At 51.8% G+C, this 70,053-nt stretch overlaps 2 protein-coding genes across 6 annotated transcripts; one reads left to right on the forward strand and one right to left on the reverse strand.

Annotated features, from left to right (window-relative positions):
- Positions 1–4,419: 4,419 nt before the first annotated feature.
- Positions 4,420–14,721, forward strand: Tmem179 (transmembrane protein 179). Its single transcript, XM_076921015.1, has 4 exons — positions 4,420–4,840; positions 11,655–11,792; positions 13,112–13,190; positions 14,542–14,721. The coding sequence occupies exons 1-4, from the start codon at positions 4,536–4,538 to the stop codon at positions 14,719–14,721; spliced, it is 702 nt and encodes a 233-aa protein (XP_076777130.1). The 5' UTR covers positions 4,420–4,535.
- Positions 12,725–27,051, reverse strand: C23H14orf180 (chromosome 23 C14orf180 homolog). Of its 5 annotated transcripts, none has more exons than XM_076921017.1 (5): positions 26,942–27,051; positions 21,751–21,877; positions 19,541–19,670; positions 19,159–19,194; positions 12,725–18,718 (listed from the first exon to the last, which is right to left on the reverse strand). In XM_076921017.1, exons 2-5 carry the CDS (start codon positions 21,859–21,861, stop codon positions 18,471–18,473), a joined length of 525 nt encoding a protein of 174 aa, XP_076777132.1. In that variant the 5' UTR covers positions 21,862–21,877; positions 26,942–27,051; the 3' UTR covers positions 12,725–18,470. The 5 variants fall into 5 exon arrangements, with proteins under 5 accessions (XP_076777132.1, XP_076777133.1, XP_076777134.1 ...); XM_076921018.1 differs by lacking the exon at positions 26,942–27,051 and adding an exon at positions 26,794–26,935; XM_076921019.1 differs by lacking the exon at positions 26,942–27,051 and adding an exon at positions 25,426–25,743.
- Positions 27,052–70,053: the final 43,002 nt, after the last annotated feature.

Consider the following 70,053-nt stretch of genomic DNA (forward strand, 5'->3'; position numbering starts at 1 on the left):
AAGTGTAGGGCAGCTCAGGCCGCAACAATTGCTGGCTTTGAAGATGGAGCTACAGAGCCAGAGACAAAGTATCTAGAAATTGGGACCAGTAAGGAAAGTCCTCCCCTAAAACCTTCGGAGGGGAGGCATAACCTGGGTTTAAATTCTGTGCCTCCAGAGTGTCAGGGGATAAGTCTGTGCTGTCCAAGCCACTGGGTCTGGTGTCATTTGTTGTGGTAACAAGAGAAAATGCATATTATTATCTCTGAAGAGCTTGGGAAACAGGGTTTGTGAAATGCCAGAGTGGACCAGGCAGACTGGGGAGGAGGGGCCGAGGGCTCAGACACAGGATGTGCAATGGCCTTTGGAACATCCAAAGATGTGTCCTGAGAGAGAGGCTGTTGAAACTGTACTGACTAGAGTTGTGTGGCTGCACCAAGGAGAGGACTGCACTGCTGAGAAGCCTAATGGCGCCCCCTGGAGGTACAGGGTGGGAGTACCCAATTCTCAGTTACAGGGTAGGGGGAGCCATGGAGATGGGTGGGCAGCAGCATTGCTAGAGCACGCATGGGACTGTCCCTCTACCCTCTTTATACAAGAGGGTCAGGGAGATTCTGAGGGCAGCTGCCCTGTCAGACATTGGGACCTCTTGCCTGTTTTCTGAACCTGAGCCAGCCTCCACTCAGAACCACTGGCCAGACACAGGAAAGGGCCAAAAAGAAAGGCGTGTACCTGTCAGAGCTACCTCACAGTTGACCCCCAGCCAGGTCTGCACCATGCACCACCACCATGTTGCTGCTTGTGGCCCTCAGTCCGTTTCCCAGGAAACAGGACTCATTTGCCCATTCAGAGAAAGTCTATTGAATTTTGTATGTTTGTCTTGTATCCAAGCATCTTACAAAATCTTCTTGAAAATTCTAATTATCGCAGAAGAATAGCTTGAGAGTTCTTGGTGTAAAGTCACATTATCTTCCCATAAAGACAATTTCACTCGTTTCCATGGATACACTATGAATCTTATTTTCTTGTCTCCGTTCACTAGAGAGAATCATCAAGCAAACGGTCAGCAATGGCTGTGACAGTGAGCATCCTGGTCTTGATTTTTTTTTTATCTGAACAGGTACAAACTTGATGTCTTAAAGGCAGACTAACATATTCTGGTGGTTTCCTTCTACGTCTATGCAGAATTGAAGAACCGGAAAGGGATACTTAGTGATACACAGTAGCGTTCAGATATGCCTTTACACAGAACGCAGGCTTTTCCCTTTCACTTGATGATAAGCCTCCCGTGGCTTAGCTCTTCTTGCATTTGTAGAATAAATTTTACTTATCCATATTTTCTTATTAATCTGTTGATTGCATTCAATTTACTGGTTTTTTTTTTTTTTTTGAATTGGCATCAATATTTGTAAATGCAATTTGCTATTATTTTATTTTCCACACAGTTCTGATAGGTTTTTCCATGAATGTAATATTGGCTTTTAAAAATGAAACATGAGAGCCAGGTGCAGTAGTGCATGAAATTGATAATAGCATTCAGGAAGCAGAGGCAGGTGGATTTCTATGAGTTCAAGTTCAGCTTTGTCTACATAGTGAATTTCAGGCCATCCAAGGAAACATAAAGTCTCTCTCTCTCTCTCTCTCTCTCTCTCTCTCTCTCTCTCTTTCTCTCTCTCTCTCAGACACACACACACAAGAATTGTGACGTTTTCCATAGTTTTTTTTTCTTTCTTTCTTTTTTTTTTTTTTTGTTTTTTTTTTTTGTTTTTTTTTTTGTTTTTTTTTTTTGTTTTTTTTTTTTTTGTTTTTCGAGACAGGGTTTCTCTGTGTAGCCCTGGCTGTCCTGGAACTCACTCTGTAGACCAGGCTGGCCTCGAACTCAGAAATCCGCTTGCCTCTGCCTCTGCCTCCCAAGTGCTGGGATTAAAGGCGTGCGCCACCACTGTCTGGCTTTTCCATAGTTTCTATAGCTTGAAATTATTTCAGTAATAAAATGGTTAATTTTATGGGTTAAATTAGTTAGACAAGGTGCCCAGACACGTTGCTAAACATTATTCTGAAAGTTTTCATGGGAATATTTTGGGGATAAAGTTGACATTTGAATCAATTGAGTAAAGCTGGTTTTTCTCCATGCTGTGAGTGACCCTCATCTGTTAAAGGTCTGTATAGAACAAACCTCTTCTACTTAGAGCAAGAGGGAATTCCACATCAGAATAACCCTGAGCTTGAACCAAAGCATATGTGATCGTACCTTGGGCCCTGGTTTTCCAGACAACCCTGGGATTGCAAGCTTTCCAGTTTCCACAGCGTGTGCAACAATCCCTAAAGCTACCCTGCTCTGTTTGTGTCTCTGTCAAAGCAGGATACACACACATTAGCACCACGTCGTACACATTCATGCACATAGACATCCTGTTGGTTCTGTTTCTCTGGGGAGTCTGAACTAATACAGATACCAAGAGAATCTCTGATTGTTTTGCATTAAAGTTTTATTATTTTATTTTATGTGTACGGGCATTTTTGCCTGCTCCCATGTCTGTGCGATGCAAGCATGCCTGGTGTTTGCAGAGGTCAGAAGAGGGCACCTGATCTTCTGGAACTGGTGTTACAGTTGATTGTGCTCCACCATTGGGTGTTACGAGTTGAACGTTGGTCCTCTAGGACAGCCAGTGCTCTTAACCACTGGATATCTCTCCAGCCCCTGATTTTTTTTAAAGGTTAAGTGAAATTTATAACTAAGAGTAGCAGAGTCCCTTTTAGATGTTGGTGTTTAGTCACCCCTGTGGCTCAGTCTGTTTCCTTCTCAACTGTCAGGGTCTTTTTTTTTCCTCTTTGTCAAAGCTTTCAAGTACTAATGAATAGACAGAATTTGTGTTTAGGTTGGGGCAGGCTGAGCTTCCCAAATGGACCCTGTGGTTTGGGTTAGGAGTCTTGGCAATGGAAAAAACCTGGGCGAATTCTCTGAGAAAAGGGTAGCTGCTGCAGACCTTACCCTGTTCCTTCATACAAGAACTCAAGAGATTGCAAAACGAATTCTCTGCGTGCAGAGGCAGATAACAAACGGTAATGACTATGAGCAGATATTTGACCTCCCTGTGATAAGCAGAAGACAAGTTACAAATCGATGAGCCGTCTTTCCATGTAAAACCGATCAGACTGAAAGCCCTGCTCAGGAGAAGGGTCTGCAGAGTGGGTGTGTGGATTATCTTCACAGTATTGTCAGAGACCAGTTTGGTGATTCCTGCCAACACCACATCAAATGTTCATACCTCATGACCCAATCATTCCTCTCCTAAGACTTTCACAGAGACTCATGTGCTGCCTGCACAGCTGCACAGACAGACACCAAGACACCAGGATGTCACACGGCAGAGCTGGAAAAAGCAAACATTGGAGACACTGACTGTCCCCCTGGAGAGGGACAGTCACATGGAAGAGTCATTGTTATGGAATGTTATACAATTACTAGAAAGAAGACCACAGGCCTGCCTGTGCAGACAGGGAGTAATGCCTACTGCATATTGTTGGCTGACAGAATCACCTGCAGACACAGGTATAGTGTGAAGCATTTTTATAAATTGTGTGCACTTATGTGCAAAATGTCTGGATAGGCGTCAGTGGTGATGATGTGACAGGAAGGAGGGAAGAAATTTGGTGTCTTTGTATCACACATATTCCTCATTGTAATTAAAAAAAACAAGTGCATATTACTTTGACAATAAAACAAAAGGAATTTTTAGTGCCTGTAGCAAAAAAAAAAAAAAAAAAAAAAAAAAAAGCTGCTGTATATCCAGAAGCAAGGCTCTAGGGTGTGCTCATTCTGGGAATTGGACTAACAGTTACTTGGTGTTAAGGGAAACTAGAAAAGTCATTAATTCTATTAATTAATGCACTAGCAGCTCCATCACAGCAAAGAGGTCCTAATGAGGTGCCCAGGGCAACCATTATTTATCTTACAAACCGAGACGGGAGGGCCCTACTGTGAGGTTGAGGGCGTGGTTCTCGGAGCACAAACAGATCACAAGTCTGTTCTCTCACCTAGGAAAACTTGAGCCCTTCCTCCTTTCTATCCTCAGGCCCACTGACCTGACTCTCTGCCTCCTTCTTCCATTCTCTTTGAAGACAAAGGCCTTGGCAAAGGAGTCTGAACTGCAGCTTGGTCTCCATCGTATTCCTCCTTTGCTTTTAGCTGCTGGTAACCTTACTGACAGAGTCGGGGTTTCCCTAAGCTGACTTAGTAATGCTCATGACCCCTGCCAGGTTCCCATGGTGCATGTCCATCAATGCAGTCTGTCTGGCCTTGTCTGGTAGTGTAGTGCCCAGCCAGTCTACAGACCCTGCTGCTGCGGGAGCTGTCCGCGGTGCTGACCGCAGGCGCGCCCCACGCTCGGCCGGTGCGCACGCGTCTGCGCGCAACGCGAGAGACCCGCGGGCGCCGTCACTGCGCAGCCTCCCACGCGACTCGGGCCAGGCCTGCGCGGTGCCCGAGACTTGCGGCCCGGCTCCCGGAGCGGTCGCATCCCCGGTCGGTGGGCTCCTCTCATATTGGCACCACCATGGCGCTCAACAATTTCCTCTTCGCGCAGTGCGTCTGTTACTTTCTGGCTTTCTTGTTCAGCTTCGTGGTGGTGGTGCCATTGTCCGAGAACGGCCACGACTTTCGTGGCCGCTGCCTACTCTTTACCGAGGGTATGTGGCTGAGTGCCAACCTGACGATGCAGGGGCGGGAGCGCTTCACGGTGCAGGAGTGGGGCCCACCGGCTGCCTGCCGCTTCAGCCTGCTCGCCAGCCTCCTGTCACTGCTGCTGGCCGCTGCGCACGCATGGCGCACGCTCTTCTTCCTCTGCAAGGGACACGAGGGGTAAGTTTAGGCCTTTCAGCAGCCCAGCGCAAACAGATGCAACACTCATACGGCTCCTGGAACCCATCAGGCATCAGGCCCACCTCTCCGGGCCCGTGAGTCCCTCCACCTCTCCTGCAGAGGCCTGCAAGTGTCAACACTCTCTGCCTCATCACTTCTAAGCAGACTTGCCCTTTGTTTACACACAGGCTCAGGGGCTATAAGGCTGCCTGTCCGACCCACGTGACCTCTTTCTGTTTCCCGAGTGAGCATCACTCCGGGTTCCCAGACCTGACCCCTTGGAGCACAGATGTTGCACTGTCATGGCTGTATGCCTGGGCTCTCTGGCTCAGCTAGCTAGGCCACACTCCTTGGGACCTGGGACCATTTACAGCAGTCTTGGGCCTGCACCCCTTTCCTGCGGGTGGGGGAAGGGACTACACTTTGGAAGGAGCAGGTAGTCTTCTATTCTTGCTTCCCCTCTTGGGCAAAGATTCCAAGGGATGTCTGGAGAGCTCCTTCAGCTCACCCCTAGCACTCAGGGCTTGGCTGTAGGCATGTACAGTGTGTGTGTGTGTGTGTGTGTGTGTGTGTGTGTGTGTGTGTGTGTGTCTGTCTGTCTGTCTGTCTGTCCGTCTGTGTCTCTGTGCCTCTGTGTGTGCCTTTCTGTGTGTGTGTGTATGTGTGTGTCTATGTGTATGTATACTGTGTGTGTGTCTCTGTGTCTCTCTCTGTGTGTACTTTGTGTGTGTGAGTCTATGTGTGTGTATACTGTGTGTGTGTCTCTATGTGTGTGTATACTGTGTGGGTGTGTGTCTATGTGTGTGTATACTGTGTGTGTGTCTCTATGTGTGTGTATACTGTGTGGGTGTGTGTCTCTATGTGTGTGTATACTGTGTGGGTGTGTGTCTGTGTGTGTGTATACTGTGTGTGTGAGTCTATGTGTGTATGTATACCATGCGTGTCTGTGTCTCTATGTGTGTTGTGTCTATGTATGTGTATACTGTGTGTGTGTCTATGTGTGTGTGTCTGTGTCTGTGTGTATACTGTGTGTGTCTATGTGTGTGTATACTATGTGTGTGTGTGGTAGGTCAGTAGGATTTGCTTTGTGTTCCCTGTAGCTCCAGAGTTTCTTCACCTTTTCCTGCTTTGTCACCTGGCTGAAGCCAGTGGAATATGGTCACATGGTGTCCTCAGCCAGTAACAACCAAGGGCCCAGTCTCTCCCTGGCCGAGGCTTCCTGGGTCCTGGAGTGACAGTGCTCCTGCAATAGAGAAGGAATTCCCATATCCAGTCCTCCCCAACCTGTGTCTCACCCCATCCATGGTTTTAGTAGCTCCTCGCCCCTTGCAAGGAGGTGGGGGATGAACACGAGGCTCTGAGAACGTAAGGATGCAGAAGGCTGGGTGAAGGGGATTCTCGCCAGTACCACAGACGAGGAACTTGAAACAGTTAACATTCTCACCATACTTGAGGCCGAGAGTCCGGAATCAACGTCTCCTTAGAGTTAGAACTAGAGAAGGTCTTTCCTCTCTAGTCCTGCTGGCCCCAGGCTCCTGTGGGTTCCAGTCTCTGCCTCTGTCCTTGAATAGCCTCTTGCCAGTTTCTGACCCTGCTGTTACTGAGAGAAGATCAGGCAACCATGTCCACAGGTAGCAAGGTTAGGGCTTGGATGTGACTCTGATGAGATACAGTTCAACTCACTGTGGTAAGGTGTCCATGGGAGTCTATCGGAAGCCAGGGCTGGTCCTAAGAGCCTCCAGATTATGTGGACCGAGCTTTTGGCTGGGAGGATGAGGTTATTTCTAGGCTGAGTTTATCTCAGCTGTAGGAAAGAGTCTCGTCCATCTTCAGGAGGCTTCCTTGACACTCAGTCTTTCATTGTTCAGATGAATTCGAGAGCTCGTGTCCCCAAACCGGGAGTCACCTCACTGTGTGCAGATTGTGGCGGGAGGGAGCAGCCTGAGACAGGTGTCATGGCAGTGGTCAGTAGGAAGATAGCATGATTTGACTCCTCTGGCCTTCTGAGCTTTCCTGCAAGAGAGACAGCCTCATGGTGGACATGGTCTAGCCAGATAGACCCAAGAGAAACTCTCTAGGCAGGACCCAGGTGTGTGGTCTGTATATGGGACCCAGAGGCTGGGACACCAGATGGGACCATGAAGAGCCCCTGAGCTTGCGGGTGGTGATCTTGCTTACATAGGCTAGACTGTTCTGCACAAATCACGCTGCGGACCCAGGCCGTACCAGCATCACGAGGCCTGAGTTTCCAGCTACCCAGGGCTCCTCTGATGTGCTTGCCCTCCTGAGGAAAGGTTCAGGCTGACTGATGTACTACCTATATAGGGCATATCTGCCAAGCTAAAGGGGCTCTGGCTGCCGAGGCATAGAGGTGCAGAGAGGCAGACGCCTTCCATCACATACTCAGCCAAGGCCTGTGGCAGGGTTTAGGAGATTGTAGGTGACTTGACACAACATAACACTTGGAGGAGATCTAGCATGGTCTTGAGTCCACACTAGAGGCCAGGTCTGGACACCCTCTCTTGTGGAACAACTGGGGTCTCTTATCCCATGCTTCAGTTCTTGATGCTCCCGTTTCTAACCACACATAGCCTCTGCTCAGGCTTCTATAGACTAGTACATGACCATGTCTGGCCTTGTCTTCTCCAGGGACATCTGACATATATAATCTTGCTCGGCTACCAGGCATTATTGGCAAGGGCCATGTGGCTGCCTGGCTGCTGTCTTTCACCCTGTCCCCTGTATGATACAAGTGACAGTCAGCCAACTATGCTGTCAGTGCTTACCAGAGCCCACGTTGTGGGACTGGGACACAGCTCTGCTGAGCCACCCTAGGCCGCAGATACCCATCACACTCAGGGGCATGAGGCCAGTGCAGGCATACCTTAGTCCATGTTTGCAGGCCAAGCATGGAGCCTGGAGTGTACAAGTCATCACACAATGGAGAAGGACAGAAAAGTATCTGATCATGAGGTTGGCAATTCCATGGCTGTACAGCTGGCCCCACTTTGACTGTTGACTCATGACCTGGCCAAGAGGTGAGTCAGTCCTTCAGTCCCTCCTGGGATGGTTGGGTCTGCAGAGGCCAGCAACGGGTAAGGTGTCCTATGGAAAACACTGATTCCAGCACAGTTACCAGTCAGAGGCCAAGTGAGCAAGTGTCAGTCCATCAGAGGGGACTCGGGAGTCTCAAAGGGGCAGAGCAGGCATTTACAGTGAGCTCATGTGGTAGACAAGGCCTTGCAGGGTCACTGGATATCCACTCTGTGGAGGATAGCAGGCTTGCCAGTCCCGGAACTTACAGGGCTTATCTGGCTACTATCCAGGCATTCTCTGATTCTGAGATTAGGTGCCAACCCCAGAGGTCACTGAGGTGCCTTCCCATCAGTCCTGGGGCACAGTGCTACCCTGTAGCCTCTTCATGGACTCTCTTGGTTGGTGCTGAACATATGGGCCATATACTGTGGCAGAGGAACCATCTCTTCCTTATATAGGGCTTGTTTGCCATGCTAAACAGGCTCTGGCTGCTGAGGCATAGAGGTGCAGAGAGGCAGAGTGAGTCCAGAAAACATTGTAGAGGCGGGTGTACCATTTCAGTGAATGATCCCTGGGACCTATAGTTTGAGGGACATCCCTCAGGGAGATGGGAGGGCCTGGGTGAGCTGTATGCCTAGGGCTCTGCTCAAGAGCTGCTCTTTGGGCTGGGGTTGGTTAGCAGTCTGTGAGTGAGGGACTGACTGAATAGTGAACACTGGCTTAGCATAACCCATCTGCCTGCTCACACCTGTCGCTCAGCCTTCAAATTGCTCCCAGGGCTTCCCAGGATAGCTGTCGCCATGGAGACAGCACATCCAAGGCTGGGCACCCTGAGATGCAGTGAGAGGAAGATGGGTTAACCCTGTGTGTGCTGTGCCTTTCCATCCACTCTCCTGTGTCGGCCTGTTCTTGGAATGTGTGTTCAGGGACAGGGAAGGGTGGCATTCTAAAACCAGGAAGCAGGATCCAGGTGTGGCTTTGGGCACATCAAGTTCTTCGGGGTCTGGAAGGCCCAGCATATTACATTAAAAAAGCAAAACCAAAAGATCAAACAAATAAACAAACAAAAATCCAACCAACCAACCAAACAAACAGAGACAAACAAACAAAACAAAACAACATTAACAAATCAAGAACTGGAGACTGGAGACTTCTGCCTGGTGGTGACCCAGCCTAGTGGGCTTTCAGCTAGGACCAGAGCTTCTGTACCTCAGATCTGCAGTGTCAGCCTCACTTCAGGGTGTAGGCTACCAGGACTCCCTCCTCTGAAGGTATTCTGGCCAGATGCTGCAAAGTGTGCATGACCTGCGTTGTCTAGAGATCTCAGAACGCTGCCCTAGCCCCTCAGAGAAGGACAGGATGTCATGCTGGATTGTGGTTGGTCTCACTCTGCTGTCTGAACCATGACCAGCAGTGGGAAGTAACAGTTGGGATGTTGTCAGGGAATGTCAGGCTCTGAGGACACTGCTGGACAGGGACCTTGGAAAGATTGCAGGAGGCTGTCCAGCAGAGGGAGGGACAGATATCCCCTACAGGGGGTTCTGTCCAAAATTCTCAGTTCTCAGCTGTCCTGCGAGGGGTTCCTGTGCCCGGACAGCCCTGTTCCCTCGGGGACTGGCTGTGGCTGTCTTTGATCACCCTGTTTTCCTTGGTGGGGACAACACAGAGTGGGCTCTGGGTGAGCATATATCAGTGTCTTACCTATTTACAGCTGCAGGTGAGCTCACTGAGGGGCTGGGAGGCCAGTGGGCCCTTCTCAGTCCAGGTCAGTCCTGTGACAGTATGGGGTGGTCGGTGAGCACTCCAGGATACATGGGCTCGATGTATTTACAGGACATCACCCACATAAGCCTTCCTTGTTTTCTCAGTGATCCATGGGAGGGGTTCTTAGAACAGGGCTCAGAGGGAGAAAGTGAGGTTCAGATGGGCAGGTTTCATTTTACAGCGTTTAGCTCGTCCATCATGATGGGAAGCCAGAACCCAAGGCCAGAGCATGGTGGCAGAGACTGCAGCAGAGGCCATGGAGGAACACCACTTACCGGGGTTGTTCCCTGGGATTTGCTCAGTCTGCGTTTTTATACAACCCAGGATCACCTGCCCAGGGGTGGGCTGTCCAGAGCCGGTTGGGCTCCTCATATCAATCATCGATCAAGAAAATGCCTCTCATATTGGCCCGCAGGCCAGTTTGGTGGAGGTGTCTTCTCAACTGAGATTCCCTCTTCCCTGATGGTCCTAGATTTGGTCAAGCTACAGAATAACTAACCACCACGGGACCACAGCGTCCTTGACACCACTCCTGGTCAGGGGACCTAGGGATCCTGTGGGGAGGATCAGAAGGGACATGCTAGCCTGAGGCAGTCCCTGGGATATGCCCAGGGATATGTCCTCTCTTCTATTTCCCTGTCCTTATCTGGAGCAAAGTGCACCAGGTCCTTGCCTTTGTCCATACTGGAAGAGGAAGGCACCAAGTCCCTGCTCTGTCCACATAAGAACAGTGGATATCAGGTTCCTGGGTAAGGACAGAGGGGAGCTAAAGGGAAAACCAGTGTAGGTGTCAGGTGGGCAGGGCCAAGAACTGCTGTGAGGTCTGTGTGGGGCCAGGGACAGGCATAGAGCATGAACTCAGGGTAAGTAGGCAGTGCACATAGCTACTCACAGGCAGGGGAGGCATCCCACAGCCCCTGGGGTTGTGTAGCTACAGCAGGGTACCACTCCTCGACTGCCCGTCATGCTGTGACTACCCATGTCAGCTGATGGTCACCAAGGCTCTGTGGCTTCACAGGCAGCCCCGTGTGATCCCGGGACAGCTGGGTATTGCTTGTGGCGAGTTGGGCAGAGGTGATCTGAGGTACTCTTAGCTTATTCACCTTGAGCGTCAGGGTTACACTGTTCCTATTCCTTGGCCCTCCCTCTGTGCTCAGCACAGGGCTGCCGTAGGGTCAGGAAGGCTTGTGGAATGAATGCGTAGGTGAAGAAGTCCACCAGCCAGGCAGGTGGCTGTTAGGTCCCAGCGATCACTGTTTGTTTTTAAGGCCTGTCTATCAGCTGCTCACTGTGAATCCACTTTCGTCACTACGTTTAGTATCTGAGCACCTGGTATCCAACCCACCACAGGCTGGAGGGGAGCCGAGTCTTTCACTGGCTGCTCTGCTCCCTGCTATGGACCTCCCACAGTTTGGTGACCCTGGAGACTGTGGTGGGATGGGGTCTCCCACATGCCCTCTTTCTCTGGGTAGGAAAGTGGGGCTAGGGCAATGTGTGACTTAGAGTCAGGCAGCAGAGGGTAAGAGAGAGGGGTCTTCTCATCTTGCTTGCACCCTTCTCTATGTAGGGCTTAGAGGGCCTGGTGCTCACACCGTGGAGTTTGGGGTTTCAATCTATGTATTTGAGGGCACACAGTTCCTAGCTGTGACATGGGGGGACTAAGTGAGTAAGTGGTCTTAGAAGGGCGCCTTGTGGTTTCACTGTATACGCTGGCTCCTAGGCTTCTGGAATCATGATCTTGAGTTCTTGACTTGGCCCTGATTCTCCAGTACATCAATGGTGAAATCCCCAACTTCCAGTCTATGAGAGAACAAGATGGCTGCTCAACATTGGAGCAGTTTCAGGGCCGGCAGCAGAGGAGACGGAAGCAGCCCTTTGAGCTCCATTCAGTCCCATCAGGGCCCCAGGTGCTCACCAGACAACCTGGACATCTCCCATCCCTGTTTCAAAGGGAGCTATTTGGGGAAAGACCTTGGGTGGCTCCCTCAGCTTCGATCTCTTGACTCCACTGCAGCTCCTTCTTCTACGCCTTCCTGAACCTCCTGGTCAGTGCCTTTGTGGTCTTCCTGGTCTTCATTGCCAGCACCATCGTGAGTGTGGGCTTCACCATGTGGTGTGACACCATCACTGAGAAGGGCTCCACACCCCACAGGTATGTCTCGCCCTGTCTCATCAGCCACATACAAGACCCACCCCTTACCTGGGTCCCAAGATGTTTTTCTTCCTGAATCCCACCTGTGCTCCCCACCCCCACCCCTGTTGCCTTGTCCTTAAGACCCGCCCACTCAATGTCAGGCACCTCTTTGGTCTAGTAGCCTACAGCATCACTCATGGAAGGTGAGCCAAGAGGCACCAGGTGGGACTCTAGTTAACACTGCCTGGCTCCCTTGCTAGCCTCAGCTCCCTCTGAAGCTAACACCACTGTGGCAGTGAGGTTAGTTTGCAGTTGGTGAGTAGAGGCTGCCCTCGTGGTGTCCCCGTGACACTTATGCAGGGCCACTGTGCAGTGTGCCTCACGGGCATCATCTCAGACTCAGACTGAGAACTGAAGGTCTGACTAGACAGAGCAGCACATGACCCTGAGTGCCAGACAGACAGTAAGTAACAAGATAGCTGAGGCTGGCCCTTGTGCTCAGTTGGAAAGGTCTGCAGCTCCTCTTCTTTGAAGCCTGTCTTGCTCTACCCAGTGAGGGGTCAAAGCTGATCCCCAGTGGAATTCCATCTGTCCCTTTGGACAGATGCCCCCTCTGTCTTAGGGTTATGATTGCTGCAATGAAACACCATGACCAAAGCAGCTTGGGAGGAAAGGGTTTATTCAGCTTATGCTTCAGTGTCACAGTTCGTCATCAAAGAAAGTCAAGACATGAACTCAACCAGGGCAGGAACCGCAAGAACCTGGAGGCAGGACCTGATGCAGAGGCCGCTGGAAGGGTGCTGCTTATTGGCTTTCTCCTCAACCAGCCAGGTGGCCCCGCCCACAATGGGCTGGGCTATTTCCACCAATCGTCTTACATTGTAAGCTTGTCTGCAGCCTAGTCTTTTTTTTTTTTTTTTTTTTTTTTTTTTTTGTTTTTCGAGACAGGGTTTCTCTGTGTAGCCCTGGCTGTCCTGGAACTCACTCTGTAGACCAGGCTGGCCTCGAACTCAGAAATCCACCTGCTTCTGCCTCCCAAGTGCTGGGATTAAAGGCGTGCGCCACCACCGCCCGGCTGCAGCCTAGTCTTATGGAAGCATTTTCTCAATTGAGGTTCCCTCCTCTCATGACTTTAGCTTGTGTCAGGTTGATCTAAGACACCGCTCACTGTTTAGGGGAAGTATTCTCTGCTTCCTAGCCTGATGCTCTGCTGCCTTTTGACTCAGGCTCGGGGGCTCGGGGACTCGGGGGCTCGGGGGCTCGGGGGCTTGGGGGCTCGGGGATTCGGGGATTCGGGGGCTCAGAAGTCACCAGCCTCTTGGCTTCATGCATTTTAGCTGTGAGGAGTTCCAGGAAACGGACTTGGAGCTGAACGTGGACAACTCTGCCTTCTACCATCAGTTTGCTATCGCCCAGGTAGGCGGGGTCTCGGGCAGGTAGGCGGGGTCTGTCTCTGGCTGTGTTAGGGATGGGGTGAGACCTTGACAGATAGAACAGACACCTGATCCCAGGCAAGGAAACAGACTCAGATATGGTGAGACCATGCCGGGGAGGTCTAGGCTGTGAAAGCAGGAGGAGATTTCCTAGGGGAGGGTGGGAGAGCGGAGTTTCTGAACAGGACTTGTGTGTTGGGGGCGTGCGGGGTCGGGGGAGGGTGGCAGAAAGGGGAGGCAGGAGACAAGAGAAGACAAGGGCAGACTGAGAAGTGAGCTCAGGAGCCAGAGAGAGTGCTGGGTGACTGGGAGGGAAGAGGAGGGAGTGAGGGGGCGGCAAGAAGTGATGGAAATGGGGTCTTGAATCCGTGGTTGCTGGTGGGACAGATTCTGGTCTAGTTCCATTCAGGGAATGTTGGAAGGTCCCTGAGCCACTTGCTGCCTTGTCTGAGGGTAAAATGAGGGGTCTGTCCTAGGGAGAACCCAGCTCACCTTGCTCTACCTTGCATGTGACTTTGGGAACCTCAAACGCCCTGGGAAAGCTTTAGGATTTTCCTGTCCCTCGACTTTGCATCTGTGCCCCAATCAGAGGTGGTACAGGCTAGGGGCACTTAGGTGGGGCATGGACACCTGTCCCTTCCCATACTGCCTGTGGCATTCATCCTCCATGGCACCCGTCCATGCTCCATGCTGGCTTCTGGAGGCTCTGGTTTGTCAAATGCTAGCTGAGGTGATTCTTGTCACTGCCAACACCCTTGGAAGTCCAAAAGTTCTTTGCAGGGATGAGCTGAAACGGTCAAAGAGACCTTCACGCCAACTTTAGCTTAAGATGCTTTAGAACTAACTTGGACCAATTAGACTGTGGCACGAACAGTCTGCGGACCAGCACGCTCAAATGAGAATTGGTTTGATGCAGTGCAGACCTGGAGCTGATTATATTGTTTCTCCTTCAGCTGTTTGGAAACAGCAGATAAAGGTCAATTTATTCCCCCGACTATAGGGGCTCCTTGATCTATAGGCATTCCTTAGAGCCCAGAGTTATGGTGGGAGGGGAGCTCTGCCCAGGTCCTGCTCCTCCTCAAGGAATCGCACCAGCTCAGGTGAGAATGGCCGAGTACCTCAAGCCTCTGCACAGATAGATCATAAGGATCACTGCAGAGAACAGGCCAAATGTGGGTGTGCATGGGCTCTTAGGTCCCTGCAGCCTCCTCCTGCCTCAGTTTTCCCTTCCCTTTCCTGCAGAGCTAGAGGGAGGAGGTGAGGAGGTGGGGAGGTGGGGACTGAGCATCCTGGGCAAGCCACACCCCCCTGACACTGCTCTGCCTTCCATGCAGTTTGGACTCTGGGCCTCCTGGCTGGCCTGGCTGGCGATCACCACTCTGGCATTCCTGAAGGTTTATCACAACTACCGCCAGGAGGACCTGTTGGACAGCCTGGTTCATGAGAAGGAGCTTCTGCTGGCCAGGCCAGCCTCCCGCACCTCCTTCCAGGGGGAGAAGAGTGCTGTCATCTAGGCCATGCAAAGGTGGCCCCCTTTCCTGAGGCCTGCATGAGGGGGGGCCTGGGGACCCACCAGGCTGGCCAACACAGCTCTGAATATGTCTCTTGGCCCTACCCACTGTGAGCAGAGCACCCAAGTTCCCGTGGAGATCCTGACAGTGATGGGGAAGAGACCCAGAGACTTGGGGAAGGGGTAGCTTCTGGCTTCCAGTCCTGGCCTTGGTTGGTGTGATGCATTCTCCTCTCATGTGGTCATTTGCCCATATAAGTGCATGTATGTGTGCATGTGTGTGGATGGGAGTGTGACTGCAGAACCGAGGTGACAATGCCAGGTTAGCAGCCTTTGCACCACAGGCTCCAGCACACTCAAGTCCCTGCCCCTCCCATAAGGGGCCATCCTCCCATCCCACAGCATTCGGCCAAGGTCCCCAGGAGAAGGCAGAAGGGGGAGGATCCTGGTCAGAATGTGGAACTCTGGGCTGGGCTCTGTCCCCTGCTCTGAGAGGACATCTGGGGCTGCTTGGCTGTAGTGAGAGAGTCCCACCCTCCTCCTCTTCAGACTTTCTACGTGGCATGGTTCTCTTTATTGCAAGGGCGTGGCCCGAGTGGCAGAAGAGGCCCAGCCTCTGAATCTCTGTGAGTGCATTCACTGTTCCTGGTTCTAGTCTGAAGTTTTGCTCCAATGCTGTCCCCTATTTTCAAGCAAGGTGATCCTGACCTGTGTCCAAGTCCAGTGTCCACCAGTGGCTGGTGTGTTTCCAGGTGGAAGGCATTAGCTTCCAGGCTCACTGTGAGGAACGTGTGTGTGTGCACGTGCGCGTGTGCGTGTACGCGTGTGTGCGTGTGCGTGTGTGTGTGTGTGTGAGAGAGAGAGAGAGAGAGAGAGAGAGAGAGAGAGAGAGAGAGAGAGAGTTGGGCTCTAAAATTTGAAGCCAGCAAGGATGGTGAGGGTGCTTTCGCAAGGGGGTACCTATCTGGGGAGGTCAGGGTCAGGCTGACTGACACTCCAGCCTTCTCTGAGGGCTTTGCTGTGCCTGGCTGAGCTCCCTGCAGAGGATCTGGGTGCTGGAGGAGCATTTCGAGGTCTCCAAACTGTGGTCTCTTCTCCAGACCCTCACACAAGCCCTGATATATGGGACATGGGGGACACTGTCTAGCCTTGAGACTCCTCCTCTGTCATTCCAGGATTGGCTCTCTCATCTGCCCCACGTCCTTACTGAGGCTGTAGCCATCTAGGACCCGAAGGAACAAGAGGCTGGATGGGGCCTCTGGGACTAGGATCTGCCTCAGGTGTGGGCCTGCCCTTGGCAGCTGTCTGTTGTGGATTCTGGAGAGTTTGTTTGGGATCTGGTCCAGTCTAGAAACCTTCATTCACCTATACATGCCTAGACCTGTGGCCCAGATGTTGACGTACCAGGGACTCCTGGGGAAGGGCTCCTGGCCTAGGACTGTTGGCAGGACCTGTTGGCTATAGCCATGGTCAGGGGTGTCTGTCCAAGAGGGGTCTTATGGGAGGGATGGCAAGAGGCAGACAGGCTGCAGAGCAGTCCCCAGGTTGCCTGCAAGATGCCTCTGCTCCTTTCCAGCCTGCTCCAGGGAAGCCCTGGTTTCAGTCTTCCTGGTGATCCTTCATGTGTCTGATTCTCAAGTCAAAATAAAATAAAAACGAAACATCCGAGATGCTGTGTGGATGAGATGTCTGTGTCTTTGTTAGCCAGCCAGTCCGCTCCAGACCCCCACCTCCGGTCCCCACCCACTCCCCACTGGCCCGCAGGCTTTAGCTGTTTGTTTAGGACTTAAACAGTCTGTTTGATTCCAGGGCCCATGGGGTGGTCCTTCATGCCTGTGCATTGTAAGGAGCTACCCCCACCATTCCCACACACCCCACCCCGGGCATGAGGATGGGTTTTGGTGACACCTCTGGGGGCACATATATCTCTGTGTATGTCTTTGAACATTTATTCTAAGACAAAAATAAAGCTGGAGGATGCAGCAGTGGCAGACTCTTTGCCTAGCTGTGCTGGGTTTACACTGTAAAAATGAAACAAAGAAAAGCAAAACCCAGAACTAGCTGGGGCAGTTTTGTGGCCCTTACAGGACGAGCGGGGCACACGTTTTCTGTGGCCTTTGTAGCAAATGCTGGCTATGAGGTGGGAAGCCCTGGCTCTCCGTTGTCAAACATGGGGTGACCAATCCCCCTCCTGAAGGGCATCCACCCTCAGAAGCAGGGATGGAAGGGTGGTCTGGGGGTCTGTCATCTCACCTCTAAGCATCTGTTTCTATATCCGGAATACAAGCCAATAGCGAGCCTATCTTTGACCAGGATAGGATGAGAGGGAACAGGTCCTGGGGTAGATGGACTGGTGCAGGCAACATTGACCATGATGAGGGCCAATCCTGGTGAGTGGCTTCGCAGGTTTTCCTTATTAGACCGCTTCTAGAAGCAGGGTTTCTCTCCGTTGGACTCTCCCCTACTGTGCCCCCAAATTTTGTATCTGGAGACCACTCTATGGGGCATTTGAAGGCCAGAGAGGGACAGACTGCACCTCAGCGATCTGGGAATCTTGGCATGTCTTGCTGGGGAGGATGCGGTCCTGGAGGCATGGCGGGTACCCCCAACTTCCTGAGAATGACAGGGACCTATGGGCTGTGGGGGAGAGTGGGTGGAAGGGTAGGGGTGTGTTCTGGTACCTAGACTAATGTGTTTGGACCTAGGGGGATTCCTCAACAAGTGTCTCACTCTGCTCATTTTGTAATAGTTCCGAAGTTGAGGAGGCTGCAGGGATTTTAATATGGGATCTCCATCTGCCTACTTAAGTAGAGGGGCGCCTTAAGAAGACAACCCCAAATCTCACCCTGGCTGCCAAACCTTGCTCATTTGTTTGTTCCAGGGTGGTGCAGGGTCCCCTGGTGGATCCTCCTGGTGTCCGACTGGGTCTCCCTCCTGTGCTCAGGGCTCCCCCTCCAGGCAGATCTAGGATGTCCTGAAGCTGTTGCTATGTGCTTGCTTCCCTTTGCCTTTCAACATGAGTAACAGAACTGTGTTTACCAGAAGTTCAGGAGACTCACAAGTCCTGCAGCTGGTGGGCAGATCTGTGGGCTTGTGTGTGACCCTGGAAGTAGGATCTTGGTGCCACCCTTGTTCTGAGAGCAACTGTGTTCAGAGATGGACTCTGTTCCCACACCACAGTGACCCCTCACAGATCTTGGCATTAAGAGGAGGAATTCAGATCTGGGGCTCAGAGAGAAGGACCACGATTCTCACGGGCTTCATGAACTGCAGAGGGAGGCACCCTATCTCCTGATGGTGTAGCAAAAGCTGGGCCCAGCCCTCATAGCAGCAGAAGATTGGGGCTTGCCTTCCCAAACATCCCTCAGAGGCAGGGGATGCTCACCCTCAAAGAGCTATGTATGGTAACATCCAAGCTATGGCTCCCAAGACGGAGGACTGGGCAGGAACATAGGAATCCCCAGCCATAACAGTCAAGTTCTTTCTCTGATTCAGTCTTAAAATCCCAAGATCCCAGCCTGCGCTGACTGGAGTAGGAGATGCCTATAGCTCCAAACCAGAGCCTCCCTCTTTTTCCACCTAAACCTGTCCAGCAGCCTCTTGGAGTTCCTGGGTTTGTCAAGGAACGGCTAACAGAGCTCTGTCCTGGTTTAGCCTTAGTTCCTGGGCTACCCCAGCACGCACAATCCCCAAAACCACTCTGGGCCCCCAACAGCATCAACCTCCAGTGCTCTCCAGAGGTGAAATCACCATTCAGCCATGTGTCAGGAGCTGCAGGAGGCAGTGCCAACAGGCAAGGACCACATGCCACAGGCGCAAGATTAGGATGAGGAACTGAGCCCAGAGGCCCTCCAGGGCTGCTGCGACATATTTGGCCTGACCACAGTACAGGCCCAACACCACTCCAAGCAGAACACATAGAATCAGCCACAGGAATAAGGAGCCACTGCAGGATGCTGGCTGAAGCAGAGAGCCACCATGGGAAGCTGGCCGGCTGGGGACTGTAGGAGGGTGACAAGTCAGTCCAACAGCACCCCCAGTGAGACCCTTCAAAGTGCACCCTCTGCTGGTGGGGCTGATGTGGAGGGAGACTTGAGTCGTCTGGCTGTAGTTGTCAACTTGTAGTTGGCCATCAAGGTGATGGTCAGATAGGGTCCTGGGGTGAGTCTCATGGAATCCATGGGACAGGGACTCTTGTCCTCTCTTGCCTAAGGAAGATTGCACCATTTAGAGGTGCTTCTGCCCACCCACATGTGAGGAACCTGGGGCACGGCCCCAGAAGGATGGGATCACATCTAGGGCAGTCAGGGGAGACTGAGTCAGGGTCTAGAGTGTCTGGGCTGTGGGGACAGGGGTGTGCTTGAGGCTGTGTCTGGTTCTGCCCTGTAGAGGTGGAGGCCCAGGACCTGTTGGCTGATGGGGGCTCCTCCTCAGAACTCACCTTTGATGGCGGCTGTTGTCTCCTTGCGGGCAATGTCTGGGAAGGAGATCACAGACGGTTTTAGTCAGGAAACAAGCTCTCCTACAGCACCGTACAAAGGTACTGAGACCAGCATCGCTGGCCTGGCCTGGGAAATGAGATACCCAGAACCTGGCCTCTCCCTAGAGGGCAGTGCTGGAGAGGCCACAACTATATTCTCCTCTGTTGGCTGCTGTCCCACCGACCTTGGCCCATCCCCATGACCCCATTTACAGGCTCACTGGGACTCTGTCTGGGAAGACAGAATAAGGAATAGATGGCCCCAGATGATGCCATAGTTGTAAGGGCACCTGCCCACCCACCCCACCCAGACCCTCACATCAAAGCCCCTGGTCCCTCTTACAGTGGACAGCCACCTCCAGGGGCTCTCGGAACCGCACATGCCTTGAAGTCCTCTGTGGCTCAGCCCCGTGGCATCCACATTCTTGCCGTCTGGGTCTTAGGATAGAGGGAGGACACTTCCTGTCACCATCCTAGGGTGGGAATGGGGAACAGATGATGGTCAGACCTTCCTGCTTGAGACTGGCATCCTGGGCTGTGGTGTCTGCAGAGTCCTCTGGGCTCAATACAGAGGACCCTGTGGCCTCCCCAGTCTTGAGCAGGCTGATCACATCTTGAGCGCTTGCCACCGCGGACCTTATCGGCCTGGACAGAGACATCTGCCTTGGCTGCAGTTGTAAATTCCCATGAGAACTTAGCTGGTTTGGCTGCTGTGCCAACATTGCTCTGCAACATACTCCGGCTGAAACAAAGGATGGGTTCTGTGGGCTTTCCCTTTGTAAACGCAGTGCTTATTACCAGACTTGGAGCCTTGATCAGAACCTTGTCTTGGCTTCAGTCTCCTCTCGCCACCCCCTCCACTTTTTCATTTCCAGCCCCACCTTCAGGTAAACCCAGTTCCACCGTAGGCCTCTGGGTGACTACAGACCTGCTGTGGAGGAGCAGAGGGGAGCACGGAGACCTCAGGACCAGCCATCAACCTCCCAAGCTCCTACAGAATGAAGCCTGGACAGTTTGGAGTGAGCTCAGTACCTGGGAGACCCGTGCTTCATCCCAGGCTGTGTCCCCCTGCCAGTCCCAGGGGTTCTGAGGGAAGGTATCTACACACAGAGGGATGACAGCTGTAGACTGTGGATGCCGGAGATAACCTCAGCGGCTGAAGGCAGCCTGTACACAACCACACTGACCCCTGGGGATACTGTTCAGAGGCTGCAGGGCCCAGGCATAGAGAGCTTAGTGGCCAGGGAATATGAATGGCAAGGACCAGGTACAGAGCTCAGACAACTGCCCTGTACTGTGTGCTTGGCTTGAGACACACTTAGTCTCTGACACAGTCCCTTGGACAGGGGTTGCCAGGCAACTCAGACCTGGCCTTGCAGCCCCAGTGATTGTTGGGTCCTCTGAGAGGAAGTGTACCTCTCTGCATCCCTCAACTTCTATACATTAGCCCAGATGCCAGGCTATTGCTCAGACCCCAGGAGGGATTGCGAGGGGGAAGCTGGGACTTAGGGAAGCGACCTTGGTTTAGGGACCAGAGTGTGTAAGTTTCCTCCGGTGGGGCCCCAGGCCAAGGTAGTAACCAGAGCTGGGTGATGGCTGTAGTCAGCCTGCAGGCTAGGGTCTATCCTCTATGAATCTCTCCCTCTCTTCGCCTAGGTAGCACTTCAGGGTGATTGAGAGGTGGAGGAAGGCAGCCTTCACACACTACATGCCCGGGGGCTACCTTCCTACCCTACTGCAGTCACCCTGGAACCTGCAGCTCCTGTGAACCTCAAGGTCTTCATCTCTAACTTGGGACAGCAGGCTGTTGGTGGGACAAAGCACAGGGAAGCCAGGGCCATTTTTAATCTGCCTCTGGCAGGGTACTGGACTGTGCACAACTTAGCTCCCTCCGGTTTCCCCTGCTCCACCCATGGCTGTCTGTGCTAAGGTTAGCCTGGTATATCACTGCCTCTTTCTTGGCTTGGCAGCAAGCTTAGGGTCAACAGAGCCTCGGTGTCATAGGTTTGGGCTCTCTCCGACTTGGAACCGCTCTCTTGCTCCTTGAATCTCTCCCCTCTCCTGTCTTCTTGCTTACTCCTGGACTAAGCTGTTACCAGCCTTAACCAGCTGTGTCTGCACCCTTCTCATTGCTGACAGCTCATCCCTAAGCTAACCAGCTTCATGGATATCCATGGCTCTCCTCCATCCCCGTTTCTACCCAGCATCCTCCTCTGTCCCTTCTATTTCGTTAGTCTGATTGTCATATCCCTGCCGTCCCATGCTGTGGCCCCTGGCCTGGTTCAGAACAGAGCCTGCCCTCTGTTATCCTCTTGTGCCTCTGGCTGTGTTACGCCACACCCGGTGCCTTGCCAAAACCAAACCCTTCAAAATGGGACCATTTCTCTGCCTCCTGCCCAGCTCTAGGCCATATCCCAGAGTTCCAGGGACAGGGGATAATTTGAGAGCAAGGACAGGGATCCCATCTGTCCCTCTGGCCCCTGCCTCTTTCCCTGCTCCCAACAGCAGCCCATGTCTCCAGAGCTAGTGTCTCAGGCTATTGTATAGCCTTACCCTCTGGGTCCTGGGAGGCTGTGAGCCCCACGTGGTCCCCTCATTCTCTCTGGTTGGATGGCGTGTCCGCGGGTGGGAATTAGGGCGAGAGACTCGAGCTGCAGACCTCATTTACTGGAACATGGTCCTATGATAAGAAAGACGTTATTTATTGGGCAAGCCATACACGCAGAGATAAAGATAAAAGGACGAGAAAATTCCTCCCTGGAAGACAGGCTGCATCTTTCTCACAGACCCGTAGATACCAGCTTCCCTTTGTAGGGCTCACAGCTCAGATAAATCCTGTGCCCTGCCAGCTCTAAAGCCTTGCCATCAGCAATTTCCTCTGCAGGTGTAGTCTTCATAATTACCACCTTTGACGGCTGTGTAATATTCCTCCGGGCTGGTGCCCTGAGATTTACAGCCACTCACCCGCTGTCATGGGCCGCTCAGGAAGGGTGCAGTTTATTGAAGGAGTTTGAAGCGCTCTGAGATTGTTGATAAGGCTGCAGTAAACACTTCTGCCAATATGATAAGCCTCCCAGTGGAGCCGCTGGGAGCAGATGGCAGCAGAGGCTCTTCTGGAAGGTGTGCTACTTCTAGTCGGCCTTTGTGCTGGGTGGGGTGGGGCGGGGCACAGTATAGCCCAGCCCATTTGTCTCTGTTGTCCTTCCCTCTATATCTCTGGTCTTATATGTCTCTGACCATCTCTGCATATGTGCATAGCTCTCTTCCTCTGTCTCCCTGTCTGTATCTCCCTTTCTCTGCGTCTCCATCTCTGAATCCATCTCTCTCCCCTCTTACATTTGGGTGAAGTGGTGTCTGCTCAGCCCCACAGCAGCCCACTGGGGTGATTATCTCCCATAGCTTCGGCCATGCCTTCTGATCCCTCCTGTCCTGTTCTGGGTACAGACCCTGCTTGGAGCCTGGACATGGGAGCCAGGCATGAGACCACCATCTTGGTATGCAGAGACATAGAGATCAGGGCTGCTGGCAGGGTGGTCACCTTCTTTCTCCTGCCGGAAGGGACACTGTGGGGAAAATGTCTTCCTTCTCCCAGACCTAGACTCTCCCAGGTCTCTGGCCTGGAGCTCTTAGTGGGCATCACTACCCCCTTGAAATGGGGGCAAATGCTGGTTTCAAGGGACACGGCTCTGCCTCCCTAGACGTTTCACAGGCCTTGCCCTTGAAGACCGAGATGAGACAAGAGTGAGGTGCTTGCCCTAACTCCAAAGAGGACACCCTGAAGGTCTCCCCTGAAATGACTGCTTTGAAGTTAACTCAGTGGCCTTTATACAGTCTTCCATAGAGGATAACAGAACGGCCAGTCTTTGGCTCAGCAGGAGTAAATACAGCAGGATGTATTTACTGCTGGATGGAGTCATGCAAATTTACTGCTGGATGGAGTCATGCAAATGCCTGGATGCATTTGCATGACTCAATCACTTGAGACGGGAGCACATTCTCCCATCACAGCATCAGGTTTTATTGCAGTGGCTAGAGAAGGGGCAGGCCACAGGCAGCAGAAAGAGAAAGGGGTGCTTACGCTCCAGGCTCACGCTCGGGAAGGTACCACCTCCCACACTTTTGCCTTGCCGCTAGCCCTCAGTCTGTGGGCCTCTGTGACCACGGTCTGCTGAGAGATTGTAAGACGAAATGTGTGAGCGTTTTTAAAAACAGTTTAAAAACTTACTTTATTTTACGTGTGTGAGTTTTTGCCGTATGTATGCATGTATGTATGTGTGCCGTGTGTGTGCATATGGCACTGAGATCAGAAAAGGGTATCACATCCTATGGATGGTGGTGAGCCACCACACGGGTGCTAGGAACTAAAATCCTTGCCCTCTGCAAGAGCAACAAGTCTCTTAACTACTGAGCCATCTTTCTAGACCCATGTGTGTTTGCGCACATACAACAACATATATATTTACATATATGTATATACATATGCACATATATATGTGTGTAGCTATGCACATTTGAATGTGCATACATGGGATTGTATGACATATGAGAACCCATGTTTGTGTGAGCATGTATCATGTGAGTGTGAACCTGTGGAGAGCCCATGTGTGCATGTAAATATAACTGTGGCTTATGTCTGTTAGCATATCTGTGTTTGTACATGCATGGATGTTCCTGAACTCTGTGTGTGTGTGTGTATACATGTGTGAATGTGTGTGGTGTGCATGGTGTGTATGAATGTGTGTGGTATGTGCATGGGTGTGTGTGTGTGTGAATGTGTGTGGTGTGTGTATGAGTCTGTGGTGAACGTGAATGTGTGTGTGTGTATGAATGTGTGTGCAGTAGGTGTATGTGGTATACATGTGTAAATGTGTGGTATGTATATATGGTGTGTGGTATGTGTGTATGTGGTGTGCAAGTGTAAATATGTGAACATTTGGTGTGTGTGCAGTGTGTGTGTGTAGTGTGTATGTTTGAGTCTGTGATGTGTTTATCTGTGGTGTGTGTGTGTGTGTGTGTGTTGTATCTGTCTTGGATCTTTATTTCTGTGGCCTCATCAAGTAGAGAGAGCTTTCTGGCTTCTACACTCCCATCAAGGGTCCAGAGAGATGCATCTCTGGCTCACATGGACACAGGCAAGCCTGCTGGTATCCCCTCCGCTAGCCCCAGAGCAGAGGCCTTGGTCCCAGCAGGGACAGGCCGTAACTCGAGTGCCAGCTCAGAGGCTGGCTCGTGACAGATATGTGATAAAGGGCGGAAAATAGTTCCAGGAGCCTGGGGCCTGTGTCGGGTCATGGCTACACCACACTGGTTAGGGAGGGGCTGGCATCTAGGGCTGTGTCCTTCACTCAGGGAAACAACCCAGCAGCTGTCCCCCACCCCAGCCCCCTCCCCCATTTAGTGTCAAGGCCCAATTCTTCAAGACCAGGGGTAAGCAAGAGTAAAGACCCAGGTAAAGAATGCCACCAGCCAGGTGTCAGAGCCAAGCTTGGATATTGCACCCTCAAGTCCAAACAGCTGAGCATGGTCCATACGGACAGCTGGAGCACAGACAGCCCCAGAGAGAGGGCTCTGTCTGGAAGTCAGCGCTGGTGGCCTCAACTGGGGACTCCGGAGCTCCTGTTTCTTTATTAGATCCCACATCTCACCAAAGCCCCAGCCTGAAGATCCTCTAGAGTCTAGCTTCTATTCTGTCTTCCAGGGTCTGTCCAAAGCCCTGCCCCTGACCCCCGGTGCCACATCCTGTTCATCAGCCTGGCTATACCTTTGATCCTGTTGCTTCCCTCGTCACGTACCTCCACGGTCTGTGATGTGTCTTGGGAAGTCTCTGGGGGTGGGCAGTGTGCCAAGGACAACAGCTGGCATATGAGTAATTTCAGCACCTACCAGCCTCACACAGGGAAGGTCCTTCCTTCCTCAGCTCTGGCCAGTGGCTGGTACTGTGCTTGGCAGCCATGGCTGCCCCTTGCACACCCCTCACATTTGTTCTATGCTGGGGACCTGGAGGGACAGGGTGTCCCCACGTCTGATCAGTACTGGGTTTCTTGAGTGTCTTGCTGTCTGGAGACACCCTTGAGGGAAGCCAGGGTCTCTATAGGGTTTCCTTTATATGCACATGCACACACAGACACATGGGTCCACGCGCACGAACACACTCTCACACTCACTCTCACAACATGCACACTAAGACCAGCCCCACCTGGCTCCTGTGTCCTGCGAGCGCTTGCCCACCTGCCTTGTCGTGCGATCTGCTGCCTCTTAGAGCCCCATATGAGGCAGGAACCCGAGCTGTTGCACACAGAGCAGCTGAGAAGTTTCCATTACAGCGACGGACGTGGGGGCAGTGGCCTCAGTAGCCTTGAAGGCTGGCAGCCTGTTGGCCTCTAGTCAGCTGGATCCACAGGGGGGCTGCTGTACACAGGGCCTAGTGCCCCCACCCCCCTAGAGTCTAGTCCTAGGCCCCTCAGCAGCTTGACCACAGGCCTCCAGAGGGGCGCAAGAGAAGGCAGAGGCTGCTGTATGCTGTTGCTCTTCCCAGCTGGAAAGGAAACAGGAAGATGTGGACACTCCCTCCCCCACTCACTAACCTCCCTGGGAGGCAGCCTGCAGGCTGGGGGGGGGGGGGTCCCTGGAAGGGCTGGTGTTCCTAATCTCCATGCTCCAGCCAGAAATAGTCTGGGAGTTCTCCAGATACCAAACATTCCTGACTTAGGTGAGAGGGAGTGTTCTCAGGAAGGCTCCCAACTAGGCTGCTGGCTTTACTCACACACCCCTGGCCAGGGACCCAGGAGCAGGAACAGGCACTGGCGTCATGCCCCTCTCCACCAGGCCTTGTTCATGAGAGATGTAGGATCTGCACAGCCCGGTTGCATCTGACTCTCAGTGGTAGCAGTGATGGTGGTGTGTCGATAAGGTTAGGGGGAGCCTCGGAATGAAGCAGGATTGATCTAGGCCCCGGAAGCCTTAGCTGAACAGTGTGGACCTAAGCAGGACCTAGACTAAGGTGAACCCAGTAGGCTGCGAGTCATTTGCCAGCTACCAGCTACTGGGCAGGTCAGCCTAATGAGACATGCCTTGCAGGGAGGTCTGACTGTGGTTTGCTGACTCAGGCCTGTGCTGCCCCCATCCCCCCCCCCAGCAGTCCCTGGTTCTGTGCTCTGTCTGATGTAGCACTTTCTATGTGGCCAGGGGCCAGTCCTCCATCATATGATTTGAACTGGTCATTCCTCTGCTCCTCCCAAAGATGGCCTGGCTTTGGACAGGGGACGGGCTTAGGGCTACTGCAACCCTAGGTCAGGCGTAGCCTCCCAAAGCCGAGGAGTACCCTAAGCTTCTCCTCAACTCCCAGTGCGCACATTTTGTTCTGGTTTTATCAGCTGCTGCAGTTTATCCGAGATGGTTCCCACTTCGGGAGGCCCCTCAGACCTTGTGCAAGGGAGTCGTGGCCACCCCCGAGCACGTCCATGGTGACTTGTGTGATCTCTATGCAGACCACCTGTCCTCCACTTGGTTCCTTGCTTTACCTGCACCTGTCACTGGAAATCTTGATCCCAAGAGGGGCGCTCACTCAGATCTGGTCCCCAGAGCTGGTTTACTCACTTGGCAGCCTCCTGGGTCCACGAAGAAAGAAGCAACTATGCTTTGCAGGATGGCTGCGGGGCACAGTCCAGCATGGAACTGGTAGGTTTCAGTCAGCAGTGCTCAAGAGGGAGGCCCGGCGCAGAAGTCGTTCTGAAGGGGCGCCTACCTGGACTGCAGAACAGTTATTGTTGGTCTGTGTTGTCTATCAGGGTCCTCGTACTGAACCACAGAGCATGACAGACAGCAAGGGCTGAGCTATGACTGCCTCTCCCTTTGACAGAAACTGCAACAATTCTGCAGATAGGCCACTGGCTCCAGATCTGGGAGGTACCATCTCCCAGGGCACCATTGGACTGTAGGCCAGTCCTGTACATGGGTCAGCTCCACTATTCCTGCCCAACTTGGCACAATTTGTTCATTCCAGGCTAGCTTCGGAGCTGCGAACCTCTTGAAAAAGCTACATTGTGGAATGAAGAGTAGAGCGCTGTGTGAGGCTGTGGAGACGTGGGGTGATGGCAGAGTCCAGTCCCTGATCCTGCTTTACACTAGAGCTTTGGGCTAGAGATGGTTCCTAGTCTCCCCGAAGCCTCATGCCTTATATGGCGTCCTGCCCTGGGAATACAAGGCCCGAGTTACAGATGTAGGCATGTCAGCCCTGGGAAATGGTACCTCCCAAATCTGGATCCAGTGGCCTGTCTGCAGGGTTGTTGCAATTTCTGTCAAAGAGGGAGGCAGCCATAGCTCAGCCCTTGCTATCTGTCTGGCCTGAGATGAAGCTGATGACGGTCGAGTTGCAACCCCCACACCCACATCTTCTGCACCCCCAGCCTGGTTTCTACCAGGAGAGATAAAGCTTACTCCAGGGACACTGTGATTCTGGGTCCTCAGATTATTCGGGTTACTCTTCAAGGGAACCCGGGGGAAGGAAGCTAGCCTTGCTGCCTCAAGTCTGCTTATAGCTGGCTGCATCCCACTGTGGGCCATGATCCTGCCAAGAATGAGGAGGCCCAGGCTCAGTTCAAACAGATGACTCAGTAGCAACAACCATGGTCTCTCCTACGGTGGGAATGACCAGACTTGTACACCAGACTGTCTGCCCCTGCTCTTAACTCTGCTTAATACCTCGGTCTTAACATCATGAGTGATATGGACCATATCACTGGTCTCATGCAGGATAAAGATTTCGTACGGCCACAGGCAGTGAACACTGGAGAAGGGATGTTGCTGTTTTCCTTCCTGGGGCTGAGGCTTTGGGGCCCCATAGTAACAGCATCTCTGGACACACAGCGAACGGTGCAGTGACCTTTGTGTTATCGGCCCTTGGCTGTTTTCTGGTTCCTCCCACTGCTGTGCTATGCTGGCCTAGCTGCCAAGGCCTCTTTGGCCTTGTCTGGCCGGAATGCAGAGGTCCCTTCCACAAAGGGAGGATGGGTGGGAAGATCATAGGTTGTGCACTACCACACACTGGTTCCCTGGGTGAGCAGCAAGCAGTGAGAGAGGTGCAGAGGCCTGGGGACAGGCAGGAGTTAGCCCATGGGTCTGGGGCAGGGATGGGGGTGGGGAGTAGAATCCTATGTGCTGCAGCAGAAGGATCTCCCAAGGTGGAAGTTTCCAGCTGCCTCAGTCTAGTGGGTGAGGCTGGAGCATGGCGGCCATTGCTAGCACTGTGAGACACAGCCCCGGGATGCTGTCAGTGAAGTTAGGCTTCTTCAGATCCATGACCTTAGGACTTCATTCAGAGGTGCTTGCTCTCTGGCTCACACTTGCAGCCTAGGGGTGAAGGGGTGTGATCCTGGGCCAGAGTGGCCACTGGTATGTCAGGCCTTTCTGATTGTAGTGTAAGTCATTAGCCTTGGGTCTTTTGAAAGGCTCTGAGATGGTGTGTGTGTGTGTGTGTGTGCACATGCATGAGTGTGTGTGTATGTGTATGTATGTGTGTGGGTGTATGGGGATGTGCATGTGTGTGTGTGTGCTCATACGTGTGTATGTGCGCACGTGTGCATGCGTGTGTATGTATGTGTGTGCGCGCACACGTGCATGAGTGTGTATGTTTATGTATGTGTGTATGGGAATGTGCATGTGTGTGTGTGCACACAAGTATGCATGTATGCGTGTGTGTGTGTGTGTGTGTGTGTGTGTGTGTGTGAGAGAGAGAGAGAGAGAGAGAGAGAGAGAGAGAGAGAGAGAAAGAGAGAGAGAGTCTGTGAATAGCAATGAGCAGCGAGGCGATGGGTTAGGAATGGCCTTTAGGCTGCAACCACAGGACTGTGGGCAAGAAGGGGTTTGACTGCACAGTTTTGATGGCTCCCCCACTGGATACAGAGAAAGGCTTGGATAGGGATAGGCCAGGGCACAGGTGAGTCATGGGTTGGCTTGTTCCTATAGGGCAGGCAGGGTGGGGACTCCATGAGAAGGGAGGAGCGTTCCTGCTGAAGGGACCGGCTGAGGATGAGACGCGGTGCTGGTAGCTGCAAGGCTTCTGGCTCAGATGTTTATTGGCCAGGTATGTGAGCAGGCATGCCAGGCTCTTTCCCACTGATGCTAGAATGAATGGTGCTAACCGGGTTAGCCCTTCTCCCTTACTTTAGAGTTGAGTCGTGGATTGAGAGCAAGACACAGCAGTACCTTCAAGGCGCTGGGAGGGTTCCTATATGTTCTTTCCTAGCTTGTGTAGATGCCTGCACACCTGCTTGTGGCATCTCCCAGCTCGGAAGCCAACAATGGAAGAGGTCATCTGAACAACTTCTTCGTCCTTCTTGTGGGTAAGGACCCAGCAAAGCCCCCCGGCCCCACCTACACACACACACACACACACACACACACACACACACTCTCTCTCTCTCTCTCTCTCACACTCCTTCACTACAGTCTATTGAACTTATAGATCCTAAGCCTCCAGCCTTTGTTCTCTATCATCTGGTGACCAAGCGTTCTGCTTCTGTCTGGAGAGTGACTTCATTAAACACATAGCAAACGACAGGGAAGTGACAGCAGGTGGCAGATAGAAGCAGCCAATGTCCCCAATGCTCCATCAAATCAGGGCTGTACTAAAACATGACTGAGAGTGAACAGAGGTAAAAATCATTGAAGTGGGGCTTACCACATCTAGGCTAAATTGCCTGGGGGAAACTGAGGCAGCTAGCTGGAGTTTCTGATCCACATCTGTCTCCATGGATGGGCTCTGGCTTCTCCTTCCTCGGCTGGCATATGCTGTAATAAGCAAAGGTAGCCTCTGTCGGAAGGGCTTTACCTTCTAGCTGTTTGCTGGTTTTCTCTCACCCATTTCAGAGTCAGAGCTCAGGATGGCCTAGAACCAGGGGCTTTGGAAGAGACAAGAGCCCGCCTACCTGCCCCCAGAGTTTTCTGGACACTGAGCATGCCCATGCTCTCGGAGTGAGGATGGAGATGAAGCACTATTCTGCTTTCCACAGGTGGTAGATGAGTGAGTTTGGGTTGTCACAGGGGTCAGAAGATGAGATATGGGTGACGGTGGATGGAGACTTTCAAGGGCTATGGGTGCATGAATGCATCTTGGGATTCTCATAGTATCCAAATGGAGGTGAGTTTCAGGTCACCCTCTGTGGCAGGCTGAACAATGGTACCCTAAAGAGATCTCCATGACCTTTCTAGAGTCCGTGAATAAAGCTCTGGGATGGTTTTTGCAAGGAAGCAGAGATAAAGACCTTGAAATGGGAAGGGGACACTGGACTGTCTGTCCAGTACACTGTCACATAGATCCTGAGAGGCACAGGCCAAAGGTCAGATGCACACAAGAAGGTGACCACGGGGCACAGACTGATGGCAGAGCCACAGACCATGAGTGTCAGTGGCCACCAGAAGCCAAAGATGCAGAAAGGTCTCCCCATCGCTGGAGAGCCCTAAGCTACCATGGCCTGCCAACACCTGGGTTTGGACATTCTCTTAGGTCTGAGCTTCACCTGCATTTCGTAAATGTGGATGCTCGGAGACAGAGGCACATCGTGATCACATGGGGTCCTTGGTGCTCTAGCACGAGGGGGTCAGGCTGGTGAGACACCAGAGACAGAGTTGGCTCCTGACAGTAGTATGTTGGGGCTCCTAGGCCTGAGGGAGAAGGGAGGAGGGAGGAGGGAGGAGGGAGGAGGGAGGAGGGAGGAGGGAGGAGGGAGGAGGGAGGAGGGAGAAGGGAGAAGGGAGAAGGGAGAAGGGAGAAGGGAGAAGGTCAAGGATTCCAAAGTTACCGCTGAACATGGCGGAGTGGCTAACAGGTGGCTTGGCCTGGTCGATTGTAGATGTGTGGCATTGAGAGAAGGAAGCTCAGGGGAGAAAGAAGGAAGGAGATGATGGGTCTCGTGAAAGTGGGCTGTGGAATGCTCCTGCCGAGACATGACTCCACTGAGCATGGCAGGAGCCTGGCCTGGGTCCACGGCCTGGAGATGAGGGCACTTGTGGTTGTACTGGGGAATTTTTACTAGACATCCGTCTGAGGAAGAACTTCCGCCAGTGAGGTAGTGAGTCCTCCATCGCTGGAGGTAAGCAAGGGTGCTTCTTCCTCTTGCAATCCTCAAGGGTCACAGAGGCCTCTGGGATAACACATGGCAGGGAGAGCAGGCTGCAGGAAGGAAAGCACAAGCCTGCCGCATGACGCGTGAATATCATCTGGGACTCGCTCTTAAATATGGCACTGGAGGTGACACATCTCTGGCCTGGGTGCAGTCAAAGGTCTTGCCTGAGTCACAGCCTACATATGGGGCTGACACTTGCTAATCTCTGGCAGACGCAAGGACCTTATACAGCTAAATCTGGTCACCTGTCATTGAGCCTGAACCATCAGTAAGATGAAGATGCTGGGCAGTGTCCCTGGTCCCCAACAGGGTAGGCTCCTGGGTGTCAGAGGCTAGTCCTCTTCAGTGGGACCCTCAGAATAACCAGCTACAGCGCCACCCTCAGGCAGATGATGGGAACCTCTGGGCCCTATTGTACACTAACAAAAGCGCCTTGGTTTCATTCTCCTAAATTATTCATGACCTCCAAGAGGCCATAAAAGTCCTCAGCTCTCTCCAGGAACCATAATTACAATGATAAATTTTATTTATAAAGTCAGTCCCTCCCCACAAGCCTGCCGCCTGGGGGGCCGTACATAAGCTGTAACGGAGACAGGGGCTGCCTAAAGCCGCTGCGACAGCTGTTTCTTCGGCAGGGAGTTGGGGCTGGCTGGAGTAGTCTCAGGGATGTCCGAGGGGCAGGGGGCTGCCTCCAGCCTTCTGAGGGTGTAAGGCTCAGGGCAGTCTGACTGTAATCCCATTGTAGAGGCAGGTTCTTGCCCACAGCCTGTTAGGCAGATTCCTGTGTGGGTTCTGCTGGCTTTCCATCCTTAGTCTCTGAGCCACAAGGACCCATGGTGGCAACATGGCTGCGCCTGTCCCGGGTCAGAACCTTCACATGTAGGTTCACACGTATATTCCACTTCATGTATGAGAACATTAGCAGAGACATGGGCACACATGGGCCATACTGTCAGTCTCAGAAGTGTTGGAGGACTGGAATATAAGAAGGTTCTTTGTATACCTTCTCAGATCCCCACTGAGCTCCAGCCATGGCCTGCCTCACTGGCTGACAGAGACTGGGACTCTGAGGAGGTAAATGCACAAAAGCAGAGGAGTGGCAGGTGACAGAGCTACACCAGAGCTGTGCAGCCCCTAGACATGGTATAAGATACCCCGGAGCCAGAGGCAGGGCCCCAGCTCAATACTGCTTTATTGTGTTATGAGACAGCCAATGCCCTGCTGAGCTCAGCCGAGCCTCCCTCTGAGCCTTGATTTGCTATGTGTATTGAAGTCCAGGTCGGAGGGCACATGGACACCCAGGCCGAGTCTGTGCTGGTACCATCGTGGCAGCAGCCACGAGCTTACAACTGGATCTCTGGTGGCTCTGTAGAGCTTTCTGTGTGTGCACCCTTCCTTGGATGCTGGCTGAGTTTCTTCCTGGGGTCTCTAGCCCAGGTGAGGGGTACAAGTTCGCCCGACCTTTACACCATCCACAGGGGTAGCTGCACTGAACAGTCAGGCCCCAGGAGTCAAGGCAGTAGGAGAGAGTCAGCAGAAGTCGTATGCAAGGAGGGAGAAGTGCCCAGATGTTTTGAAAGCTGTTGGACACAGAGTCTGAGTTGACATTAGGGGAGCAGTAATAGCACCATGGTTAGAGGGAGGGCTTAGAGCAGGGGTTCTCAGCCTTCCTAATGCTGCAACCCTTTAATACAGTTCCTCATGTTGTGGTGACCTCCAACCATAAAATTATTTTCGTTGCTACCTTCATAACTGTAAGTTTGTAGTGCTATGAATTATAATGTAAACATATAATGTGCAGGATATCTGATATGTGACCCCTGTGAAGGAGTGGGTGGTTTGACACTCCCCCAAAGGGATCGCAACTCACAGGTTGAGAGCCACTGGCTTAGAGCTTAGTGGTAAATGAGTCAGATGGACTCCTTCATAGTGGGTACAGGATCTTAAGACATCTCTAGAGTCACCCCCCAGGCTCTGGTACATAACTGCAGCTATTTGCACTTAAGGCTGGTAATCAATTCCTTGTCCTAGGAAATAAGGGCCACCAGCCATGATGGAACCAGAGACGTGGCCCATTCCACCTTTGGCCAAGAAAGTAAAGCTCTACTGGCCAGTTTTGTGTGTCACAACTTGACACAAGCTGGAGTTATCACAGAGAAAGGAGCCTCCCTTGAGGAAATGCCTCCATGAGATCCAGCTGTAAGGCATTTTCTCAATTAGTGATCAAGGGTGGGAGGGCCTATTGTGGGTGGTGCCATCCCTGGGCTGGTAGTCCTGGGTTCTATACGAAAGCAAGCTGAGCAAGCCAGGGGAAGCAAGCCAGTAATCAGCACCTCTCCATCGCCTCTGCATCAGTTCCTGCCTCCAAGTTCCTGACCTGTGTGTGTTCCTGTCCCTACTCCCTTTGGTGATGAACAGCAGTGTGGAAGTGTGAGCTGAATAAACCCTTTCCTCCCCAACTTGCTTCTTGGTCATGATGTTTTGTGCAGGAATACAAACTCTGACTAAGACAAAAGCTGTAGCCCATAAGGGACGTAAAAACCTAGGACCACTTCAAAGACTGAAAGGATGCAGGCTGTGGCCTTCCTGCATCTCCACTCAGCTCTACTGTGTGGGATCTAATGAACCAGACGGATCCTGGTAGGTGTTAGATCATCCATCCCAGTGACAGATGAGGATGGATCACCCAGGTTGAACCAATGGCAGATCACAATGGATTACCTGGCTTAGCTCTAAGGCAGGTGATGACAGATCACCTATCCTAGTCCAAATGGCAGGTGATGAAGGGTGAGTCACCTGGTCTAACCTAGCGTCAGCTTCCACTAACCTGCTCTTGCAAGTGTGATGCTCAATGGGACAAGGTCTCTGCATTCTTGCCCGTAGGCTTCCCAGGACCCATCAGCAGGAGAGCCAAATCTGTTGCTTTCCACTGTGAGCAACAGCAGTGAACACAGACTGCTGGCGTCCACGCCTCTTTTTGTTATTCTGTCCTTGTCCAGTTTCCAAGACCACTCCTGGTGTGCACAGACTCATATAGGTCAGCTACACCAAGCTTGACCTGGCAATGTTAGTGGTACCCTATTAGAGTCAGAGCTGCGTGGTGTCTTCAGTAGACCCTTATGAGAGATGCCGAGTAGGGTGCATTTAGGACCAGGAACAGTGCTCTGCTTCCCCGCTGGACATGGAAGGCTCTGGTCCACTGAGTCTGCTGATCACAGAAGTGACTTGTGTTCCCCCTCAGAGCATAGCTGAGGAGGGCCCTCTCAGAGGCAGGGGGTAACAGCTGTCCACTTGTACAGACAGCCTTACAGGATAGTGGTACAGACTAAGGGATGCTCAAATGATGGTGCAAGGGGACTGGAAGGAACAAGGTCTATAGGGGTGGCTGCGAGATCTTAGCATGGGCACAGAGTGTGAGCCTTGAGTCTGTGCATTCTGGAGAATATAGGCTGGCTGAGGGAGGAGGCAAACCAGGGTGCCGGAGGTCCTGGGATGTACAAAGAAGGAAGATCCCTCCTCATGGCAGTACCCACTTCTTCCCCCAACCAGTGCTTACCACCCAAAAGGAAAGGAAGAAGGGCAGGTGTGGGCTGGTTTTCTGGGCTTCTGAGGCCACAGGGTGGGTGCATAGTACAGGTAAGTCCTGCAGGAGGCCAGGTTAGGGGTAGCACAGGTTAGAGCCCAGGGAAGGAGGAAGGGCTGCTGGCACAGCCTAGAACATCTTTCTGAGCTGAGGACCCCATCGACAGAGCTGTTCTTTTTTTCTTGTCAGGTCCTATTTCTAATCTCACTAACAACAAAGTTGATTGGCTGTGCCAGAAATTTTCATCTCAGCAGAGTGCCCTGGCTTCTCCAGTCTTTCTGTATGTCTGCAGGATAAAACCAGCCAGGCAAGTTCCACAGGAAAGGTAATTTTAAAAGTGGCCTGTAAAAGACCCCTCTGAGGGTTTCTGGGGAATGACAGTGACAGCCATCAAGAGGACTGTCTACAGGCTGTAAAGGCTGCACAGGGAACAGTCAGGGCCAGATCCAGAAGCAGCTGGAAGAATTTGGTCCTGGGCTGAAGATACAGGCAGCTAGGGCTTTGAGACCAGGACATGGGGTGAGGCTAGGGGCAGGGACCTGGGCTAAGCTTCTGTCTTAATAGGAAAGTAGCTCTTTTGCATACTTCAGGAGAACACTGAATGGATCTCTCCCTCCCCCTCACACACGCACACGCACACGCGCACACACACACACTCTTGCACAGAGAGCGGCAAGAGGCAAAAGATCCTTTGCTGGATGTCACAGATGCCTCGTGGTCTGCTTCGGGTCCCGCATCCCCTGAGCTGCACACAGGCCTTGACTCTACTCACTTATGAGGTGAGTGCCCAGGTGTACTCATATTTGGAGACAAACAGGTGCACCCTATAGCAGGGTCACTTCTTGCAGTGTTGTGAGCATTGTATCCACATACATGCGGGGTCCCATGGGAGTCACTTTAAAATCCACTTATGCAAGTCTAACTGGGTGGAAGGGGTCATGCTCCTTTATTAAACAAGTCTTCTTGGCGCACAGAGACAAGCAGGAACTCCAGATGCCAGTCAGGCTCAGGACAGAACCAGCCTCTCCGCTGGTGGCAACTGACAGGTATGGCTCTGTGGCAGGCCTTGTGTATACTCCAGGCTTGTAGCTGACGGGTGTACACACACTGCCTTATGCTGAGCTCACAGCTGCTAAGGTGTCTCCTTGGGTTAGTGTGTCTCTCCTTCCCATAGTTGGTGAAAGTGAAAGGGGAACAGGTTCAGGAGAGTGACGACCTCTTGCCTCGTTCAGGTGTGGGCACACCCAGGCGGAGCTGAGAGAGATGTTTGACCCTTGTCTGATGCTCTGCAAGCAATAGGCTCTGGCCCCCTATTCGCAAGACAGTTGTTTTAGGAACTTGTGAGCAGTGACCGAATATAGTTATTCAGATTCCTGATAATTAGATGACAGATTTGCTGGAGGAAGGGACAGAGGCACTATGAGATGACTCGAGTATGGAAAACACAGGCGAGATATCTAGATCAGAACACGTGCGTGGGCTGTCAGAAGAATCCCAGGCTTACCCATGTCCCTCTGACCTCATCTCTCCAGCCTTGCCTAGCTGTATGCTCTCCTGGGCCATGTTCATGCTCACTGTCCTCTGTGCAAAACGTCCCTGTTAGTCTTCCTCACAGACCCCTTCCTCCTACATAGGTTTGATGCAGTCCAGCAGTTCCGTGGACCAGGCATCACTGAGCGGAGGTGTCCAAGGGGCAGGAGAGGCGGATGCTGGCTCCCTCCTGCCATCTAGCTCTGGCCTTTCCAGTCCATGGCACTAGCTCATTCCCCAAGTTCCATGCTGCCATCGATGCCTTGGCACCTGTTCAGGTTCTGTGCTACATGAGGCAATGCTTGCCGTGTACACAGAGCCTATCCACCGCCTATGGGTCTGCTGTGTGGTCGAGGGAAGTACCAGCACCGGTCAGCTGACATAGTTAACCTGCTTTCCCAGGTCACCCTCTCAGTGGCTGACATGCCCCATGGGATCCCACTCACACAGGACTGTGGTTAGGACACGTGGAGGCAGTGCTGTACCAGAATATCCGAGGAGATGACTTACAGAGGAAGGATTTATTTGAGCTCACGATTTCATAGGTTTCAGCCTATGCTATGCTGGCTCCACCATAGCAGAGTCCAGTCTGAGCGTCACAGAGGAGAATATGAGGCAGCTAAACCATTCATGTCGTGGCAGCTGGGGACCAGAGACAGAGACAGGAAAGGGCATAGAAGAAGACATCCTTCTCTCTCCAGCCAGGCTCGACTCGCTAATGTTTCCACTACCCTCTGTGGCACGTTACAGAGAAAGTGATTCACCTTAGTGATTTGATTAACCCTCAAAGCTCTGTTCTAAGCTCTGCTTCATAAATCTATTGAGAAAACTTCATATCCAAGCCACAGCAAAGTGTCCTTTAGCCCCCAAACATCAGGACCTTGGACTGGGTGGGCCCTGTGCCCACTTGCCTGGCAGGAATCTGGAGCCCCGAATTATCCACACTCTCTTGATCTCAGTGTTCTGATTATAAGGTCATGAACCCACACAGATCCTGCCTGTTAGAGGGAGAGGCTTCCTGGGTGCTATCTACACAAACATCTAGGTCTCTGTAGCCTGAGAGCTGGTGAGGCTAGTTAAGTTCTAGACTTTATAGTTCCCAGAATAGGGAGTATCGTATAAAATTGCCACTCTGAGGGGACTGCACTGTGCACTGCCTGTGCCCAGTTGGCCATAAATGCAGGCAGGGAGGGGAAGAGGCAGCTTGGAGTATGTAGGGGAGTTTATGGCTCACCATTTGAAAAAATAATGGAGTCATTAAGAAAAATACCTTTTCGGAGCATTAAAATTAGAGGTGAATTGATTCTGTGGTAAACGGCTGGGTTTCCCTTTTGGGGAGTTATTTAGTGCTTTTAGGCAGCCTTAATGTAATGGTGTCTAAAAGCCTAGCTGTTGGGAAACTGTCACCTTCCGGAGCTAGCTTGCTCCGCTGGAAGGCAGGACCACACTGTGGTGGTGGGGGTGGGGTGTGGGCTGGAGGGAGAGAAGCCCAGGAATCCTGTCTCAGGTCCCGACAGGGATCCATGGACTGTCCACCTGCATGCCTGTGCCCAAGGTCCCATAGAACCCTGACAGATAGGCACTGAGCCCAGGCAGAGCTGCTTCCTGAAGAGGTCACCCACCTGTAAGCCTGCCTGGTACTTCTTCCTTGCAGGGAACGTGAGCTCATTGGGTTCTACATCCCATTTTACCAGAGTGAGCCTGGGACTATGAGGCAGGGGCAATGCCACAGCTGCCACAGCCACAGCCACCACAGCCACAGCTGCCAAAGCCATAGCCGCCACAGCTGCCACAACCACAGCTGTCACAGCTGCCACAGCTGCCACAGCTGCCACAGCTGCCACAGCTGCCACAGCCACAGCTGCCACAGCCGCCACAGCCGCCACAGCCGCCACAGCCGCCACAGCCGCCACAGCCGCCACAGCCGCCACAGCCGCCACAGCCACAGCCGCCACAGCCACAGCCACCACAGCTGCCACAGCCACAGCTGCCACAGCCACAGCTGCCACAGCTGCCACAGCATGGCCAGTCTATAGCGTGCAATGGAGGAACTCCCTGACTGTGAGCAAGGAACTCTGATCATGTACTAAGTATACAGCAGTGCTGGATGGGCTTCTAGAATGTTCTTAGGGAAGCTGGTGCCCGTGGAGCTTAGAGCAGATAGCACCTTTGAGCGACAAGGTCAAGTCTGGGTCTCCCTGGGCGTGTTTTCCTGGTAGAAATCCTTGGCAGGGCCTGGGTGGTTATATCTTTCTGTGTAAACTTACCATGACCTCAAGTCTTCAGATTCTGTCTGTATTTCAGGGGTGGCAAATACTGATGACTTCTGATCTGGCTGGCCTGTCCTTCCATGTGTCAGGCAAGTACACAGGTGGAAAGGAACTGGGAAAAACAGCATGGTGACCTGGTCTCCACCTACGAAGTTTTCATTCTATAGTGGGCACAGCTCAAAGGCCTCTTTGTCCCATCCTCTACCCTGACTCCAAGCAGGCTGTTAGGAATAAAGCCCAGTGGAAGGCCACAGTGGGTGTCCTGTTCACACCCCCCCAGCCCCCCATCATTCCGGTCCACAGCTGGGAGGATGCTGAGGTGAGCTGCTGCCTTCTGGCCCCGCTCCGAGTTTATCTGGAGCTCATCTTCACTGAGTTATGGCTCATTTCTGCAGCGAGGGACGGCTCGCTTTATTAGCCCCATATCGAAGGATCGTGCATTTTAATCTGCGCGGCGGTTGGGGAGGCCGCCTGATGGATTTCTCCCGCCCTATCTTTGTCTGTTTGCCTCCTTAAAGCGAGCGTTCCTCAGCTCCCCCCACACACCATCATGAGGTGGCTTTTAAGGAAGACATGGATTCCGAGCCCCTTGGGGGAGGAGTTGGAGCCCAGGGAGACAGACTGAGTGACTGCCCTGCCTCTCCTTTCCTTACCAGCCTTGGCTAGCCCACTGGTTCCTAAGCTGTCCTTACCTGCTCTACAGCCTGTTGTGGCACTCACACCCTGGGCCTGGGCCATCTTACCTACCACTGACCCCCACCTCTAGGCTATCCCACACCCCACCGTGCTCACCCCACACCCCACACCCCACACCCCACACCCCACCCTGCTCACCCCATAGCAGCGCTGCAGGGACCGGCTTTCCTCTAACCCTCTTGCATTGTTAACCGTCCCCATCTGCACCCCAGGCCTGGCTCAGAAGAGCAGGCTGTGGAGTTTGGGGAATGCTGCGTGTTCAAGTGCCTTTGTTGTGGGAGGCCATCTGTCCTCAGCTGGGGTGGAAGAAAGGAACCAGTGTGGGGAGCAGGGGGTCGGGGGAGGCCAGCCAGCCACCTTAACACACAGCTGCTGGTCCACAGCTGCCTCTGTGTTCTCCAGTGCCTGACCCAAATCCCCCGTCACAGACTTTCTTAAGGTGTCCCCGCCCCCACCTCAGTGGGGCCATCCTCCACTCAGACTGCCCTCTTCCCATTCTGACATAAAGCCGCCTGCATCTTCAGAGTACAGTAGCCTCTCTCTGGAGACTGCCCCCAGCTTGTCCCTTAAAGGTGCGCTGGCCCGTGAGCCCTGGGTCTGACAGGTAGGCAAGCCTGGAAGATTCCCTCTGTCGGGACTGCAGCTTGTGTGCATTCAGAGTGGGTGCATGGGGAGAACTAGTTGCCTCTCAGCCGCCACACAGAGCGTCTTCCTGAGGGGCTTGTTTGTAGGATTGTGAGACCCTTGAACACCTGCTAGATTACACTTCACAGGGCCCTGAACACCAGCACCTCCGCACCTTGTATTGCTGCAGTGGTGATGGCAATGCTGTTTGGGGTGGCCCTTCAGGGCCCGGGAGGAGGAGGAGCCACACGTACTCTGAGACTACTGTTGGTTCTCTGGAGACAGACATGGGCTTCATGGGCCCCAGAGGCACATTTACAACACTCACAGGCTTCATCTTCAAACAGCCACTGGCTGAACTACTGACCGGTGTTAAGACTCTGGGCAGCTCAACAGTCACCCTGAGACAAGTCCTGCTCTCCTCGGATATCTCAGACTTGCTTCTGCTTGAGGTAAGGAATAGCCCTCAGTCCCCAGTGGCCCCCCCGGGTTGGCCTTCTTTTCCATCTGCCCAGGTCTGCTGGCCTGCAGTTGGGGTGCCCCAAGGAGGCAAAGATGTGCTTGGCGGCGGGCGGTCGGATGTCCTTAGCATCTGGGACAGAGCCAGGTTGTCTGTGGTGTGTGGCTCCTCAGCAGGGATATGGCTGCTCAGGGTGCCCACGGCTCTGCCTGTGGCTGCTTCTGGGCGTGTACAACTCTACCTGCTTTTCACAAGGTTCTTTCCAGCAGCTGGGCTCTGCAGCGTGGGATCACGGTTCATAGATGCCAGCAGACAGGTCGGGCAACCCTCAGGGCAGGAGTACCGCCAGAAATGGACTTGAATCCTATTATTACCATCACGATTCCTGTGGGGCCCTGAGGAAGAGGGTCCGTGGTCTGTGCTGCACCAGCCGGCTTGGGTTTTGCTTTGGGCTGTGGTACATGCTCAGGGATTCCATCAGCCTGCTTTTCCATGATCCTCTCAGCGTTAGACTTCTCCTCACTGTAGGAAGCTAGACTCTCTGGATATTCCCTAAAGAGCTGCAGTGGGTACGGGGTACACCGTCACCTGAATGTCAGCTGCAGCCTGTGGCTGCCACCTGCCCACACCTGCATTCTCCTTTGTGAGCACCTGGAACCCAGGTGAGAGTCTGATGCATGGCTGACCTGATGCATGATGGTCTAGCTCCAGGTAGTGTGGGTTCCTGAGATGGGCCAGGATAGACACTGGCCACGGTTTTCATGTCCTGAACACAGCCTGCAGGCTGACTTGCGACCTTGCTGTTGGGCCCTTAGCTGCTTGTCCAGTCATGTGTCAGCTGGTCTCCACAGCCATGTTCCTGTCCTTCCTGTTATCCTGTTATCCAGGTGAAACAGGAAGTCAGGACAATACAGGGCTGCGCTAGCCAAGATGAGCCAGGACATCAGTAAGTGCTGACATCAGAACTCCCAACTTTTCAAGGGCCTCTGGTCCTGGCTGCCACAGTAGAAGAGTGTCAATCAATAACTACAGCCCCCAGGCCTCATTTTTAGTACTTCAATAGACAGCAAAAGCAATGAGGTTGAGAGGAGGCGGGCAGGGCCTCATAAAGGCCCCTTACTTCCCGGGACCGCACAGGAGGAGGCAGGCAGCACGCACGGCATTGCCGTTTAAGACCAGTGTTGATTAGAATTTTTATAAGTTTTTTTTATAAGAGTAATAACAGCTCTTTGGAGACAATAACACGGCTCAGGGAGGGTTTTAAAGAGGCTTCAGGAAGGAGGATGTGATCAGCAGTCAGAAGCCGCTCTGCCTGGGCGGCTGATGTCTTGCGTTTGTGTTTATTGTCATTTGCCCTCTGGGGATGGAGCTCCGGTGACAATCAGGACTCCTCGAGAATGAAGGTGATGCTTCAGAAACCAGCTCAGTGCCTGGGGTTTCTGGGGTTCCTCAAATGCTGGCCCATGTTTTCAAGGCCAGTCAGAATGGTGGCCCAACCTCACAGGGGATGGACCTTCATCCCTTGGTGTTGCGGTTCTCATGTGCGGGGACGGCCACCAGGTGGCGATGGAGGACTGGCCAGAGAAGGTCAGGATGCATCCTTAGCATGGCTGGCTGGAGGGAGCTGTCCCACAGCTGGGGGGGCTATTCTAGGCCATCCTATGGTCCAGGAGCCCTCATATCAACAAGGGGAACCCTGTGGGGGCAATACATTGCTCAGAGTCTGGGCCACCGATGGTGACTTTCAGGTCAGAAGGGAGCCAGCCACACAGTTGCCTGGATCAGGGCAGCCTTTGCAGTGGAAGAAACTACAAACTCACAGGTTTGGGGGCCTTTATCCTGTAGGGCTAGGAGTGGCTTGGTGCCAAGTGCTTCCTTAGAGATTTAGGCCCTGCTGTGGAGTACCAGTAATCCCCCTGCCTCATCTGAATGGTCTTACCTGGTTGGGATAAAGGGAATGGTAGCCTCCCTAGCAGGGGGCTGCAGACACTTTTGGGAGCCCTGTGGGTTCCTAGTCTGCAGGGTTCTGGTTGTCCTGTGGCTCCCAGTGCCAGAGCTTGTTGGCCTGGATCCTCCTTCCCATCACTAGCCAGGTGGCAGGTAGGTGCTTCCACTGTTTTAGGAGCAGCAGAGAACAAAGGTGACCTGCGCTTTCATATCTAGGCATCTGGGGTGGGCGCCCTCAGAAGGGTGGACCCCTTCCTCAGCTGAGGGAGAACACTGGGGTCTGGAGACTACACCAGCAGCCTTTCTACTGCCTGTGTGACTGTACTAGTCACACCGCCATTCTGAGCCCACGTCAGGGACTTTTGGCTCAGTTTGAAATTAGTTCTCGGTCCTCAGCCCATATTGGATCCTCCATCCCAACTCGGAGCACTTGGATCTCAGCCTTATATTTGAATCTTCATTTTTGTAAACTTGAGCCCCGATCCCAGCCTACGTGGAGTTGGGATCCCGCAGAACCCGCAGAACCTGGCTCTAGGCAGAGATCTGAGGTCTGAGTGGAGAGACGGATGTTGTGAGGTAACACATCTTTCTGCTAAAGGTGGTGATGCCCTGAAATGTGTCTGGAGGGGACATTTAGCCTCGTTCCTTGCTTTGCTCCTCCTGGATGTGAGGCCGATGGCCTGTGACTTGCAGGGAGAGAGTACAGCTGAGCATGCTCTGGGCACTTGTCTGGATATTTGAAGCCACCATTAGTATGTCCTCCCCATGCCAAGTGTAGCTTGCCCACAAGGACATCTGGGAAGGCAGGAACTGGCCCCAGCGGTTGTTCTGTGACTGTGTCTTTGCCTGTTACAGTAGGAGGCTGGGCATCCGCATGATCAGCCCTGGAGCCCCAGGATCAGGAAGACCTCGACAGGGACACTGCACCCCAGCATGGCCAGGCTGATCACCCACTACCAACAGCCTCATCTCCAACTCCATAGCCGTGCCCGAGATGACAGTGCTGTTACACTCTCACCCCGTCTCAATTCACTCGCTCTCCACCCCGTCCACAGTCCTGCATAACCACGCTGCTGACGGCATGCGAGTGTGGGGGAGTTCTGAAAAATTACCTGCCACCAGCGCTTGTTTAAATCCCGGGTGATTTATGAGTGTGGACAGTTTTAAGGCCACCGTGGAGCAGGTCCTCAGCCAGACTGCTGAACTGACAGTTTCCAAAGTGAACGCAAAGGCACTGGTGGCCGCCTGCTGCCTGCCCCTGCAACGCGGCCCCAGCTCACCGCAGTCATGACCAGGGCAAGCCTCCTGCAAAGAACTTGCGGGTCTAAGCAGGGGACCTGAGGGTGTCCCCATAGAGCAGTCTGCCTCAGAAAGGAGCAGGGGATGCACATGTGACCCTACAATGTTGCGTGACGGGTTTGGGTAGGGTCAAATGATGGGGCTAGATTATTCCAAATCTGAGAAGACTGATTTGGTAAGACCAGACCCAGGTTAAGTGTCTGACTTTCTCTTTCCTTTGGTGAGGACATTGGTGGTAAGAACGAATCGTCCATGGAAGCTGGGGTATATGGATTTAGTATTTTCAAAGGTACTGCCCTGGACACAAGGAGGAGACAGGAAGAAGGACTTAGATGTCTAAAATAAGGATCAGTGACCATCAGGGACACAGACAAAGTGAGATCACCAAGGGTGGGAGAGGACGGGAGGGGACCAAGCAGGACCGACTGTCTGAGCTTACAGAAGCCTATCTAGTACACCCGGCTTCGCCCAGCCTTAGATTTAAGCCCATCCTACCCAGACTTTAATCCTGAATAAACCTGATCCCTACATCTAACCATATAACCTTAAACCTAATATAAGCCGGTTCCCACTGGTTCCCACTCCTCCTCATAAGCCTAACCAAACTCTAGACCTACACCTCACCTGAAACCTAACCCCAGCCACAAGAGTAATCCTAGCACTGGCCCTAAGCCTTCCCATAACTGAAACCCTAACCTAGCCCTAGCCAAAACGCTAGACTTAAGCCTGACCCTAGCTGTAGCCTTAACCATGTCCTGGGCCAATCCTAGCCTTAGGCCTAGTCCTGGCCTTGATCCTCATCCTAGCTTCGACTCTAGCTCTGACCCTGGCCATAGTCCTATCCCTAACCCATTCCCCCCTCCGCCCCCCCCCCCCCATATTACCGGCCCTAGACCGTGCCCTGGCCAGGATATCCAGCATGGATCCTCCCCCTCCTCGGGCTCGGTTTCTCTGCTGTACAAGGAACCCTAGGGGTGTTTCCCAGCTGGGCCCCAAGGGTGAGACCCAAGAAGTCACCAATGTTGGGACCTTTTGGGGTTTCTATATAGCCATGTGCATGTGAGGGTACACACTTACCATCCTTGTGATACTGTGTGTGCACATCTCTGCAGTACTTGTGCCACACATGGACTTGCACGCAAGTCAGCATTTGTACTTATGGGTGTGGCATGCATGTACATGCCGTGTATAAATGAAGATGTGCATGCACATGGGTGGGAATTATGTCCACGCATGCATACGTGTGTGTGCTCACACATGAACATGGGTGTGCACTTGTGTATGTGTGAACATGCTTGTGTGCTCACACATGAACATGGGTGTGCACTTGTGTATGTGTGAACATGCTTGTGTGCTCACGTGTGCATGCATATGTACACATGTCTGTGCTTGAGTATTTGTATACATTTGTGTGCATAATGCATGGAGATGTATGTATGTGATTTATATATATAAATCATATATATATTATGTGATATATATGTATACACACATATATACATATATACACACATATATATGTATATACATACACACATGTATGTATGTATGTATGTATATCTCATAATACATACATAACCACACAGCTTTCTGGCCAGAGAGGGTTTTCCACCTTTCCCACCCAGCAAAAGAGCTCCCAACTTGACACAGCTAGAGATCAACTTTCAAGTGTCTTCTTCAGGCATTCTTTAGTAACATACACAGTGAGGACCAAGATACACGCACGCCACACACACACACACACATACACACACACACACACATAATTGTGTGTCGGAGGGCAAAACTGACCTTGGCAGAACTGTGAGCTGCCTATGCATGAGGTTGGCTCTCCCTGGGTGTTTCTGTTTCCCATGCTTGTCATGGCCATGGGGGCATTGTGGGGTGTTTGGTGGGTCACCAGCCACTTCTATGACTATCTTGGCCCCTACTGTGGACGTTATGTGGAAATGCATGAGGAAGACACTTGAAATTGATCTCTAGCTGTGTCAAGTTGGGAGCTCTGTTGCTGGGTGGGAAAGGTGGAAAACCCTCTCTGTGTGGTTAATGTAGGATGGCACAGCTGTCTGGGGCCCTGGGACTCCTGCCTAGCTGTCTCTTCTTTATATGTCAAAGCCAAATCTGAGAATGTTGGTGGCCTAGGAACAAAAGGGGCTGCTAGGAGTCCTTAGGAGTGGGACCCAGGAAGAGCTGGGACTCCTGCTGCAGGCAGGCAAGGCCTCCAGATTGTGAGTCTGGACCATGGGTATACATGAGGATTCAGCTCCCAAGGGTAGAGTGGGACATGATACCCTGGAGCGGGTCCCCATGACACCAGGGACAAGTAGGTTCTTTGAGTGTGGCTGTTCATAGAGCCAGGTCCACAGACCCCAGGGTGGGTCTGGGCCAGCCTGGGGGACAGTTTTACTAAAGAGGCATTCGATGGCCTAGAGTCCTTCTGGATTCCTTTGAATAATCTATGAGGAGGACATGACCTGGACAGAGCATCCGAATTTCTGGAGGAGAGGTTGATCATAAGGAAGGTATGAACAGGAAGGGGAGGCCTGGAACTTGGGGCTGGATGATCTTGGTCTTGGTTGCATGTCAGAGCAGTGAGAAATTCTGGAACCTGGTCATTGGATGTGGACTCCTGGGGTGAGGATGGAAGACTGGGGTGGGGGCAGGGAGATAGATGTTGGGCTAGCTGCTGCAGGTTAACTAGCATCTGTGAGCTCAGGGGCATCCCAGGGTTGTCTTACACACTGCAGCAGCCCTAGGCAACGTGAGCTGGGCTGTGGTCTGTGCTAGTTTACAGCCTGGGAGGTAGCACCCGCTAGGCAGTATGGGAGACCTTGGTCAGTGGTCTCAAGCCCAGCACCCCCACGAGCCTGGACCCTGAGGGCCACAACTGCTGCCCTGCACAGAACTGAGCAGTGGGTCACAAGTGCAAACCCACAGCTAGTGAATATTTAACATTGCCTAACAAAAGCGCATGCATAATTAACCAGGCCGGCAGAGGAGCTCGGAATAATTTGTCTTCTTAAAGGGGATTTGGTAATTTGTTAAGCTGTTTTGAAATCTGCAGTCTAGCTGCGGGAGCTGCTCTGATTTCTAAATTAATTTGTGTGATTTAGAAAGTGGGAGCCTCCTGGTTCTGGAGGGGTTGGAGGCGCAGGGCAGTCTCTGCTGGGCCAGCTCTCAGGTTAGCTGTGTTGGCCAAATGATTGTTGTTGACCAAATGATTGATGCTTGTGTTTATGGAGAACCCTGCTATGTTCTGTCCTCTGCACCCCATGTCTGTTGCAACGCTGGTTTCCATTTTCAGGGCCCCGCGGCTCCAGCTTCCTAGCCGGTTACTGTGCAGGTGCCGATGCGCTGTGGGCATGTGGCCTGGCTTCCCCCTTTCCTACTTTGTCACATGCTTCTTGCTGTATTGACTGGGTACCTCTTGGGCATGGAAGGGAGAGCCCTCTGTATCCTGTAAGTAGTGAGCTGAGGTTGACTGGCCCATCTGTGAGTTAAGGACCAAGCAGAGAGTGTCTACAAAGTGAAGCCAGACTTAGAGTCGTTGCAGATAGCTAGGAGAAGCCTACCCATTTCTAGCCTTAAGTCTCAGACCAGGAATCCTGGCTGTGGGCCAGAGATGGGGGTCCTGCATCACATTCTGCAGGTTCTTATTCACCCCTGGGTAGCATTTCTGCACAACCATCATGAAGCTGGTCTTCAAAGGCCATTCTGCTGTATCCTTAGGGGTTGCCTCAGGATGGAGGAGGAGTATGTGTCTTAGGTCCTTTTCTTGTTGGGGTAAAGCTCTCAGACAAAAGCAACTTAAGGGAAGTAGGGTTTATTCTGCCTATAGTTCATGGCAGATGTCAAGGTGGCAGGCTCTTGAAGCAGCCGGTGGCTCTGCATCCAGAGTCAGGAGAAGGGACAATCCACCTACACTGCTCAGCTCCCTTCATCTATGTTATGAGTGTAGAATCCACTCAGGGAAATGACACCACCCAAATGAAGATGGGTCTCCCACGTCATTAACATATCAACATTAACAGCCAACATAGTCCCCCACAGGTAATGAGCCCGTGTTCTTCTTTTGTTTGCTTGTTTTTGTTTTTCGAGACAGGGTTTCTCTGTGTAGCCCTGGCTGTGCTGGAACTAACTCTGTAGACCAGACTGGCCTCGAACTCAGTAATCCGCCTGCCTCTGCCTCCCAAGTGCTGGGATTAAGGGCGTGAGCCACCACTGCCCTGCCCGGCTCCGTGTTCAACTTCTATTGTAAGCCTGGCTCCACTTTCCCAGCTAAGACTGGACTCATCCACCCTGCTGAGATCCTATGCTGACCTTGGTTTCCCTCCTGTGCTGCGCCCCGGTCCATGTCCTGTGTAGAGTTTGAGTCTGTGTCTCTTGCTGAGCCCCCATGACAGTCCAAGTGAGGGGGTGGGGCGGCTTGCTGATTCCCAGGCACAGCTGCAGAGAGCCAGGGTTTATTCTTTGGGGTTGTGGTAGCTGCTAGGAGACTTGTGGATGTGAAGCACAGAGGTGGGCGGCTCTCATCACCAAGCCTAGCTATGGGAACAGTCTTCAGTGTTTATGGTCCACTCCACATAGGCCTGGGACCCCTGATCTCTGGACTCTGGCTGAAGTCATTTGGTGTATGCTTGCCCCTGGAGGAAAAGTTGGGATCCTTGGCCTCTGCACCACATCCAGGGGAGGGGAGGCAGGGCAGGAGCTCCCAGGGACTGACAGCCAGTCCTGAGGTCAGAACTCACCGGCATGTTACAGCTTTTGTTTGTTTTGATTTTGTGAGATTCTTGGAGAGCCCAAGGGCCAGAGGTCCCCTCTGTAGGATGAGTAGCCAGCCTAGGTGAATAAGTAACCACATCCTATTACGGTCTGCCTCCAGATGCTGGGAAGGAAGTTGTACCTAGATTCCTGCAGACTCTGGGCTCCCTCAGACCCTGGGCTCCCATAGACCCTGGGTTCCTGTAGCCCCTGGGTTCTGGCAGATCCTGGGATCCCACAGCCTCTAAGTTCCCATAGACCCTGGGCTCTAGCAGATCCTGGGCTCCCACAGACTCTGGGTTCCCACGGACCCTTGATTCTGTAGCCCCTCAATCCTGCAGACCCTGGGCTCTGGTAGATCTTGGACTCTGGCAGATCCTGGGCTCCCATAGACCCTGGGCTCTGCTGGAGTCTGGGTTCCTGCAGACTCTGGACTCCCACAGACCCTTGATTCTTCAAACCCTTGATCTTGCAGACCCTCAATCCTGCAGCCCCTTGATCCTGCAGTCCCTCCATTCTGCACACCGTTTATTCTGCAGCCCCTTTATCCTTCAGACCTGCCTTTCACACGTCACAATTTCCTTCCGCCATGTTACATCCTGCTCCCTGTGGCCTGTGGCCACATCTTGATGTGGGCTTTTTTTTTTTTTTTTTTTTTTTAATCTACTGGGTCAGGAAGCTCCTGAGGGAATGCCTTTAGGCTTCCTCCTGTCCTTGAGAGAAAGACCTGGCCACCTGCTGAGTGCCAAGAGCCCTTAGGGTCAAAAGTCCGTGGGCCAAGGCCAGGAAAAATGGCCACTTTCTTCAGTCTCTCAGGTGAGGCTGGGCTGGAATCTGCATTGGAAACAATGGCAAAGTCTGGGACGTGGAATCCCAGCCTGTGTGTGGCACCTGCCACTCCTGAGGTGACCTCCACATCCCTCCCGGAGCTCAGGATTTCCTGTAGGATAGAAGATGAGGGGTGGAAGCATGTCTTTGAAGCGTCATCCTCTAGCCAAGCCAGGCAGAGGCACCAGCTATGGCAGTCAGTAGTTTTAAAACCACACCCCAAAGCATCCTTCCCCACTACCCATGGATCTCTCTCACTAGCAAGCAGGCCCTTTTCAAGCCCTGGGATTAAAAGCTGGTTTCACAGGTCCTGTTTAGACTTCTAGTCTGATAATTATGAGGGGTGGCAGTGTGGGGACCTCAGGGAGAAGCCTCTCTAGCTAAGTGTTTCTGAACCAGCCCATCCATGAAGACCCTGGACAGCACAGCAGCCTGGCTTTCTAAAATCAAAACTGGGCACTTGCTGCTGGCACCCAGAAGGGTGGGGTTCAAGGCAGAGCTGCGAGCCCAGGACAGGGTACATTCCTCACAGGAAGAGGAGAGGCGATCAGATCCCAGGCTGGAAGAGATTTGCCCAGGACTTCCAGGCAGCAAAGAGAGAGCTTCAGTCACCGCGGGCTGCCACTTGGTCTTCTGTTACCCACTTAGGCAAACCCTCCCTGTTCCAGTAAAGGGGTCTCTCCCCCAGATGCTCTTCATCAGAGCAGCCAAGTCTCTAGCCTCTCTTTGTTCCGCCCCCAGAGCCCTCCACGGCACTTTCTCCACGGCTGGGTGGGTCCTGAAATTCTCTTTCCATTAAAAATAAATGCCCCATTTTATCTGCCTGGAGCGGCTCTGCTCTGATTGTCTTTTCCATGAGGCTGTATATGGAGAACTATAAAATCATAATGCAACTATTAATCCCCTGTATCTGCTTGTACCTAATTTTTATTAAAAATATCCTGTGCTCCAGCTGTCTTGTAAATTACGGCAAGTGAAGGAGAGAGAGCTGAGCAGCCAGGTTTGTTCCAGTCCTAGGCTGTGCTCAGGAGACCTAGCATGGCCAGGACCTTCTTGGCCAGGTACCACTTTGGTCCTCACTGTTCCTGTCTTCCTGCCCAGCATGGTTCCCCTGGCTCCAAGGGATCAGACCAATGTGAAACCCAGGAACTCAAGGGTCTGGTGGGCCCAGCCTGATGCTAAAGGTTCCCCTTAGCCAGCTTAGGCTGGGGTCTGGCGGAAGGCTGTTGTGTCAGCTGACTCACTGTGGGCAGTCTATCCACCCTAAGAGACGCCGTGGTGGGCAGGGACAGGGTATGCAGATCTTAGGGGTTCAGACAGGGTTTTTTTTTAGTCTAAGTTCTGTGTGGCTTGCTGTGTAGGGTCAGGAGGTTTTCATGGTGGCTGGGGATGACCCTCGGCACCTACAGCCACCAGCAGCATGGGAAAGCAATCCCTGGGAGTTCAGGCCTTGGCTGCAGTGACAGAGTGGGGTTGAAGGATGGAGGGCTTCTGGGCACAGGAGTCCTGAAAGTCTTGTTCTGCATTCTTACCCCGGATTCAGGACATGCACAGAGGCCTCCAGGTGTGGCAACACGACACACACAGGGCTCAAGTAATAGCCAAAGCCCAGCTCATGGAGTTGTGTGACTCTAAGCTCAGTGTGTGCCCCCAGAATGAAGTCACACTATGGTACCCCTCGCTGGGCAGCCACTTCCAGTCCACAGCAACCGGGATTCATGTGTTCCCCTTTGCTTTTGGCCAGAGGCACTTTCTCTGAGGTGCCTCATTTGTGTTGTAATTTCAGTTGGCTCGAGGCGTCCGCTGGTTCTGTACCAGCGAGCTGGACTAGGATGGAAAGCACTGAAGATGTTCCACATCCGTAGGAACACCCGCAAACTTTACTCATTGTCATCCTTTCTCACCAGTACCGAGAGACAACCCAGGACAGAGTGTGGACTTTGTGCCAGGTGACCTAAGGTGTAGGGATATGCTAACGTTAGGTTAGGTGTGCACGGAGACGCCCCACCTGGGGAAACTCCAGTTTCTGAGGTGCTTGTCGGGTCTAAGGAAGAATCTTGTACTACCCCCAGGGAGTGTGGGCTACATGAGAGGTCTCTGTTTGGGTCCAGGGAGTGTGGGCCACATGAGAGGTCTCTGTTTGGGTCCAGGGAGTGTGGGCCACATGAGAGGTCTCTGTTTGGGTCCAGGGAGTGTGGGCCACGTGAGAGGTCTCTGTTTGGGTCCAGGGAGTGTGGGCCACATGAGAGGTCTCTGTTTGGGTCCAGGGAGTGTGGGCCACGTGAGAGGTCTCTGTTTGGGTCCAGGGAGTGTGGGCCACATGAGAGGTCTCTGTTTGAGTCCAAAGCCTGATGTACCAAGCAAGCATGCCACGCTGTGGGCTTCTGTCCTCTACAGAGCCCTGGTCACTTTGTCACCTAAAAACCTCTCTCTTCAGGTGACAGGTGCATACCTTGTAGGTGGCTTTCACAGCTGGCTTCTCCATGAGATTTACATTTGTAACAGAACCACAGCCATGGGTGAGGAACCTCTGTGAGCCTCCAGTCTCACCACTGTCTGCTCTATCTGAGAGACTCTTTGTGGCTACTACTGACCCGCCGGAGCCCAGGAGAGAGGAGGTGATGAAGCCCACTGGGGTCTTCTTTGTCTGTAGCCCAACCCTGTGATGGAAGAGGCTGTTTTGGTTAGTCGGCGACCGACTCTGCTCTCGGCAGCCCCCAGAATGCTCTGCACAATGGAAGAAGGGGTTTATGCCCCCACAAGATGGCCAGCCTGGTGGCCTCCTCACATGGAAGATTCCTCAAGAACCTCTCTAAGTGCAAACTTCTGAAATGAGGCCCCAAAGACAGGTACTGAGCCTGGACAGGCTTTTCTGCCCAAATTGCTCCCCCCGCCCACCGTCACCTCACGCACACAGTAAGACCACTGGCTTTCCCAAGGCTCCTGTAAATGGGACCGAGTAGAGGGTGGAGTGACAAGCAGTCTCCTTTCTCCTCATCTTTAGCTTTCCCTTGCTCCCTCGGCCTCTGGGCCTTGTCCAGGTTCCTAGAGAGAGGCTGTGCTGGGGAGGGCTAGACTTTGGAGCATGGGGGTGGGGCGGATTTGAGCTTCCTTGAAACTGCAACTTCTTTAAGGCTTTCAGCTGTGGGGCATGGTCCCCTGCAAAGCCCCTGAGGCCTTGTGCCTGCCTCTCTCAGACTCACATAGGGACATAAAAAGCGATTTCCCGCAGAAGCGGAGCCTTTAATCGACATTTGCCTTTTATGAACAGTTTTATTACAAAGTAGATTTCCCGCAGCCTTCTCCATCAGCCGACCCTCCAGGCCTTGACTGCCTGTGTTGGTGAGGGTTGCTAATTGCAGGGGAGGGGACCCGGGTAAGTTCCTTGTGCCAAGGTTGGCCCATCCCTGGCTCAGAAATCCCCCTGGGTCCTGATCTCCTGTGCAGGTCCTCAGGACAGAGGCAGCCTGTGCCACCATGGCACTCTGAGGACAAGAAGATGCAGGGGCAGCGGCTGTGATCTCAGGCAGCACCAGTCTGTCTTACTGCAAGTGGTCCCTTGTGACCTTTGTTGGGTCACACGGTGTGACACGTGTGCATGTCAAGGTCCTAGCAACTCTCCTGTTCACACCGGCTTCATCACAGGCAGGGAAGAGTCCTTGAGGCCTAGCAGTTCTTTGGAAGTCCTGAGTGGGGTGTGGTAGTGTAGACAGGACTGTCTCACTTTAGGCTCCGAGTCCGTGCCTCTGAGCATCGGCTGTCAGCAGTGGAGCCCCAGCCTGTCTATGGATCTATTTTGGCCTTGAGGGAGAGAGGGTTTTCAGGTCTGGCCTTGGATGGTATCAATTCAACAGAATATCTGAGGTAGTCAGGAGGAAATGTTCATTTTGTCTTCAGAGACTTCAGCCCTGTTGCTTGGGGCTGTGGTGTCACAGCGTACTGTGGCAGCAAACATCTTTACCTCAAGGGAGCTGGGACAAGAAGGAATGGGGCTCCCAGTCAGATGACATAACTTCCTCCTGGGAGACTCCACTTTCTAAATTTCACACCACCTCCCTACAGGTGCACATGTGACTTGACCAGGCCTTTGTCACACAGGCCTCAGAAGAACAGTCCTAAGTATATAAACGGTCAGCTGGGCTGAGAAGACCTGGCTGTATTCTGGGCTGTAGTCTTGGTGACTGATGTCATGATCACCAAGTGTACTCCTAGAACCCTGTTTGGACACAGTCTCTAAAGAGCCTGGATATGGCCAGAAAGGAGCAGGGGTATCTGGTGGCCCCTCACTTCTGAGGGAGTCACTGCAAACTGTGGAGCAGGCCTTCTCCAGAGCTGGGAAGGCATCAGGTAGACTTGAGGTCAGCAGGGAAGGCGGGGGAACCAGCTGAGGGTGGTAAGCTGCAGCCTAGGCGATAATCTAGCCCTGACAAGGAGAACCATTCCAGGTGAAATAGATCATTCTAGGTGAGACTCAAAAGACAACCTATTGATAAGTTCAAGAAGAGAAAGATGCTTTAGAGAAGGCTCTGATTCCAAAGTACAGAGGGGCCAGGCCACGTAAGCCTCAGAGTAGAGTGGGCTGCAAGGCTGGTTTACTGCTTAAATGAATTAATAAAATCAAGCAATGTACCCCTCCCCCATGAACACTGAAAAATCAACATAAATTGTAGTTGAAACTTAACCTTGGAATTGAAGAGAGGGCCCAAAGGTTAAGAGCAAGCGCCTGTCCTTGCAGAGGACCCTGTTTTGATTCTCAGCACCCACACGGCTGCTTGCAAGGCTAACTTCCTTACAGAGCTGCAGTGCCCTCTTCTGGCCTCTGTGGGCATTGCATGCACATGCCATACATGCGTAGTCACAGACAAAACACCCCCACACATAAAAATAGATATAAATCTTACTCGAAACCTAAACTTTACCTATTGTGAAATAAAACTTCTTTTGTCTCAGATTTCAGGATAAAGAGCTGATTGCATCTTCTGCCTCCTATTTCCCCAATGTGTTGATTTTAATTGCACCAGTCAGCAAAGAGTTGGACTATGTCACGGTGATAAACATCCCCAAAACTCAGAAACACAGCTCACTTGATACCCATTCCAGCCTGAGAGGGGTCCCAGGGAGCTGACCCCCAAAATGAGATACAACCCAAAAGATGTCCTTGTGGGATATGTCTTGGCACCCTGGGCCCTTGGAATCTGTTGTCTGAGGGATTCTGTTGCTCTTGTGGCATATTTAGGCTCGCTGGCCTTGGTTTATGGCCTATTTTCTCCACGGAGAATTTGTAGCTCTTAGGGGGAACTGTACCAGGAGTGTGGGTGCCATGCCGTGACGGCCCGGCTGGTGAGTAGCAAGCCCTGTGGAGACTGCCGTCCTGTCTGGAGCTACACAAAAGCCATACTACCCGTGTGGGACCACCCTACTGCTCTCCTGCCCCTTGTACCCTTGTGTCAGGCTGTGTGGAAAGCATGCCCCCTACTCAATGACTCTCTGTAATTAACACTACCACGAGCATGCTGGGAAGGCTGGCTGATTAGTTTTTTTTATTAAAATAATGTTGCCTTCAAGGCAATCAGGGGCGAGCACATGAAACTCAGCACTTTTCCTGCTTATTTATGGGGTCTCCGCAGTGGACAGCCTCATTACCGTCTGTAAATACCCTGGGCCATGTCCTTGCACTGAGATATGGCCTTCCTGATCCAGGGGGGCGTGGCTGTGACTCCTCCGGGAGACTATAAACCCCTGAAAGTGATTACCCTGTGCCTTCAAAGGACATTTGACAATCTCATTTGGCATGGGGCAGGCCTCTGAGGAGCCTGAAGGCCTGGACACTGTCCACAGTGAGAGAGAGACAAATCTGAGATGGAGGTGGACAGTAGGAGTGGATGCAGGCTAGCCCCTCACTTCCCCAGCTCTGAGCTTGGGTCAGGCTTTTGCATTGCTGTCTTGTGTCAGGGTGGAGAAGGGGCCACAGATCTCTGCTGCACCCATTCCCTCCTGTCCTGTCTGGGGTTGTGTTGATTCAGAACAGGGCTGGGCATGCTGTAGACACAGCTTGCTGACTTCCTCCTCTCTCACCCATCCCCAGGTCAGAAGTGACGTCACAGATGGTGAGACCTTTGAGTTGTTGAATTCAAGGCAAGCATGACTGTCTTTCCCGAAGAGGCTGAATGACTGCTAAACCATCTAATGAGCCTGTCTCCTGAGAGGGGCCTTCGGGTGATCTTGGTGGGGGGAAGTGCTCCATGCAGGCCAGAGTCTCCACAGAGCATCCCACCCTCCGGCTAATTCAGAGTACACACCCTGCTCTTTGAAGCCACACCCAGTGTGTTCATACCAGGACTGTTGCAGCAGATCTGGTCACCACCTTCTTCCTCTGGCCTCTGTTCTCTAGCCCATACCTTGTACCTCCAAGACTAGCTGTTAGCCATGTCTGACAATACTTAGTCCGATGCTCCGTGTTATTCCCGTTTATGGAAAAAGTAGCCGCCATGACTCCTGACTCATGTCTGCCTTTGGGTGATGTGTTTGTCGACTGTCCTTAATGCCACTGTGGTAAGTCAGTCTTGGAGGCATTGAGGAAGCCACAGGCTTTGCAATGGACAGAGAGTAGCATTTTCAGAGCTGTCTTAAGGTGGTGGGACTGGGCTTGTCCCAACAGCCCCTGCCTGGTAGACCAGGGTGATGGGCTGGTCTTGCTCACACAGCCCCTTGTATGGGCGTGGACCAGGGTGATGGGCTGGTCTTGTTCCACATCCTTTGCATGAGGGTGGAAGGCACATTATGAACACAACTTAGATTGGGTGGTACAGGGCATCAGCTGACATGCAAGCCACTTTGGCCATTTTTTATATTTGTGCACCATATCAGGTGGACAGAGCTGCCTGGCTTGACACCAGCCACGTACTGTAGCAGCCTCTGGGCCCAGTGTCCTCCCAGCCCACTTTGGGCATTGATGTTGGCCTTGGTTACCAGGAGCTGAGGCTCCTGTTTGCTTTGTCCCCATTGTGTCTCAGCATGGCAGTTTTCTCTTTCTCTGCTGAGAACTTCCCTAGCAGACACATGGGCTCCATCTATTCTTGGCATCCAGAGCTCAGAGATCTGAGTATGGTTTCCATCTGTGACGAAAGGGAGCAGTGGCTCAGGTCTGGCAACAAGGAAGTAGCCTTCTTGTGGCTAGGGAGGCGTTTGCTAAGTTCTATGAACACTGGGCACTGCCGGTTGCTGCTGCTGTCCAGAGTATCTCATCACAGCCCAACACCAGCTCCCCCACACCCCCGCCATGGATGGGTTTCCTTCCAACAAGAAAAATGTAGTAGCTCCTGGGACTCGGGTCCACAACACACCTCCTTAGCTTCCTGTATTAAAAAAAGAGTTGGGGAGCAGAAGTTGGGAAGGAAAAATAGATTCATTTATAGTTTAGCCAAGCAAGGGAAAAACAAACCCTGTTTCTTCTTTGTGGTGACTGGGACTCTTGTAACTTACAGGAAACCCCCAGACAAAGGCGAGAACATGAGAGTCTGCTGAGGGACAGGTTAAGGTCCCTCCCTGCCGAAGGGTGACAAGGTTGCGGACTGCCTTCAGAATCTGATTCTGGATTTAGCGTCTATGCCATGGAAGCTGCAGCCTGTCTTCTCTCAGCTGGGACCTTGGTGTCAAGGTGACAGCTGCCATTTGAAAATCTTCCTGGGGGTGCCAATGAATCTTCCGGAAAGACCTTGTCACCTTATGGTTTTGCTCAAGGCCTTCAGTTGTGCATACACCACACGTTTAAGAAGTTGCACACATACATGCACACTCGGACAAACACAGACAAGGGAAGGGAGAGAACGTGGTTACTGTATGTGATATAATTGCTTGAAAACATCTTTATGAAATCCAACAGTGTCCAATGAAACCAATATGACAGTATGAAAACTCTGTTTAAAAGGAAAATACCTTTGTCTTAGTCAGGGTTTCTATTTCTGCACAAACATCAGGGCCAAGAAGCAAGTTGGGGAGGAAAGGGTTTATCCAGCTTACACTTCCACACTGCTGTTCATCACCAAAGGAGGTCAGGACTGGAACACACACAGGGCAGGAACTTGAAAGCAGGAGCTGATGCAGAGGGATGCTACTTACTGGCTTGCTTCACCTGGCTTGCTCAGCCTACTTTCTTATAGAACCTAGGACCACCAGCCCAGGGATGGCACCACCCACAGTGGGCCCACCCACCCTTGATCACTAATTGAGAAAATGCCTTACAGCTGGATCTGATGGAGGCGTTTCCTCAAGGAAGGCTTCTTTCTCTGTGATAAGTCCATTCTGTGTCAAGTTGACACAGAAAACCAGCCAGTCCACCTTTCAAAGACTTCCTGTGGCTCCAGGTCTTGTAGCCGGCACAGGAGGGCTCCAGAATCAGGCTCCCTTGTTGATCCACACTCACACAGAATCTGCTGCAATAACCCAGCAAGCCGGGTCTCGGTCCTGATGCTCCTGCCCTTTCTATTCAGGTACAGCTCTGACTCCTTTTTTTTTTTTTTTTTTTATCATTTAATTTTGTTTTTGTCTGAATTCATGTCTGTGTGAGACTGTCAGACTCCAGACAGTGAGCTGCCATGTGGGGGCTGGGAATTGAACCTGGATTCTCTGAAAGTGCAGCCAGTGGTTAATCACAGAGCCATCTCTCCAGCCCTATCTCTGAGTCCTTTAAGTGCTTATCCTTCTGCTCCAGAGGTGGGAAAGCAGCATCTTGTAGCTCATGCAGTGCTCTATTCAACCAAGACACTGGAGAGTAGGGAATGCTTCTAACAGTTTCCAGAAACCACAAGTGTTTCTTCCAACTTCTTAGGTGAGCTTTCGCTGAAGGCCACCCTTATTCCAGGCTAGCCCTTTTCTGTCCAAACTCTGGGGACAGAGAACACATTTGTTCTGACATCTTCCTCTCAGTACATGGAAGGCCAGATGTTCCTAAGAGACTCTTCACAACCCTGGAGCCTCATACATATGGATGCTGGGAGCCCCATGAGTTGTTTACAGATGCTGGGAATGCTGAGGGGCTGTAGGCAGATGTTAAGAGCTCTGGGCAGGAGCTGGAAGTGCTGAGGGGCCTTGGGCAAGTCTGGGCTGTGGGTTGTATACATGACTTGTTACTCAGTTTATATAGACAAGAGAGTCCTTGTAGGTACATATCTAGGAACTGTGATGTTGTGTCCAGTCAGGGACAGAGACCCCAAGGTATGGAAGGGAGAGTGAGAAGCAGGACAGGAAGGGGCATGGCCTGGATTTCTCTGTGGACTGGGTGGGCAGCCTGGTTCTGCATTTTAGCTGGAACCTTTTCTATATACCCCACAGGCTTCCTGAATCCAGATGTCATCAATTCAACAACTTTTCCTAGTTAGATGAAGTCAGAAGTCAGAGGCTAGCTCCTCCTCACTGCTGTGGGGATCACATTTCCTGGTCAGGGTGGGGTGTACAACTGTATACACTGGCAGCAATCTGAGGCCTGCAAGAAAGATTGCTGAGGGTAGCGGGTCCGTGTAGAAGGGTGTTATCAGAGGGACAGGCAGTGCAGGTCCACAATCCCCCAGACATCGCTTTGGATGGCTTGCTTCAGAGGCATTAACTCTAGCACTGCCAGCTCTTGGCCCAGGTGGAGCCACCAGGGTGGCCAGAAAATGTTCTGGGGCAATGCGGGTTGCTCTGGGAAGTTGGGTGGTCACATGCTCAGGGAAGGTGACAGCAGGGATATGGAAAGATGCTTTTCTTCTGCTCATCCATGAAACCATCTTTGGCCAGTAAGTCCAGTTACTTTAGGGATGGAGCAGCTGAGAGTTTGGGTTTTGTATGACCCAAAGGTGTTGATGTGGAAAGGGTGGTCACATGGTCACACATCAACGTCTCTGCCCTGGAAGATCTTTTCTATGGCAAGGCCATCAAGGCTGGTGTCCACCAGGACTTCTCAGGCTGCTGCTCTTGGTGGGTGTCTCAGTTCCATGTGACAGTTCTGTCACAGGCTGATGCTGAAGTACTGCCAGGGCTCAAGGCTGACACCGAAGCCTGGTCCCCAGATGTTCCTCCCTCCCCTTTGTCCTCTAGTGTGTGACAGCTTCCCAGAGGAGCCTATTCCAGCTGGGAGTCATGGCCTCCAGGGGGCTGCTCTGGCACCGAGGTGCATGCCAGCCCTGCTGCGAGGCAGCCAAGGCAGCCTGGATGAGTCAGAATAAATTAGCATGCTAACAAATGTGAGCTGCACGGAACCATCTGGAACAAGGCAAGTTGTCATCTCAGAGCCAAATGGGTTCTAAAGCCATACTTAATGTTTCAAATTGATTGCTTCCCCCTCCCACAAGCTCAGAAAGTTTGGCACTTGGGACACAAGATGGGGGTGCTGCTCCTCCCTACAGAACTGTGTCCCGTGCTGGCTCTGATCTCTCTCTTTGGTGTCCCTTGCTGGATTCTCTCTCTCTCTCTCTCTCTCCTCTCTCTCTCTGACTTTTGGTTTAGCAGAGACGTTGCTGAGCTAGGTGTGGTCACGAGCCAGCTCTAGGGGCATCCATGTGGGAGACCCTGCCTGAACCTCCCCTTACCTAAAGGGGATTGCAGTGGGCGTGGAGCAGGAGGGCAGGAACTTAACTCTAAGACTCAGGTACTGCCAGAAAGTCAGCCAACCACAACCAGATGCTGATAGACACATTCAGGCACCTATAGGCACATAGACACACATACAGAAATACACACACACACACACACACACACACACACACACACAGAGAGAGATGCAAAGGCATAGAGGCACATGCATATACATACATGCACATAGATGCCCCCCTCCACACATAGACACAAAGACATAAAGACACATACCCACACATATAGCTACTGATAGTCATAGGCCCAAGGACACACACACAAAAACATAAAGGCACACACACACACATACACATGTACACACACATGCATGTGTGCACGTGCACACACACACACATACACACACATGCATGTGTGCACGTGCACACACACACACACACACACACACACACACACACACACACATAGACATAGATGCAAAGAATCATAAGCCCATACAAAGACAGCCACAGCCACACAGACACACACAGGATAATACAATTTTACACAATCTCACACCTCCCTCTCCCATGTAAGCTGGACTTATTTTCTTATGCCAGGAGCAACTCAGGACAGGTGAGCAGCCACTGGCCTGACTTGGGGCACTGTGGAGAGATGAAGCTACACTTTAAACATCTCTCACTTGGTGGCAGCTGCCTGTAACTCTCTTTTAGATTCTGGTTCCAGGTCTCCTGCCATCTTACTCAGAATGCTAGACCTCTGCCCATCTCAGTTGTCCAATGGATCGGGGTGGGCACTTCAAAGCTGTGCTCCGACTTCCTGGAGGAAGGCTTTGAAAGCGTGTTTCAAGTCCTGTGGTGGAGCCTTCCTCTAGAAAAGACGCCCTGGAGTGAAGGGGCTGGAGAGACAGGCAGGGCTACTGTGTCTGAAGAAGAGCAGGAGAGGCTGTGGTGCCAACAGGAAAGCATCAGGCTCCACCCCAGACAGAAGGGCCTTGGGTCTCCTGTGAGGAAAGCGGGCTGCTGCCCTCTCAGGTTGTAACCTCCTTCCTCCCGCCTCAGCTTTCAGGAGCATGGCTTTGGGATCTGAGGTCAGAGAGCGAGAGGAAGGGTCACCCCGGCTCCAACCTGGGTTCTGTGGACTCCCTGGCAAAGTGCAACAGTGGGAACCTCAGATTGGGTCAGCAGTTAGTGGGCATAAATGTGTGACTCCCAGAGAGTCACAGAATCTTGAGAGACAATGGGTTATTTCTCAGGAGTGATGTCCTTGGGCTTACAAGATGTCGGAGACTGGTGGGGCTGGGTGGGTGTCTGGCTTTGTTCTTTCTGACGTCTTTGTTACTTGCTTTCTTACCTGATGCACTGTAGAAGCAGAGTTCATCTCTGAATGCCTTGGTATAGAGATGGGGGACAAGCTAATTGCCCTTAAACACGTGTGTGACAACTCTGGCTGCTGGCACCAAAATCTGCCAAGGGGCAGACACCAGACCCTCACGGAATGATGTAGAAAGACGGCTCTCCGACTGGAGGCCCCAGAAGAACGAGTAGACTCTCTGGCTGGATTCAGGACTTGTGTGAACACATTCCTGCATTCTCTCGGCCCTAGCCTGCAGAGTCCTCTCTGCCTGCCATAGTCCCTGAGCCCCAGATGGTGCTGCACGCACTGAAAGCAGAGACTAGCTGCAGTTGGAGAGTGTAAAATGTCCCTGCTCGTTCAAGCCAATCTTTGTATTAAAAATCAAGACCTGACAGAATCAAACCAAATATAATTTTATGTAACTTATGACCAAGGGGAACATTTACATATGAACTGACATTTCTCCTACTATTTTGCTTCCTCTCTCTCTCTCTCTCTCTCTCTCTCTCTCTCTCTCTCTCTCTATATATATATATATATATATATATATAAATTATTGGGTCTTGCATAATTTCTCATTGTCAAGCTTCCTTTTTCCTTCAAGTACTTGAAAAAAATTTATCTGATATGAATTAGAGTGGAGTTATCAACTCTTTTTTCTAATGTTTTAAATTGTCTAATGGGATGATTCATTTTGATTATCAGTGACTGGACTAAAATTCTTCTGAGGGGGTGGGAGATGGCTCAGTTGTTAAGAGGACTTGAGGCTCTTCCAGAGGGTCTGAGTCTGGTTCCTAACCCTCATGTTGGGCAGCTGCAGGGGATTGATGTCCTCTCTGGCCTCTGTAGGCACCATACACACACACACACACACACACACACACCCCTTTGGGAGGGTCTGTGAAAGTGTTTCCAGAGATGGTTAACTGAAGAAGAACCACCCATTGTGGTGGTTTGAATGAGGTCCAGGTGTCCCCACAGTCCTGGGAGTTTGAACAGTTGGTCCCCCAGTGGTGGCACTGTTTGGAGGCTTAGGAGACATGGAGTTGCTGGAAGAAGTCTGTCACTGGGACGGACTTTGAGAGCTTAAATGTGTGAACAGCTCCTCCCAGCCCGCTCCCTTTGCTCCGTGCCTGCTTCAGAGATTTGAGCCCTTGGCTTCTGTGAAGCCTTTACTCAGCCGTTGGGCACTCTTACTGTCTGGAGCTCTGAGCCCACAGAAACTCTTCTGTCTGTAAGTTGCCTGGGTCCCAGTGTTTTGTCACAGTGATAGAAAAGTAACAAATACACCTACCCTGAATGTGGCTGCTGTCACCCGAGGAGGTGGGATGAACCCAGGATGAACCAGAGGGGGAAAGGGAGAGAAGCATGTGAGCACCAGGGTTTCCTTCTTCTGCTTCCTGATCTGCTCAGATGTGAGCAAGTCACTGTGGCATGCTCCCTCTGGCACAGCCGCAAGCCCAACCTCCGTGCATTCCCGGCCATGACACATGGAATTGCCTCAAACCCGGAGTCAAAATATCCCCTCCTTCCCTTAAGTTGCCTTAGCCAGTGCTGAGGACCTGACTCGTCTTCATTTTGTTTCCTGCTGGACATCCAGCTATTTTACTTTATATGCACCTTGAGTAAAGAACACACGTGTGGGTGGATTCCTTTAAACAAAGTGATTGTGTCGGAACGGCCTTGTTTGTCGACACATCTGTTGTTTGTGCTTCTTTTCCTCTCTGTCTGTGGCTCATGAGCTGTTTTCCTTACTATTTTTTTTTTTTTTTCACTACCGAGTTGGAAGGCCTGGTTCTCATTTGTATTCCCTTGGTGGTAAATCGTAAGTTTGAAATGTATTTTAAACAGCTTTGTTGAGGTATAATTGACATGCAATTAACTACACATATTTAAAATGGGTAATTTGATGCATTTTGATGTATGTAAAAGCCTGCGAAACCATGCCACAATCAGGATGAGCTAGCCAGCTAGCTCGCCAGTCCCCAGGTGCCATCGAGCCTTGCATAACTTCCCTCTGTCCTGCCTCTCTTCCCTCTCTCTCCTCCCCAGGCTTACTGTGTGCTGTCTGTCAACATAGGTTTCTTTGAGTCATCTGGAATTTGAGCCACATAAAATTACAAAACAGGTTTTCCTTTTCAAATCCGACTGCTTTCACTGAGGATACTTGCTCTGAGATGTGTCCTCACATAGACTCAACCTGCTCTTGCTGCACGCAGGGTCCCACTGCAGGATGAAGGAGCATACCGCTCGTCCGGCAGTGGGCAAACCAGTAGTTTCTGGGTTAGTCATCGGAAGACTTGTTACGGGCGATTGTGTGTTCACACAGCCCTGTTTCTCTTGGGTAGATGTCAGCCGTAGAATGGCCAGGTCACTCAGGAGTGTGTGTTTAACTTTCTAAAACAAAACCTGCCAAGCTGCTCCTAGAGGGTTTGTGCCCTGTGATCTCAGTCGCGGTAGACAGCTCTGGGCCATCCCATCTGTACCAGTCCAATAAGGTGGCATGTCAGCCATTCTCGCAAACGCACGGGGAAGGGGTGGTATCTCCTGTAGTGGTACTCATTTGCATGTAAGTAGCAGTAAAACGAAGCAGAGGATATTTTCACGTGTTTATTTGCAACTTGAACATCATCTTTAACGAAATGTTTCTCCAACTCCTTGTCCCGTCTCTTTCAGTTGGATTTGGACGAATAGAAGCAAATATGCAGGTCCTTCCAGCATTCAAAGTACGTAAAAATGGCTCACACATCCACACTAGGATGGCTCATACATCTACATTAGGAGACAATTTTCTCAGACTGGATGAAAAAGCAAGTACGTAGATTGTTACAAGACGCAACATGTAGTTTAAAGATATATGAAAGCAGGCTGGCCATGGGGGCTTACATCTTTACTTCTAGCATTTGGGAGGCAGAGGAAGGCTAATCTCTGAGTTCAAGGCCAACCTGGTCTACAATATGACTCTGTCTCAAGGGCTCTCGGGGGCGGGGGAAGACATATTATAAGTTTAATGTGAGTTTTAAAAAGCAAAACTGATTTCTTTGTCGAGTAGGTTCTCAACAACAAATGTCAAGATGCAGGTCATTCCAATCCAGAAGTGTTACTTCTGAAGACTTAAAACTGTGAATGTTTATGAACCCAGTAACAGAGATCGGAAACGCAGAGCAAAACCACGGGAAAACAGCACCATAGTTGAAATCATCTCTCATCAACTGATAGAACCAATAGAAGACAGAAATCCTGTTGACTGACGACACTGTGTCACCATTTCCAGGACACAATGCACTGAGCAGAGCACGTGCTCTTCTCAAGCAAATGGGGACATTTGTCAGGACATACTGTGTCGTGACTTGCACGTCAAATTCCCATTCATTGAAAAATATTCAAATTATACAGTTTTCTCTGACACCGTAGGTTGAAACGGGAACCCAACAACAACAACAACAAAAATACTGTAGAGTCCAAAACCACTTAATGTTGAGACCCGTACTCTGCCTCAACGCTTTTGGGGGTAAGTGCTCTGGTCAAGAGAGAGCATGGGGCTGCAGGGGAAGAGACAGGAAGAATGGAGACAAGACAGGGTGTGATCAAGTCTCTTACCAAGTCTCTTTTATTGAAGGGAATTCTGAGGTATTTATACCCTTTTGCCACGTGCCTTGTAGGTGCGTGGATACCACGTGCCTTGCAGGTGTTAATATGACATAAGCCTTACAGGCATGGCTAGCGTGGATAGCACGTGCACCGTGCACCTTGCAGGCTTGGATACCACGTGTGCCTTGCAGGCATATATGGCCTGGATAGCACGTGGACAGCACGTGAACCGCATGCCTTGCAGGCGTGGCTACCAGGTGCGCCTTGCAGCTGGGGGCAGTAAACAGCAACACAAAATATGTGGGATATCAGAGTGTGCTTCAGTTGTTGTAGGCTATTGAAAACCAAATCTTTCGTCAGGGTATATGGTTCCAGATGGCTGTAAAGATGATCTAGCCGCTTTCTGCTAAAAGTCGGCTCCCAACAACTTAAGAGGACAGCGCACTTACAATAACCAATGATCTGCCTTATTAAGTATTTTAATATTTAAAATGAAAACCTACCAGGTCATACTTAGCGACGTGGTGCTAAGGTTGCTCACGAGAGAAAGAGGGATCTCAAGACACTGTAAAAGGAAAGAAGGTGTTAAACCAAGCGCCCCATTCTGCCTTCCAAAACCAAACCAAACTAGACAAACAAGAGCCTGAACCCAGAGTTAGCAGGAAAGAGACGGTAAAGGCCAGAGACCCACAGAGTAGAAAGAAACAGAAAACAGGAAGGCAGGCAGGACCACTGAGATGCCCTGTATAACCCCATGGCGGGGAGCACATCCATCAGGAAGGCGAGAGGGAAAGGATTATTTATCCTAGGAATAAGGAAGGTGAACGCACTGCAGGGTTTTACAAATATTAAAAGGATAATAAAGGCTGTTAAGAATTTTATGCCACTGTGTTTGGTAACTTTTATGAAATGAGCACATTCTTTGAAAGTACAGACTGCCAGAGTCAAGAACAGCAGGCGGCCGGAGAGGTGTGGCTTAACCAGTGTTCCATTGCCGTGAAGACACACCATGACCACAGCAACGCTTATAAAGGAATGCATTTAACTGGGGCTTGCTTACATTTTCAGAGGCTTATCCATTATCCCCGTGATGAGGAGCATAGCGGTGCCCAGACAGACATGGTGCTGTATAAAATGAATTATTTTTAATATAGCGTAAGTAATGAATTAATCTGGAGACTGGGTTTCTTACCTTTGCTAGTCCCCTATAATCACACAAAGAAATTAAGATTTGCTTCAAGCTGCACCTTAATACTGGGCAGATAAAAGATTTATAATAACCCCTAAGCTAATCTGGCTCCCTCCCAGCCCCATCCCATGGTACTTGCATATTATTATTGATCTGGATCTTTGGGCTTCAGATTTTTTTCCATGGTGTCTTCTTAGACCCTCTCCTCCTCAAGCCTGATCTGAATCTCCCTCCCCCTTCCCCCTCTTTCTCTCCTTCCCCTGGCTGGCAGAGGTGCTACCTAGTCTCTCTTCTGGCCAGCCACTGGGTGGTCAACATTTATTGACAGGGCAGAGAGCAAATGGTAAGAATTGTTTCACAAAGTTGAGACAGGAGAGTCATGGTATAAGCATTACAATGCTGTGTTCAGCAAGAGACAAGATCTGAGGGCAGAGAAATCATCATTTGAAAAACACAAAGACAACCTTCACACAGTGTACAAAACAGCGTACAGACAGGGCTGAGAGTTTTACATCTGGGTCCACAGGAAGTGGGGTGGGGGGCTGAGGTGAGGGGGAAGAGAGAGAGAGAGAGAGAGAGAGAGAGAGAGAGAGAGAGCCACTAGGCTTGGCTTGGGTTTCTGAAACCCCAAAGCCCACCCCCAGGGACACTATTTCTCCCCCTACCCCATTAAGGCCACACCTTCTAATCCCTTCAAATAGTGCCATTCCCTGGTGACCAAGCATTTGAATCTATGAGCCTACGAGGGTCATTCATATTCAAACCACCACAAGGTGGCTCAGCGTTCAGAAAACTGGCTGCTCCTGCAGAGGACCCTGGTCAGTTCTGAGCGCCCACATGACAGCTCACCATGTCTAACTACAGTCCCAGGGATCTAGCGCCACCTTCTGGCCTCTTCTGGCAGTCCACACACATGCAGTGTGCATGCATACACATACAGTGGACACATACATGCAAACAAGACATCCATACACATAAAATAAGCTTTAAAACGTTGGGACTAACAGTGAAGTTTCTTGTGTGTGTGCATGCATGCGTGTGTGCATGCTTATTCTCTGTGTGGCTCCAGGCAGTGCTCCTTCAGTGTGACAACCAAGAGTGTCTGCAGGCACTACTACCTGTCCTCAGAGCAGTCACGCCCAAGTGAGAAGTCCTGAGGGGTGCCATGGTAAGTTGGTGTTCTGTGACCAGTAAGAGTGCTGTCTGTAGTCCCTGGCTCTGTCTGATTTGGGGACAGGAGAATGGTTCTGATGCTCCTGTCAGCTGTGGTAGCCTGACTCTTTTGCATGCAGTGAGCTCAGGGAAGGACAGCTTCCCTGGCCCCAAATCTGTGGCTTTTAGGAAAGCTCCTTGCTCCTGCACAAAGGTCCCAGGTCTCATGTTCCTGAGTGTTAGCATTCTGTCTAAACTCCACTCCCACAGTTACCTGGCAACAGCCAGGTAGGCCTGGCCCACTATAAAAGGGGCTGCTTGCCCACTCCTCTCTCTCTTGCACTCTTGCTCTCTTGTTCTTGCTCTCTTGATCCCTCTGTCCCCTCATCCTTTCCCCCTTCCCTCCCCCCTCCACGTGCTCATGGCCAGCCTCCTCTTCTTCTTCCTCCTCCTCCTCCTCCTCTTCCTCTTCCTCTTCTTCTTCCTCTCTCTCTCTCTCTCTCTCTCTCTCTCTCTCTCTCTCTCTCTCTCTCTGTCTCTGTCTCTCTCTCTCTCTGTGCCTCTACTACCCTCTTATCTCCTCTCCCCATGCCCTGAATAAACTCTATTCTATACTATACCTGTGTGTGGCTGGTCCCTCAGCGGGAAGAGATACCTCAGCATGTGCCTGCTGAGACATCCCCTTCCCCCATACCTCACCGTGACACACCTCCAAAGAACATTCTCTTTATCTTTTCATAAACACATCATTCCATGTAAATAGAACTGCTGTGACCCCAACAGAGAACAACCCGATCCAGATTTGACCAAAAGGGAAGCATCTTACTCAAAGCTGCACACTAAATACAAGGTGCAGGACAGGGAAGCCAGTGAGCCAGAAGTAAAGCGAACCCAGCAACAAGGTGGATGCAGAATACTGTGCAGTTACCGACCCAACATTTCCCCCAAAGCTTGACCCACGAAGGAAAATGGGCTTTGAATCAGGTAAATGTGCTCTTGGAAAGCACTGTTGGATAATGAGAACTGGGCATGTAAGGATGCCCTGCTTGGCTTGCCCGCTTTGGGGGCAGGTCACCTCTGGAAGGCACTGTTGAAAACTGAAGGCAGGTAATGCCACGGCTGGAGATGTCCCACGAGGGCTGCTGGCCTGGGATGCATGCAGCCAGCCTCTGAGATGGGCCCTCTGTGGGGAGGCTGGTCCTGGGTTCTGGGCGGAAAGTGGGAAACACGATCATGGAAGCTTCCATGTAATCGAGTCCGGCTGTCTGTACTGATAGTTACAGAGTCGATTGTGTGGCTTCCTGTTGCTGCTGACCTAATTTTCTGAAAGCCCAGCATACAGCAGGAGACTTCCTGGCTGGTCGGGTGGAAAGAGAACTGTTTTCCAGGCTGCTTGCCTCGGGCTGTGGGTTAGAGTGTTTATATAGTGTTCTGTCCATTCTGTATATTCAACGACTCATGTTGTGCTTAGAAAATCTACAAAGAAACCTCCGCACTAAGCAATCAGAAAACAAACAGCCTGATTAACAATGGGGAGAGATCTGGAGAGACAGCTCACCACAGAGGACGGACAGATGGCGAGTAAGCACGTGAGAAGGCGTTCACAGCCGTTTGTTACGATGGAATTGCAAATTCAAACACGGAGATGCCACCACACACAGATTTAAAAGGGGGAAAAAAAAAGCCAGACCCAAAACAAAACAAAAACTTCACAAAACTGCCAGCACCAAATGCTTGTGAGCGTGTCAAGTGACAGGGATGACTGGGCACGGCTGGTGATGTACAGCATGGTACAGCCACAGTGGAAAAGAGTTTGGCATTTTCTTACAAAGTACACACTCTCCTGCCATCAGACCCAGCGACTGTGCTCTCTGTGTTCATCCCACTGATTTGAAAACTTAAGTCAACACAAAAGGCTCCACAGGAATGTTTACACCAGCTTTCTTCACAAGCGCTCCAACACGAAGCAGCCTCAGGCCGTCAGCAGGTGCAGAGGTAAACACCCTCCCATCTATAGAGGGAGCACCAGGAAAGAGAGAACACCAGTCCCCAGGGCACAGAAACACACAGCCGGGCACAGCAGAAGCCAGTCTGAAGAGACTGCATGCTAGATCATTCTGAGTGTTTCTTCTGGGCTTTCAAGGTGGTTAAGACTGGAGACATTCTGAGGACTCAGCTAAAGGTGGAGGAGAAGAGTTAGATTGACCTTTGACCTCTGCATGCACATTGTGGCATGTGTACTCATGCACACATATCAGGCATGTAAATAATAATAATAATAATAATAATAATAATAATAATAATAATAATGATAATAATAAAGCTTTTGAAAGAGTTCAACTTTGTCTTTCTGCTAAAGGTGAAATCATACTCAGAAGAGACCTGAGGCTTCTGGGAACTGAGGAGTGTGTTAGTTTTCTTATCACTCTGATAACACACTTGACAGTCGCAACTTGTATTCTAGGTTGGGGTGGATTACAGCAGGAAGGTATGGCGAACCTCTTGGTTCTGGAGTGTGCAGCAGATGCCTCTTGCTTCATAGTGGGTCAGAAAGAGAAAACTTGGTACAACAAGTGGGGACAACCTTCAAAGACACACCCCAGTGATCTACTTCCGCCAGCCAGTCTCGCCTCCTAAATGTTCCACAGTCTCTCAAAAAAGTTCCACCAACTGGTAGCAGATATTAAAAAACACAAGACTGGGGGGTTTCAGAGTCAAACTGTACGGAGGAGAACAGAGGGATGGAGATGGAAGCCAGCCATGAATCACACCCAGGGTAGCACGGTATGCTACATTTTCCAGAACGCACAGGACTGACTCTGTAGCCAAGGGTAACTAGTCAATGTGCATGTTAAAATATTACTTAAGGGACTGAGACTATT

Source organism: Arvicanthis niloticus, chromosome 23 (genome assembly GCF_011762505.2).
Source record: "Arvicanthis niloticus isolate mArvNil1 chromosome 23, mArvNil1.pat.X, whole genome shotgun sequence".
Classification (NCBI taxonomy): domain Eukaryota; kingdom Metazoa; phylum Chordata; class Mammalia; order Rodentia; family Muridae; genus Arvicanthis; species Arvicanthis niloticus.

What these genes read in the sequence shown, in the direction of transcription:
- Tmem179 (XM_076921015.1), top strand. Translation starts at nt 4,536, where the DNA reads ATGGCGCTCAACAATTTCCTCTTCGCGCAGTGCGTCTGTTACTTTCTG. An exon ending in CTCTGCAAGGGACACGAGGG is followed by an intron (nt 4,841 to 11,654) that starts GTAAGTTTAGGC and finishes ACTCCACTGCAG; the next exon opens with CTCCTTCTTCTACGCCTTCC. An exon ending in AAGGGCTCCACACCCCACAG is followed by an intron (nt 11,793 to 13,111) that starts GTATGTCTCGCC and finishes CATGCATTTTAG; the next exon opens with CTGTGAGGAGTTCCAGGAAA.
- C23H14orf180 (XM_076921017.1), bottom strand. Translation starts at nt 21,861, where the DNA reads ATGAGGTCTGCAGCTCGAGTCTCTCGCCCTAATTCCCACCCGCGGACA. An exon ending in AGCCTCCCAGGACCCAGAGG is followed by an intron (nt 19,671 to 21,750) that starts GTAAGGCTATAC and finishes TTCCCACCCTAG; the next exon opens with GATGGTGACAGGAAGTGTCC. An exon ending in GACAACAGCCGCCATCAAAG is followed by an intron (nt 18,719 to 19,158) that starts GTGAGTTCTGAG and finishes ACCCTCCTACAG; the next exon opens with TCCCCAGCCGGCCAGCTTCC.